Source organism: Nicotiana tomentosiformis, chromosome 12 (assembly GCF_000390325.3).
Source record: "Nicotiana tomentosiformis chromosome 12, ASM39032v3, whole genome shotgun sequence".
Taxonomy (NCBI): domain Eukaryota; kingdom Viridiplantae; phylum Streptophyta; class Magnoliopsida; order Solanales; family Solanaceae; genus Nicotiana; species Nicotiana tomentosiformis.
Window position 1 is genome coordinate 81,908,954 of NC_090823.1, and position 60,948 is coordinate 81,969,901.

The window sequence follows — 60,948 nt, forward strand, 5'->3', positions numbered from 1 at the left end:
ATTCACTGATAGCTTCCATATCTACTTTGTGTTATTCCAAATGTCTAGCTTTAGACTCGAAAACCCTCTTGCGCAGCATCCTATACTTGACTTGTGCTTCAGCAGCATCATCTATAACCCTATTTTTCAGATTAATCCCTGGCTTGACATCTCCCGCTATAGCATCTACCAACCATAATGGGTAGAAGTATACATGGCCGACATGGTACCTGTCTGGCTCGATAATGTCTTTCTCTACAATGACCTTTTGATTCCACAAATGCTGTGCCTCGAACTTGAACGGAATGATGTTCCCTTTAAAGTCTGCTTTGTACTGGACCATGTTAGAAGCTCGAGGTAAAACCTGCTTTCTTCCCGCTTGCTTCATTACCCTTATAGGAGCATAAAGATAGATTTCTCTTAACCCGATCAGCACTAAATAAGTGGTTTCTCTTGACCTGATGATGAATTCACTGCTAGGGAACCATTCGAACATCCAATGTACCTTTTCGTCAGTCAAATTGCTGAAGAAACGCACCCAACTCACATCATTTCCAGGTTGCGCGAACCTATCTGGGATAAATGTCATTCTTTTTGGATGATGGTAGGCTATGTAGTCATTCAATGGTCGTCGCAGAAGTTCCTGATGATATTCACCTCTCTAGAAATATTCTAATAACCAAACCTGTAGCAACAGATTACAGCCCTCGAAATGTTCGTACCCCTGCTTGCATCGATCTAGAGCTCGGTACATTTCGGCCAAGATCATGGGGATGATAGTGTAAGTTTGCCCTTCAATTCCTTCCATTAGAGTCCTAGTGACCATGGCTAAGCAAGTGTGGATCCTCCCCCCTTTCATTAGAAATATCAGCAACCCCAAGAAACAAACAATGAACACAAAGACTCGGCGGTGTGTCCAACCCAAAGAAGTAATGGCAAGTTCATCACGGTGAAGGCGATATGACTTGCTATGCCCATAACATTCATAAAGGAATTCAAATGGCATGTAGGACTCCTTCAGACAGAGTAATTCATCATTTTTCTTGAAACCCATCATTTTCAAAAAAACGCGGGGAGTGCAATTTTCTGGTACTAATAAACCCGGACTATCCCATGGCAGCCTAGCAAAGTTTCCTATTTCCTCTAAGAGAGGGGTCATTTCTATATCACCAAAGCGGAAGACAACTCTTTTCTCATCCCAAAACATAGTGGCGGCCTCAATCAATGCGTTATTTGGCCGAATGTCCAATAAGGAAGGTAAATTTCCGAGGACCCTTTTTACATGATTCTTGTCACTAGGTGAGAGGTTGTTCCACTAATCAAGCAGCAAAGGTGGGATGTTTTGAACCATGCCGAACCTGGGAACTCCGTGCCCCATTTTCTGCAAAATAAATAGAGTTAGTCGTTTCCCCCTCCGGGTCTGACTATCTACACATTAATAATCAACATACCGGCATGTTTTCTCCAAGTAATGCACATAACGTGATGGTGTCCGTTGGGATTATGGAAATCCCGTCGGGCCTTGGACAAGGCTTATCTTAGTGGATTGTCACACGGACAACGTTCTAACCCATACTAGGTTTGACATGATGCATGCACAGTTGATATTGGAGCGAGGTTTCTAGAAGGGTCTAGACTGGTACTCTCAAGTGGACAACTTGTGAGGGAAAGGCACGGAACTGTCGACTGCACCACTGATTGACTAGTTTATTGCAAATAAGCCTTTCCAATTTAAAGGGTAATTTTGAGAGAGCGCGGATACTCATTAAGTGCCGCTATGGTATTAGTCGGGCACGAGTGGAATATGATGTGGAGCATGCTTTATGCAGCAATAATAACACGTTGTCAAGTATTTGCATGATAAATGTGTGAAAGCAATAAACGCAGTATTAAGATAAAACATAAAGGATGTAAAAAGAAAGACAAAAGAAGAAGTTAGTTCATAGAATATAGGGAATATAATAAAGTAAGCAAGGGAGTAGGGGTGGGAGAGACATGATATAGCTAATAAATAACAGTTAGAGCAACTATGGCGAATAGGGAAATTGGTGTGCATGTTATAACAAATTTAAGCAAATAAAGGTGGAGAAGGGAAGGGATGTGCATGTTATAATGATTTTAAACAAGTAAAGGTGAACGGAAAATGGATGTGCATGTAATAGCAAATCTAACAAATAAAGATGGAAAAGGAATGTGCATTTTATAACAAAAAAAACTAATCCACATAAGCCAAGTTCATTATGGTAAGAGCCAAAGTGTAAATCCCCAGCAGAGTTGCCATAATGTCGCACCCTGTTTTTCTCGCGAAAAGCAAGCGGGCTTTGACGTTGTGACAACTCCTTTTTAGGATGGGAAATAGAATGCTAAAGGAGAAGAGTCACCACCTAATGATTTTTAAGGTGTCTTAGGGCACCTATTACGCAAATGACTCTGTTTTATTAATCAAAGTCACCAAAGATCGGGTAAGGGCTCAAGTTACCTCAAAGAGAAGGTGTTAGGCACTCCTCGAGGTCCACAATTGTGGATCTCGGCCGAACTTAAGATTATGTGGATTATGATTAAGCTAGGTGATCAAATAAATAAAGGGAATTCAGAAGTCAAAGAACTTTATTACAACATCAGATCTAAGTGCGAGTATAGGGATACAACTATTTAGATCTAATATCAATATATAAAGAGGACGGGGGTCCTAAGTTTTTTAGCCTAAAGGATCATCCCGCACAACATAAATAATACTTCGTAACTCCCTCAAGATGGGGTGTTACTCGCATTATTCAGCGGGCACAAACTATCATCTCCTGCTACCCGATTACTATGTTAAAGTTGTTACCTAAAGTGCACTAATTCTTTATAAGTCGTACCTTATGCGTGCACTACTCGTCCTATACCTATGGTCCAGAAGGGAATTGGACCTCTATTTAGGGTGGTTCTTGAATTAAACTTAGGCTGCTCAAAATGATAAAACTAGGCGACATACAAAACACATTGGACTTCAAATATGGCAATAAAGGGGCTCAAGTTTGCCTCTGCACTTAAGCAGTAAATGCACGCAAACACATATGCCAACCAGGAATCTGCAGAATCCTATAGACATTCTTTCTAGGCGATCAAAGTATGCAAGTAGTTTTGGATGCAGGATATAGACTATAGACAGAATCATGCGGATATCATAAGTTAATTGTTGAGAGTTTTAAGTTACCAATCCTATATGTGTGATGCCTAAGTGATCTACGCAATTGGGTACAACAAAATCTGCTAGGGAAAGAGTCCCAGAATTATTCGTACGATGTGCATGAAGCAGTGTTTGAATGGTCTAGCATTAACCAATTATAACGAGCAACTATTTCCTATAGGTAGGTTCTCTAATGCATAGTACTTCAGAGCTTGTTTTATTTATACTTAATCCTATAAACTAGATTTCTAATGATCAATGTGGTACAATAGCAAATGAAGTGGTTAAAATCCTATAGGCATGATTTCTAGTGAATAACTGAAGTGAATTGATGGAAAATTCATTTGTTCCTATAGGCAGGTTTCTAATGCGGTTGAAGGCAGTCATGCAAATGGAAAGAGTGCTCACTTCGTATAGGCATGTTGTCTATAAACACCTAGCAGTAGACATAGCATTTGAACTCATGTTTAATAGTAAACAAGTAATGTGTGTGTGCTCCCCCCTAATGTCATGATCTCTACAGTGCTCGTGCAATTGAACAACACATATAACAAACATATTACCAAGTCCTATAGGCACGTTATCTACCCATTTTGCATGCTAGTATTAGAATCTACCCCATTCCTTTTTACTAACACCCCAATCGTTTATACAAAGATTATTATTACATACTCAAATTAATAACTAAATGCCCAGCCTTACTGGGCCTTCAAAACTTCTAGCATATCAGACTTAGGCCCTAGTGACAATACATGACACAGAAATAAAGTATTAGGGAAATAGATATATTAGGGATAATTTTGGAGGTTGAGAGAATGACGAGGACCAAGCCCTAGTATGTCAGAGTTCACAAGGGCCTCAATTGGACCCCGAGCAGTGCTCACACTAAGGAGGTCGACAATAGAACCTAGATAGCCTTGGCTTTCAGTCGGCTAAGAATGAGAATTCAGAATAGCATGAGTAGAAAATAAGGAGAGTGGATAGTGATAGAGGGACATAAATTAAGTACTACACCAAGTTAAGCATACAGAGCAACTAAGCAGGCCAGTAGGTTCAGCAAGACAACAAAGCACCTCATAGATAGTCTCATAATGAAAGAAATTGGGGAAGCAACAGGTTTGCAAGATATACATAGATTATCATTCAGCCAATTGAGACCAAAGAGGTTCGTATTAAGCTAAGCATGCATCTTAGGGTCATACTAATCAGTATTTAGACATTGTGATAAATACTGGAAGAGGCAAGATATCAAATGAACAAAAACAGGCTGGAAAACATATTAGCATGGAAGCAAGATCATAGTTGAGGAAAAATGGAATGTTTATCTTAAAATCCTAAGTGATGCTAAGGATCAAGATAGCAAGGAAAACATGTTTAGAGTAAACCTCAAAGCAGTGTTCCATATAGTTGTGGCTAGTACACAAAGAACAGTCAATCAGACACAAGACTCAGCAATAAATGATTCATTCAAAGTAAAGTAAGGTTTCCATAGAGTTGTAGTAGTATGCAAAGCAAGGTATGAAGAAATTCTATAACTAACAACATATAGTCACAACAGTCAGATTCAGATCAAAATAGGTATGCATTGAAACTCAAAACTGAAACATATTCAGATGCTAGAGGTACAGAACTGATTCTACAAGAAAACAAAGAACCAACATAGAAGTGCAGACCATAGTAAAGAACACATACCATCCTAACACAAACTAAGGACAAAGCAGAAACTATCTCATGCATTCAACTATCATAAGATGACGAAAGAGTATTGAGCATTATCATAACAGTGCAATATCAGGGATTCACAACTAAATCATACTCATATAGTGCAAACATATATAGGCACGCAGAAAGAAAGAAAGAAAATTAATATTGCAAGGGTTAAAAGCACTAACCAGTAGCAAAATTATACGAGAAAAAGAATAGTAAAGAGCTTAATAGCAAGAACCCCAGATCTCTGATGCTTCAGAGTTCACAAGAGGCTCGAGAAGGGCTCCGAGCAGTGCTTGCATCGGAGGAGGTCGTTTAATGGCCTTGGCTTTCAGCCGGCCCAGAATTCAATAGTTTCACAAAATATTCGAGTGTAACAGAGTGAATGAGTAAGTGAAAGAGGAGAATAATGATAATAATAGCAGTGATTAGGTGATTCCCCCCGGTCTCCCCAAGGGATTTTAGGGGAGGGGTTTATATAGTAGCAGATTTAGCACATAAAATAGGGAAACACGGTAAATTAAACATAGAATAAGGAAAATATGGCATGTCGAAATCAATTAGAGTCAATTTAGGGAAAAATAATACATAGAATAGGAAGTTCAGTAAATTAAACGGAGAATAAGGAAAAATAACATGCAAATAACACTTAAAATAAGGGAATACAATAGATTGAACATAGAATAAGGAAAATATCGGTCAAACACGAGAAAGGGAAGAGTATCAATCGAACCAATAATGCAAGAATCGTTCAATATAACATGTATATAGACGAAAGATCGTCTAGATCTTCACAGAATCAGAGTAAATCTGTCCGTTCTTGAGAAGTAGTTCTTGCCAAAAATAGGGCAAGAACTAAGTAAAACCATAAACACGCATATAATGATAGAGTATCACAAAATAAGTAAGTAGATCATGGATTGATTCCATGTTTGAGTCGGAATCAGAGAGGATTAAGTGTTACGACAGCTAGGGTTTAATCAGAGAAGAAGAGAGATGAGAGAAGCAGAGAGAATGGGGGTGACGTCTCAGGGGAAATGAGGTTAGGGTTTCTGGGTTGGGGTTAATTAAAAGGGGTTGGTTTATTAGGGGTCGTTGATCATGTGAAATCAACGGCCAAGATGAGAGAATGGGGTTAGGCGGGTTGTTTAAACGGGTATAGGTAGTGGGTTGCTAGGTATTTTTAAATGGGTATTTTGGTTTTGGGATTCGGGTAATTGGGCAAAGGTTTTGGTAAATTGGGCTAAGGTCTGGGTAGTATTGGGTCCGAAAAATAGGTAAGAAATTGGACTATTAATTAAATACCCCAAAATTTATCAATATAATTTATGAAAAATGCTTAATAAATAAATGCAAATATTATTTATGCACTGAAATACTTAAAATAATAACTTTGTATTATAAAAATATAAATTTGCTATTTTGACATAAATAATATAGAATAAAGAGCCTTTATGAATGAATATAGGCCATTATTGCAAAATTAGATAAATAGCTTAAAAATGCTAATTAATTATATGAAATAAAATAAAATATTTTATACATATATTATATGTGAAAATATAATAATTTTAGGTAACTAAGTCATCACAAAATAATTTAACGGGATAATTACTAAATATTTATATAATTTAAATGCAAGAAAATTAATTTAAAGCTCTAAAAATTATAGAAAATTATAGAAATGCTTGTATAGATTTGTAAACTAAATATTGATGCAAATATACTATTTTGAAAGTGTATATGTATTTTGGAAAATATGAGGGCAAAATTGGGTATCAACAAAGAACACTTACCCAATCGATTTGCTTGAAAACCCCACAAAGAATCGCTCAAAACCGAGCTCTAGAACTCCAAAAATGGTAAAAATGGCAAACCCTCAGAATAGAGTACTATTTATTCCACCCAGGTCTTAAAGCATCACGAACGCGGAAGGGTGATCACGTTCGCGAAGAAGAAAAGTGAAGGCTGCCAGAAGACCCTTCGCGAACGCGAGCAAAGGAACGCGAACGTGAAGCACAAGGGACAGGAACCTACATGAACGCGAAGAGGGCATGCGAACGCGAAGGGTAAATGATCACTAGCGCTCAGGGCCTAGTTTCTACTACGCGAACGCGGAAGGAAGGATGCGAACGCGAAGAAGGAAAAAGGCAGACCTTCGCGAACGCGAGAGCTTGAACGCGAACCCGAAGAGGGAATATTAGGCAGGTTAGAAGAACACTACGTGAACACGAAAGGTACGTCGCAATAGCGAAGAAGAACATCATATGACAGAAAACAACAGTTCAAAATAGGAGGAAATGACCTGTGGTCCATCCGAAACACACCCGAGGGCCCCGAGATCTCAACTAAACATACCAACCAGTCCTAAACCACCATACAACTGACTTTGAAATACCTGGATCTGCACAAAAATATGCAGAAGTGTAGTATGAGTACACCATAGTGGTACCCAACAAGTATCAAGACTAAACTCAGTGGAGTAGTGACGAGGAACAGTCAAGACACCTACTGGACTAAATAACCTGAACAAGTATAAGTATATGAACAACAGAGTATAGTTCTATATAAATACTACGCGAAATGGCAAATAATACGGTAATTTCAGTAAGAAAGGAAAACGATAACTATCAGCGGAACACCATAGTAATGACATAGAAGAACGAACGGAAACACAACCTAAATCCGATGAACACAATTAAAAGAAGGGCATGTAGCAGCTAGATGAAAACAACCACTAATACACCAGATTTTAGTTAATAAACTCCATGAGGTACCGAACCTCATACTATTCATAACTCACGGGGTCCTAATACCTGAACCCTAACACTGGGCACCCTGTGCCCTCATTACACTTCATAACCGCACTGACGACTCACGTGCCAAATGGATCCATTCTCACATAGAAGGCAAGTAACAAGGGTGTGCATCTATACTCAGCAATAACACGAAAACCTCTTAACCGATAAGAGTGTTCAGCTACGTGTATGCTTGTGCAAGTGTCCTAACATGGTTCATGCCAGCTAATAAGTATAGGAAAGGAAATGGACAACACGTGGAATGCTTTCTCATAATTTTTCACAAGATAAAACTCACACAGGTAAGTGTACCACTACACAAACCTCAACCATAAGAATGCCCCCAGGCCATCACAAGTCATCACATATCAATCCCTGACACAACCTACCTTGTCTCACCACGTGTGCAATAGTAAAATAAATGCCCGCCATGTCTCACCACACGTGCATAATAATGTTCCCACCTTGTCTCACCATATGCAAAAGTACGTGTATATATATATATATATATATATATATATATATATATATATATATATATATATATATATATATCCCGCCTTGTCACGCTGCATGTGCAAATATCGATAGTAACAATAGCACGGCAGAAACCTCGTGCATCACAATAACAACAATCGCACGACAGAAACTTCCTGCATCACAACAATAAGTATAACAACAACAATGACAATAATACAAGGGTACAATAAATAAGTCAACTCAGAGATTCTATAACTTAAAGAAACGGAGGAACTAATTCACAAGGAGTAGCCACAATCGGGGAATGCTAGTCATAATAAGAACATCTCAACAAGAAAGGAAATACTATGTAACAATGGTCCACAATATACAGTTCGACAACGAGGAAGCTAACACAAATCGAATAATTCCAAATAAGGACAAGTCAACCAAATATTGGATATCTAATTTCTTTTAAGGTTGGGCAATTAGAAAAGAGATACAACAAATTCAGCTAAGAAGAAGCAGCGAAAAGGTAACCATAACCTCAATTAAGGCTGAACAATTATAGAAGAGATAGTAATAATTTCAATTAAAGATAAGCAGTTGGGGAAAGGATAACATGGCAATAGAAAGGTAACAATTTTAGTTAAGGCACATATGAATCAAATAAGCAATAAGAGTGAATCATGAAGTAATTAATTCTAATTAAGTAGTTAGAGGTGAAACTAGTAATTAAGAAGCGTAATCATAACAAGAACAACTGCATATTCAGTGAATATAAGGGCCTAAGGAACCTAAAAGGCCAATTTTCCACAAATAAGTCTGTGCACGTACTCGTCACCTTGCGTATACGGACTAAAATTAGCATAGAAGACTTAAATCCTAAGGGGTAGTTCCCCCACACGAAGTTAGGCAAGATACTTAACTCAAAGAAGACAGACCGATACTCAAGAATGAACTTCTCGGTGAAATGGCCTACGGACGACTCAAATCTAATCAAAATAACTTCAAAGCACAAATAAAACTCATAAGAAACCATTTCGGATCATAAAGCTTCAATCTTTATCAAAATCTAAAAATGACCCAAAAGTCGACTCCCGGGCCCGCACCTCGGCCCCCGACAAATTTCACAAAACCTGAATACCCATTCCGATACGAGTTCAACCATACTAAATTTATCAAATTCCGATACCATTTCGACTCAAAAGAAGACCCTTCACGAACGTGAGCAAAGGGACGCGAACGCGAAGCACAAGGGACAGGAACCTACACGAACGAAAAGAGGGCACGCGAACACAAAGGATAAATGATCACCAGCGCTCAAGGCCTGGTTTCTACTACGTGAATGCGGAAGGAAGGATGCGAACACTAAGAAGGAAAAAGGCAGACCTTCGCGAATGCGAGAGCTTGAACGAGAATGCAAAGAGGGAATATTAGGCGGGTCAGGAGAACACTGCGCGAACGCAAAAGGCACGTCGCGATCGCGAAGAAGAACATCGGATGATAGAAAACAACAGTTCAAAATAGGAGGAAATGACCCGTGGCCCATACGAAACACACTCGAGGCCCCCAGGACCTCAACCAAACATACGTGTCCTAAAATACCATACAAACTTAGTTGAGCCCTCGAATCACACCAAAAAATGCTAAAAACACAATTCACCCTTCGATTCAAACTTGATGAACTTGAAACTTCTAATTTCTACAACTAATGCCGAAACCTACCAAACCATATTCGATTGACCCCAAATTTTGTAAACAAGTCATATTCAATCTTACAGACCTACTCCAACTTCCGAAATCAGAATTCGACCCCGATATCAAAAAGTCCACTTCTGGTCAAAATCTTTGAGTATTCGACTTTCGCCATTTCAAGCCTAAATCAGCTACAGACCTCAAATTCATCGTTCGGACATGCTCCTAAGTCCAAAATCATCCAACGGAACTCCATTCCGAAGTCATCTTCACACAGTTCCAACTACGGTCAAAATCCTAAGACTTAAGCTTCCATTTGGGAGGATAATCGAGAGAGGTTCTCCTAAAGACCAATCCATTACGCATTCTTGCATATCTTCACGTGCTTAAATTGGTTCATCTTGTGAGGTTAAAACTTAATCGAGAGAGGAGTTTTTGCTGAACGTTTGAACTAATAATTGAGTGAATTCGAGAGACTCACTTGAACATTAGGAGTGAATTATCTAGAGTTAGATCCCGAACAATTATCTTGCACCTATCCTATCAAAACCGTATATTCTCCTACTGATAACTTTCTTTGTTTATTCCTTGGTGCGATAGCCATTAGTCAATAGCTTTAGACTCTTAGTTAATTGTAGTTATTAATCATATAAATCTCAATTGTTGATTCTCCTGAATATCAATATAGCTAGAAACTACGAAAATATTGTTTTAACTCCAATCCACGTGGATACGATATTATACTATACTATCTTTGACTAGCAAGCACAATTAAAGTGGTATTTTGTGCTCGTCAAAAGACAACCCATAACTCCAGTGAGGCCTATTGATTATATGCTGGGGGTAGGGTTGTGTATTTGGATCAGATATCCGAGAATCCGAACCGATCCACTATATTCGGATTTTTTGAATTTTGGATTTTGGATATTCGGATCGGATATGGGTTAGATATTTTAAAAGTTTAGATATTCGGATCGGATTCGGATTGGTATAATTTTAATCCAATCTGATCCAAAATCCGAATTATATGCACATGTATAAAAATTAGACTTATATTTTAGTGTTAAGTCTTCTCATGTCATTCGTCTATCTTTAGACTCTTCTTTTGTTAGTTTATATTGAAGTCTCTTTCTAACCTCTCTTCAAATTGCTCTCTCTTCTTCTCTTAAGTCTTACTTTTATGTCTCTCATTCTCAATCTCTCCTTCCTATAGGCGGACAACAACGCCTCTCCCTTATTAGACATTTATTTGGAATTTCAGTTTATTTTATTTTGTTATGAAACTTTTGTTTTGTCTATTGCTATGAAAGACATTTGTTGCCTTTCAATTTAATAGAATGGTAAATAGCAATAGCCTTAAAAAGTGAAGTAGTCAATTAGATTGTTAGTGGCCTTAATAAGGCGTACAATCCGATCCGAAAAACCGAAATATTTACCCGATCTAAACTTTAAAATCCGACCCGATCCAATTTAATTTAGATTGGATTCAGATTGTATTTTATAAAATCTGAAATCCAAATTTACAATCTGAAATGTACTAAATCCGATCCGATCTGATCGATGCACAGCCCTAGCTGGGGGGAGATAGCCCATAACACCCGTCGGGCCTATTGGTTATATATTTACATGCTAGGGGATATGGCCCATAACACCATTCAGGCATGTTATATACGCGTATATAGCTACAGTTTGCATTGCATGACTGTACATAAGGCCAGTGCAGTTTACAGTTACTTGATTAGGGTAATATATCCCATAACACCAGACAAGTACCATTTTAGATAGTTGTTCAGTTTTAACACAGTTTCAGCTTAAACTTCGATTCAGTTCCAGATCAGTTGCTAGTTCAAACTCTTGTTTAGCTTTCAGCTTATATTCAGATTTCCAGCTTACAGTCATGCTTTAGTATGCTTTACATATGTTTTTCACCCTATATACTTTGTACATATCGTACTCACATCCCTTCCGGGGTACTGCATTTCATGCCGTGCAGGTACAGATAGTTCAGTATTTGAGCCACATCAGTAGGCCACCCTCCACCTGTTGGAGTCACTTCGCTTACTATCGGAGTTACTTATCTTTTGGTATGTGTACAGTCAACTAGTTTGGGTATGATGTGGCCCTGTTCTGTCCAGTACTTTTTCAGTTCAGCACTCCTAGAGGCCTGTAGATATGTACCTGTGTAGTTAATATGATTTTATATGTCAGCTTGTGTTTGCCTTGTCATCTTTCCAGATTGTATAGTTCTTATCAGATATACTTATGCTTGTTCAGTTTATCCGTTTATATTCATGATTAGTAGATTATCAACATATTTAGTGATGATCGACACTTAGTGTCGGTTATCCGTCGCTGCCCTAGGCTGGGTCGTGACACACTTGACCCTGTAAATTTTGACAAAAATCTTGTGTATATATATATATATATATATATATATATGTATATGTATATCTTGAAAACTGTTAATTTAAAACCAAAAGTATTTAGGGACACTAATTGAGCAGAATACTGATGCCCTCGTCGCGTTAAAATTTTGGATCTCCCTTATATGTAGACCCTGCAACAATTGGGGCTAGTTTGTATGAATGCCTTTTTATCTTACAAATAATAAAAGGCATGTTAAGCTATCATTTCTCCACTTCTTGAAGATTATGTTTGAATAACAAAGCTCCTTCTTGAGCTCTTCTACAAAAACTTTCTTACTGATTTTTTCAAATACAAGCATATCAGGCTAAAACTTGAACAAGTGGAATTAGTTGTCATGAATATGCTTATTTAGGTGCTTTTTAGTGGCGAAGTTTTGTCTCATTTCTGGAAGTGAACTGTGTAAAGGGTAACTGATATTGCTAAGGATTCCATGTATAGAATTGATATTCCAGTAGAATTAGGAGACTTGATCTCCAAGAGTTTCCTTGTAGACTTATGAGACTTGCTCTCCAAGATTTTCCTTGTGTATATATTTTGATGTAACCAGACATTCTAATAGACAGAGAGAAAGAGTTTCTACATGGTATCAGAAGCCAAAAGAGGTTAAAACAACCCACAATGTTTTTTTCTCTCTTTCTCCTTTAAACAAAAAAAATGATGGGGGATGAAACCATCGCTTCCTCAACTTCAAGTGTTGCAACAACATCTTTAGGAAATCCTTCGCTACAAAATTACTTCTCTTCTCCAAACCTTGCACATCAGTTACCGGTTAAGCTCACGTCATCAAACTTTCTGCTTTGGAAGACATAGTTTATGCCTATGGTATGCGGATATGGTCTAAACCACTATATTGATGGTAGTGAACCTGTTTCACCACATATTTTGGTCAATAATCAACCAAACCCAGCGTATAAAGTCTGGGTACGTAAAGACCAACTTGTTTTAAGTTGGATTGTTGCCTCAGTTTTTAGAGTATTTTGCCTTAATTGCTCGGAGCAGAGACTGCTCGTGCAGCTTGAGACAAACTTGTTGCTTCATATGCTTCGGGATCTAGGCCACAAATTTGTGAACTCAAGACGCAATTGCACACTCTACGATGCGATACTGCAAGTATTGAATCTTACATGCAGAAGGTAAAAGGAATCGCGGATAAGTTGGTTGCATTGCAACATCCGGTTACTAATGATGATCTGGTGGAATTTGTTCTTGCTGGACTAGGCCTTGCCTATCTCCCTTTCACTAAGTCACTTGAATCGCGTCAACATGACATCAGTTTTGATGCTTTATATAGGCTCTTGTTGAATGAAGAACGACAGTTGAAAAGAGATGAATCTATTAATGTTATTGCACCCATAGCACAGTTTACTCAGAGCTTGATCCCTACTACTCGTGGTCATGGAGGTCATGGGGGTCGAGGTCGTGGACGCTTCTCAAATCAAGGGTTTTCTCAATTTCCTCTAAATTGCAATTTTCATAATTTCACACAACGAATAAGTTTTAATGCACAATCACAAGTTTCAGATATGTCAAGGATTATTTCTCATAATTGCAAACGTAAAGGTCATATTGCACGCGTGCGCCCATCGCCCAAGACTAACAACAATAGTAACAATGTTTCTGGATGACCTACCTCCAATCTAGCCACTACCCCAACTCCACCCACATAAAATTGGTTAATGGATAGTAGCACCACGCATCACCTTACATCTGAGCTTGATAACAAAGGTATTCATTCTGAGTACCAAGGTCCCGAAGAAGTAACTCTAGGTAATGGTTCCAAACCCCCTATTTCCTACATAGGTAAAAGTTGTATTCTTGTTTGTGATAAGAAGTTCATGCTGGATAATATCTTACACGTGCCTAATGCTACTCAAAATCTGTTATCTATTAGTTCTTTTACTAAGTCTAACCAAGTTTCAATTGAATTTTTTCCTAATGATTATTTGATAAAGGACTTGGCAATGAGGGACACTCTGCACACGGGGTCACGTAGTGGAGAACTATATTTTCTTCGTGTATCGAAACCAGGCTCACCCGCTGCTCATTCTGCATCACTTGGCATTTCGCATGCTCGTCTGGCTCACGCATCTTATCCTATAGTTCAACAAGTTTTGCAGTCTCATGTTTTTGAGTTTACCCTCTCTTAAATCTTCTAGTTTATGCCCTACATGTGCTGTTAATAAGAGTCATAAAATTCCTTTTAGTGAGTCTAGCTTTCAAGCCTCAAAGCCTCTAGATTTAATTTGTTCGGATGTTTGGGGCCCAGCTCCAGTTGTCTCCAATGATGGTTATCGCTATTATGTGATTTTTATTTGATTATTTTAGTAAATACACCTGGATTTACTTTCTTCGATTTAAATCTGAAGTACTTTCTATAATTATTTGATTCCGGACAATTGTTGAAAAGTACTTTGGTCCAAAATTTGATCACGACCAACTATGCCTTGTAAGAAGGACTAAGCGGTTTCTGCAAATATAACCCGGTTCAAGTCCGGAGTCGAATCCCACAGGGAACTAACCTATTTACTACAACCTTAAATAATGCTAATGAGAAGCTCAGACAACTTCCAGATACAATAGTTTTATGAATAATCAGTGAAATTTATTTAGCCAAGGAAAAATGACAATAAAATTAGCAATAATCAAGACTAAAATTGAATTCAAGGGTAAAAAGATCTAGGGCTATTGATTTCCCCAATTGCCGGATTAATTCTCAACTCTTTAGCTATAATCTCTCCGTAATACTCTATGAGGATTATGAGTTCCGGGCTACCGTAATTACCTTTCGATCAATTACGATAATTTACTAGAAGCATTCTATCGAACTACTCTAGTTAACAATTTATGCAACTCAGAATCATCCCACCAAAGCTTCGTTATTTCTAACCCCACTTTTAAATTCAAGTAATTAATCTCTTAACTTCCCCCAAAGTAGTGTTGTTCAATAACAATCTAACCAAGTGTTCTTTCTCAAGCAACACAAGGTGAATAGACACGATTAATCGAGGGTCCTTTCAATTAACCATAATACAATACGTAATTGAACAATCATATAACAAACACAGCTCAATTATAACAAAATAGAGTCAAGACTTCATCCAACAATTGGTTCCATCAACCCTAGATAACAGATTTAGCTACTCATGCTAATGGAAAACAAATCACTAAAATAATTCATAATCAAAAAATAGAAGTATCAAGAAGAAGATGAAAACTCTTAGGAATTTATCTGTCTTCTCCCCCTCGTTCTTGCCTCAAAAATCTTCTAAAAACAGCTCTGGCTCACTTCTGGGTGAGTTTAGGTTTCATATAGGTTTAGGTTAGTCGCCTAGGAAATTACATAGATAACCCTGTGTGTTTGGCTTTCGTCCGCCCGTCCGCGGCCGCGGATTCGACCGTGGATCCAGCCACAGATTTGGACTGCCTCACTACCTTGAGTTCGCGGCCCACTCCACGGCCGCACACCTGAAGGGGTCGTTTCGCTTGCTTTTCTCGCTCCTTTTCGACCTGGCTAACCTTCGATTTCCCTTTCACATTCCATGTTGACTCCAAAACACTCGTTAGCTCCCTCCTAGCTCGGAGTAGCTCCTGCAAAGCATCAAATTCTTAATTAGAGCATTTTGTTATTTTTTAGCATTCAAATATCAATAAAGTGCGGCTAAATTAGAGTTAAGTAGTGTCTAAATTGCATGAATATAGCCTACTATGAACACCCCACACTTAAACCATTGCTCGTCCCCGAGCAATCAAACCACACTCTAAGAGGCTTCACTGAGCGACTTCCCTACTCGTCACACCAAGAATATTTCACATAAATTGAATACATTAGTGCAACATCTACACCTCAAGAGTTGACTCCCTCTAGCCACGCAATGTTCCTAACTGGCTTACTTACTCTATATCAAAGGTCCAGACTTACCTCTCCTTCATGAATCAAGTACCTGCTCACAACAAAAGAGACTCATTTCACAATCAGTAAAATTCACACACACTGAGGAACTTTAAAAGGAACAGAATTCACTCACCCTCAGAAATGACATTCTTGTGCCACAGAAAACGCACTATAGGCTTGCCCGTAGTGTACGACTTTACTAATTGAGCTCACTCAATCTAGGATCAAGTAGGACTTTATTTGGATGTAATGTAGGTTGTAGGTTGGGTAGGATATATTTGGATATATAGTAGTAACTATACCTCCCTAAGTACTTTAATACATTTATTTTACAATCAAGTCCACACCTAAGTTAAACCAATATTTTCATTTTTTTAAACACCATATATACCACCCCACACTTCTTCTTTGAGCACAATCACCTTAAAAGCCACCAAAGATTTATTACCAATCAACATGATACACTATTAACAATGTTCTTCTCTTTTTTTTTCTTTTTTTTTTCCAAGTGGCCTTTTCCAACAGGATTTATTTTTCTTCTTATTTCCTAGTTCCACTCAAAAGCTCCATTAACTACCCCACACTTTATCCTTTGTAAATTCATAGTATTTCCAGTGCTTACAAGAGGTAAAGGATTCAAAAAGATGGTTAATTCAAACAAGGGATAGGGCTTGTAATGTGGTTGCCAAGGAAACAAGATTATAGGCTCAACGGGGTTAACTATGGTACATAGCAAATAGGTGGGTGGAGTATGTATATATATGGTTCAACAAAGAAATGCCTATATCACTTCCCAGACTAAACAAGACTACCATTTCGCTTTGCAGACATACAGGGCAAGTTCTAGGCATTAAATGTCGTGCACAGAATATAACAAGCCTCCCACACACATGGCACATAACTCATTCCAGATTAGATCATCAAACACTCAGATCAGGGTATTTCAGCCAAATTAAGAACATACATTTTAAGGCCTTCTTACAAGAGTCAACAAATGAGCCTAAGCGTCATACTAAAGTAACCGCTATATTCAAGGCATTACAAAATCAAACAAGGATTCCTATTTTAATTCTGTCCATAGCCCATAAGTTCCTATCTAAAAAAAAATAAAAAGCTAACTACACCCGGTTCAAACAAAACCCTTTGAAAAGAACCGTAGGGGAATTGTTACACTACTACAAAAGAAAATCTTTTTTTTTCTTTCGACTTTAGTCCCTCAAGAAACCCATCGAATGATATCTATCGTTGGGCCAAGTCAAAATTGATTTATACAAATAAACTACGAAACTATCTACATACAATAAAGTATCCCCCACCCCACACTTAAAAAGATGGCACGTCCCCATGTCATACAAAGTAAAGTAATGTGAGGTAAAGGAACTTTCCTAGTGGATCAGTCTTGATCGGAGACAGTGCCAGGGTCGAGATGACATACTCTCCCCAGCACACGCAGCCAGCCCATAATTTTCTTTTCTGACTTCGCATTTTGGGTTGCCAAAGCATCAACTCTGGTCCCAATTCTGTGATGGAAGTGCGCAGTTTTCCCATGTCTTGTTCTAGGGCTGTCATTCGCGTGCTCCGTCTGACCTGAGATAGTCCTTTAGCCACTGCAGCTTGTTCCTGTGGGGGTGAGGCAGATTCAACCTCCTCCTGCCCTTCGTCGCCCTCTTCCGACGCATTAGAATCATCACTATGAGCTGCTCCTGGTGCCACCGGGTCTTTCCCGATGGTCACTTTGTCTGCCCGTAACTTTGCTTCTTTCTTTACCATGCCATCCGCATTTGGGTTCTCAGGCACCCTTATTGCCCGGCACAATCTAGTGATTAGAGAGGGGAAAAAGAACCCATACCTCTTCTGTGTTGAACGGACGAACATCTCAGACTGAAGAACCTTGGCCACATCTAAGTCGGGGCCACTCACGAAGCACCATATCAAGGCTGCTCTCGGACCATTTACCTCCGTGGTGTTGTGGGATGGCAGTAAGCGATTGTTGATGATGTACAACCAGCATTTTCCTTCAAAAGTGAGTGAGTAAGAGTGTAGCTTTGATCCCGACACAACCCACACTACCTTTTTGTCTGGTGCACAGATAGTTCTGAAAAACCTGTTCCATGTGATGGGTTCTCTCCTGTAAGTATCATAGAAATCTTTCTCCCCTTTGAATTTAGGCAATCGATACACTCTCCTGATGGCTTCTAACGAGGCATCCACCATCGTGTGTCGCACAGTGCATATTCTATCCTCATGTTCAGGGCAGTTGGCATAGAACTCCCGAGCAAGCATCAAGTTACCCTCCTCCGTCTCTTCGAAAAAACTGTCCAATCTGCACCTGATCAACTCCCGATACATATTAGGGCATTCATCCTGGAGGGACGCCCTGTCAATACCCCTTTCCGGTACAGGATTTTTAGTGGCCTTCAAACTGAAACGGTCTTGGGCAGCTCTGGAGACAAACCTGGTACGATCAAACTGAGTTGTACTGGTCTGTGCCTGTCCCCGAGATGAGCCTCCATGACCACTTGATGAGGCCCCGGTAGCGCGTCTCTTCCTTGAGGGTTGCATTTTACCTACACAATAAATACTACTATCACTGGATAGAGGAATATGTGTCACAATGGCGGTTACTCAGACTTCACTCGCACAATTGGTCACAATTTATCTTCAACACTCATTAAGGCAAATCAACAAACAGATAGTGTGCATATGTAACCCCAAGTCACCCAAAGATCCAATCAATCCCAACAATGGCTTCCTCTAAATCAATCAATTCAAATAGCCTCCATATACCACATATAAACCACAATCCAAATCCCAAATAAAAGTACCTATGATTTTACTACCCTATACAGAAAAGGAAAATAAAATTAAAAAAACAAATACTAATAAAGAGGAATAAAATCATGTACTTACTTGGAGATCTTGAGAAGAACGGAGGTTGGAGATCGGTTGAGTGGAGAAGAGAAGGAAGGAGAAGAGTTTTGTGTTAAAAGGAAAATATGGGGGAAAGGAAGGGTTTGGGTTCTTGAGGTTAGGGAGGGAAAAAGAGAAGTGGGGGTGGGGGGAGTGAGGGGTTTGGGTTCTTGATGTTAGGAAGGGAAGAAGAGAAGTTGGGGGGGGGGGGGGGGGGGATGAGGGGTTTGAGTTCTTAGAGTTAGGAAGGGAAGGGGTGGGGAGGGGGGGGGAATGAGGGGTTTGGGTTCTTAGAGTTAGGAAGGGAAGAAGAGAAGTGGGGGAAGGGGGTTTGGGTTAAGGAAAAGAAGGGGTTGGGGGATTAAAATAAAAAAACTTACCTGGACAAGTTCGGACTTACCGCCCCAATCCGCGGCCACGGATTCTAGGCAGAGGGGGTCCCAAAATCCGCGGCCCAATCCGCAGTCCAATCTGCGGTCCAATCCGCGGCCGCGGATATCCGTCTCCAGCCAAATTTTGTGTTTGCCACATTTTTTACCTAGTCTTGGGTTAATTTCGACCCCCAAATCCTTCTGATGCACGTGATCTTTGCCCTGCACACTAGTAGGTTGGTCAAAGTCGTTCAAAATCAATTACAACAAACAAATTAAGAAAAAAAATAGGTTGCCTCCCAAAAAGCGCCTAAGTTAACGTCGCGGTGCGACGATTTACAACAAACTATGGGTTGCCTCCCAGGAAGCGCCTGATTTAACATCGCGACATGACGCAGGCTTTTCTTATCACTCCTCGTTCACGTACTGGAACTCTTCCAAAGTTATCACCACTTTATCCCCTTTGTTTCAACCTTTGCCCATTTACCGTGAACTTGGTGGTCCCATCTTCGGATTCAATCTCCACAGCTCCGCTTGAGAACACTTGCACCACTCTGAAGGGTCTTGACCATCTGGACTTCAACTTACCCGAAAACAACCTCAATCTTGAGTTGTATAACAATACTATATCTCCGGGCTTGAAGTTCCGATCTAAGATGTGCTTATCATGGATCATTTTCATCTTTTCTTTGTATAATCTGGCATTTTCAAAAGCATGGAACCTGAATTCCTCGAGCTCATGTAACTCAGTGACTCTGCTGGTGCCTGCGATCTCTATATCCAGATTCAGCTGCCGTAGTGCCCAAAGTGCTTTATGTTCGAGCTCTACCGGAAGGTGGCATGCCTTTCCAAACACCAACTTGTACGGTGACATATCAATTGGAGTTTTGAATGCTGTGCGGTATGCCCATAATGCATCATCCAGCTTCTTTGCCCAATCAGTCCTTGTTGCATTCACTGTCTTTGTCAGGACACTTTTAATTTCTCTATTATACACTTCAACTTGCCCGCTCATCTGTGGGTGGTACGGTGTGGCTATTTTGTGGCGAACTCCATACTTTTCCAACAGACGTGCGAATGCTCTATTGCAAAAATGGGTTCCACCATCACTGATTATAGCTTTCGGGGTGCCAAAACGTGTGAAGATGTTTTTCTTTAGGAAACTTGTTACACCTGTTGCATCATTGGTTGGGAGAGCCACTGCTTCGACCCACTTGGAGACATAGTCAACCGCTACCAATATATATTTGTTACCATATGAGCTGACGAACGGCCCCATAAAGTTGATCCCCCACATGTCAAAAACCTCCACCTCTTGAATTGTTATCATCGGCATCTCGTGACGGCGAGATATGTTGCCTGTCCTTTGGCATTCATCGCAACTTTTGACCCAAGCATGGGCATCCTTGAACAGAGTAGGCCAATACAATCCTGATTCCAACACTTTTGCTGCTGTCTGAATTCCTCTAAAGTGTCCACCATATGGTGAAGCATGGCAAGCCTGCAAAACAGAAGGTTGATCTTTCTCGGGGATACACCTCCGGATTATGTTATCTACACATATTTTAAACAATAGAGGTTCGTCCCAATAAAAGGCTCGACAGTCGTGAAAGAACTTTTTCTTTTGAATTGAGGAGAGTTCATAAGGTACAATACCGCTTGCTAAATAGTTAGCAATATCAACATACCAGGGCATCTCCTCCATTATCACAGAAAGTAACTGTTCATCCAGGAATGTCTCTATTATATCTTCAACCTCCATTCTCTTTTCAGCTCCTTCCAATCTTGAGAGGTGGTCTGCCAATTGATTGTCTGTCCCCTTTCTATCACAAATTTCCAGATTGAATTCTTGTAGCAAAAGAACCCAGCGAATCAAGCATGGCTTTGACTCCTTATTTGCTATCAAGTACCTAATTACTGCATGGTCAGTATAAATAATAACTTTTGAACCAATTAAGTATGACCTGAATTTGTCGAAGGCAAACACTATAGCCAGCATTTCCTTTTCTGTTACAGTGTAATTGAGTTGTGCACCGCTAAGCGTCCTGCTTGCATAGTAAATCGGGTGCATCATCTTGTCTTTTCGCTGCCCCAAGACTGCTCCTATAGCATAATCACTGGCGTCGCACATGAGCTCGAATGGTTGCTCCCAGTTGGGTGCAACAATGATGGGTGCAGTTATCAGTCTCTTCTTCATCCCCTCAAATGCCAACCTACAATCATTAGAAAACATAAAGGGCTGATCCTTTTCAAGAAGTTTACATAAAGGGTTAGCAATTTTGGAAATATCTTTTATGAATCGCCTGTAGAACCCGGCGTGCCCAAGGAAACTTCTCACTGCCATGACCGAAGTGGGCGGTGGTAATTTCTCAATCACATCAACTTTAGCATGGTCGACCTCAATTCCCTTACTGGACACTCGATGCCCCAAAACTATTCCTTCTTGTACCATAAAATGGCACTATTCCCAATTCAGCACCAAATTTGTCTCCACGCATCTTTTGATCACTCTTCTTAAATTGTGAAGACAATCTTCAAATGAATCCCCCACCACGGAGAAATAATCCATAAACACCTCCATAATATCCTCGTTGGAATGTAGCCGGTGCATTGTAAAGTCCAAAGGGCATTCTCCGAAAGGCAAAGATGCCATATGGACAAGTGAAGGATGTTTTCTCTCTGTCTTCCGGGGCTATTGAGATCTGGTTATACCCCGAATATCTATCCAAGAAACAGAAGTGGGACCGCCCATCTAACCTGTCCAACATTTGGTCAATGAAAGGTAATGGGAAATGGTCCTTTCGAATGGCTATGTTCAGTTTCCGATAGTCCATGCAAATCCGTCACCCCGTGACTATACGAGTCGAGATCAACTCGTTATTCTCATTTTGTACGACCGTCATTCCTCCCTTTTTCGGCATACATTGGACAGGACTGACCTAGTGGCTATCAGAGATAGGGAAGATGATACCCGCATCCAGCCACTTGATCACTCCCTTCTTTACTACTTCCTTCATATTTGGGTTCAGACGCCGTTGATGTTCCCTGGAAGGTTTGTGCCCCTCTTCTAGAAGAATCTTGTGCATGCAAAAGGCTGGGCTGATACCCTTTATGTCTTCCATGGTCCAACCAATGGCAGTCTTACATTCTTGCAATACCTTCAATAGTTGCTCTACCTGCACAGCTAGCAAACCAGATGATATAATAACAGGAAAAGTAGAATTAGGCCCCAAGAAAGCGTACCTGAGGTGGGCTGGAAGCGGTTTCAGGTCCAGCTATGGTGGCTCCTCTATTGATGGTTTTGCATGTGGTGTTGCTCTCTCTTCTAAGCGTAGGGGCTCGAACTGAGGTTCCCTTTTCCAGAATCCTTGACCTTCGAGAGCCATGACCCACTCTGCCAACCCTTCACCGTCCATCTCTTCCAAATTCATCAAGTAGGCTTCTAGTGGATCCTTGGCATTAAGGGTCTCATCCTCTTCTTGCAGTATCACATCTACGGCCTCCACTAGTGAGCAGTTTGCAAATTCACTGGGTCTCCTCATGGATTGTTGAACGTTGAATATTATTTCTTCATTGTTCAACCTCATTTTCAACTCTCCAGTTTCACAATCAATTAATGCTCTCCCAGTGTCTTCTTTATATTCTTTAATTGCCATTATTATCAACTTCCATTGTCTTTGTTATTGTCATTATACCGTTATTTGGCTAAATTCTGCACTACTCGGGTTCCCGATCCTAACAAATTGGTATCAGAGCCAGATCTAATCGGGTTAGTTTAAATAACCAAAATGACTCTAACAAAGTCTTATGTTGAGAAATTTGACCGAAGTGCAAACTTCGGAATGTGGCAATTAAAGATAGAAGCTATCCTAATTCAGGATGGCTTAGATTTGGCACTACAAGAGAAGGAAAAGATGCCGGATAAAATGACGGATGAGGAGTTTGCCGTCATAGACAAAAAGGCAAAAGCAAGTATTATTTTAAATCTTTCAAATGAGGTTTTGCGTGAAGTTGTAGTAGAAAGCTCAGCCAAAGGCATATGGGAAAAGCTTAAAACCCTATATATGAAAAGAACAGTAGAAAACAGACTTTACCTAAAGCAAAAACTCTATATTTTTCGTATGGCTGAAGGTACCTCTATACTTACTCATCTTGATACTTTTGATTCTCTTCTTATGGATTTAAGTAACATAGATGCTGAAATCAAAGATGAGGATCAAGCTGTGTTATTACTTGTTTCCTTACCCCAATCGTTTAAACATATAAGAGATACTATGCTTTATGGAAAGGAAAATATCTCTTATAAAGATATCAAATCTATTTTGAAATCAAAAGAACAAATAGATAGAGATATTACTGGGAAAACTAGTGGGAACCAAGGGGAAGGCTTATTCATAAGAGGTAGATCCAATAAGAAAGATTCAAATAGTGAGAAACCTAAATCAAGGTCAAAATCCAGATACAGAAATGTCATGTGCAAATATTGTCATAAGAAAGGTCACATTATTTCTGAATGCTTTAAATTGAAAAACAAAGAAAAGCATACAGAAAAAAAAATGAGCACAAAAATATTGACACTGCCGAAGCAAGTGTAGCTGCTGATAAGACTGAGAGAACTATTTTTTTAGCAACTAATAATAGTTTCAAATCTAACAATGAGTGGATTTTAGATTCGGGTTGTTCTTATCATATGTGTCCCAGTCGGGATTTATTTACCATATATGAATCTATTGGAGGTGGAGTTGTCTTGATGGGCAACAATGCTGCCTGCAAAGTTATTGGAAAAGGTACAGTTCGAATCAAAATGCACGATGGTGTGGTGAGAACTCTCATCGATGTTAGACATGTTCCTGACTTGAAGAAAAATCTCATCTCTTTGGACACTCTAGAATCTCTTGGGTGCAAGTACACAGGTAAAGGTGGAGTTCTGAAAATTTCTCATGGTGCTCTTGTGATCATGAAAGCACGCAGATCTGGTACGTTGTATACTCTTTTGGGATCGACTGTTACAGGTGCTGCTGCAGTTTTAATATTAGATAAATCAAATTCTGACATCACCAAATTGTGACATATGCTATTGGGGCATATGAGTGAAAAAGGTCTTTCCATCCTTAGTAAAAGAGGTCTCTTATGTGGCCAAAATACCGGAAATATGGAGTTCTGTGAACATTGTGTGTTCGGGAAGCAGAAAAGAGTCAGCTTCAAATCTCCAGCGATTCATAGAACAAAAGGTACTTTGGATTACATTCATTTAGATCTTTGGGGTCCTTCACGTACCCCATCAAAAGGTGGTGCCAGGTATATGTTAACTTTCATTGATGATTATTTAAGGAAAGTTTGGGTTTATTTCCTGAAAAATAAAAGTGATGTTTTCTTAAATTTCAAACAATGGAAAGTTTTGATTGAGAAGCAAACAGGAAAACAGGTTAAGCGCCTTAGAACAGATAATGGTTTGGAATTTTGTAATGATGAATTCAATGAATTTTGCAAGAATGAAGGAATTACTCGACATCGTACTGTGAGAATGACACCTCAGCAAAATGGCGTGTCAGAAAGGATGAATAGAACTCTTTTGGAAAGGGCTCGTTGCATGATTTCAAATGCTGGGTTGACAAATGCCTTTTGGACAGAAGCTATCTCTACAGCTTGTTATATTGTCAACCGAGCTCCTTCTGCACCTTTGAACTTTAAGACTCCAGAGGAAATGTGGTCAGGTACTCCTGCTAATTATTCTGATTTAAAGATATTTGGTTGCCCTGCATACATGCATGTAAATGATGGAAAATTAGAGCCAAGGGCTAAAAAGTGTATTTTCCTTGGGTAGGCATCTGGGGTGAAAGGATACCGACTATGGTATCCTGATCCCACGGCACCAAAATTTATAATTAGCGGAGATGTAACTTTTGATGAATCCTCTATGTTACATTCTAGAAAAGAGTCTTCTAGTTCTTGTAATACATATAGAGGAAAGAGTACACAGAACCAGGTGGAGATTGAGATTGGCATTCCTTATGAGCCAAGCTTATCGACTTTGGAGCAAAATACAGTTGAAACTCCTGAAGTTGAGACAGAAGCTGAAATTCCTGAAGTTGAGACTCCTGAAGTTGAACCAGAAGAAGAGGAGTATTCTATAGCCAAACATAGACCAAGAAGAGAAGGTAAACAACCATTAAAGCTTGGAGATTATGTTGCATTTTCTTTTTTAGTTGCACAGGAAACTGAAGAAATTGGAGAACCATCAAAATATTCAGAAGCAGTTTCTGGTGCTGACTCAGCCAAGTGGCTGATTGCAATAAATGAAGAAATTGAGTCTCTCCACAAGAATGGTATTTGGTCTCTTGTGAAGCCGCCATCAGGAAAAAGAATTGTTGGTTGCAAATGGGTCTTCAAGAAAAATGATGGCATTCCAGGGGTTGAAGATGCGAGGTATAAGGCACGATTAGTTGCAAAGGGCTATAGTCAGGTACAAGGAGTTGATTTTAATGATATTTTCTCACCTGTTGTTAAACATAGCTCTATTCGTGTCTTGCTTGCCTTCGTTGCCATGTATGATTTGGAATTAGAACAACTTAATGTTAAGACAACTTTCTTACATGGCGAACTTGAGGAACAAATATACATGCATCAACCCGAAGGATTTGAAATTGAAGGAAAAGGAGATCATGTTTGCTTGTTGAAGAAATCCTTGTACGGATTAAAGCAGTCTCCAAGACAATGGTATAAAAGGTTTGATTCCTTTATGTTGGGTCATGGTTATTCGAGGAGCATGTATGATAGTTGTGTTTACTTCCGAAAGTTAACTGATGGTTCATTTATGTACCTATTATTATATGTTGATGACATGCTCATTGCTGCTAAGGATTTAACAGAAATTCACAATTTGAAAAGTCAGCTGAAAAGTGAATTTGAGATGAAAGATTTGAGAGCAGCTAAGAAAATCCTTGGCATAGAGATCAAAAGAGATCGAAAAGCCAACAGGCTTTTTCTGACCCAGAAGAAGTACTTGGAGAAAGTCTTGGAGAGGTTTGGCATGAAAGATGTTAAACCAGTTAGTACCCCTCTTGCTGCTCATTTTAAGTTATCAGCTGCTCAGTCCCCGCAGTCGAGGAAGAAGAGAGGTACATGGCACAGGTTCCTTATTCCAGTGCAGTCGGCAGTATTATGTATGCAATAGTTTGTACATGTCCAAACATTTCACAAGCAGTGAGCTTGGTAAGCCGGTATATGGCTTGCCCTGGTAAAGCACATTGGCATGCTGTGAAATGGATTCTCAGATACTTGCGAGGTACTTCAAACACATGTTTGGAGTTTGGGAGAAATACTAACACTTTGGTTAGTTTTGTAGACTCAGATTATGCAGGTGATCTTGACAAAAGAAAATCCCTGACAGGCTATGTATTTTGCATCGGTGGTTGCGCTATTAGTTGGAAAGCTACATTACAATATGTAGTAGCTTTATCTACTACCGAAGCAGAATATATGGCAGTGACCGAGGCGACCAAAGAAGCTTTATGGTTGAAGGGTCTATTTGCGGAACTCAATTTACACTAAAGTGGTATTACCATTTTCTGTGATAGTCAAAGTGCCATTCACTTGACTAAAGATCAAATGTATCATGAGAGGACGAAGCACATTGATATAAAGTATCATTTCATCCGAGAAACCATTGCTGAAAGAAAAGTTTCTGTTCAGAAGATCAACACTAGAGACCATCCTGCTGACATGTTCACAAAACCTCTTCCAGTGTCCAAGTTCAAGCTTTGCCTGAACTTGATTGGCATTTATGAAGAATGATTTTGCCCATTGGGGTTTTTGCGGAGAAGGTGGAGCAAATTTACTATATATAAGCCGAAATTAGGCCAAGGTGGAGATTTGTAATATGGCCAAATTTTCATGACATTTGCCATGACATAATATCCATTATTAGGCTAAGGATTTCTTGCTATAAATAAATGAGTTTCTCCTAATTTGTAAACACACCAATTCAAGAGCTTTTCACTCTTGTCTTTCTTTCTCCTCCTTTATTTCATTATAGAGTATTTTGTAAGAGAGTGAGTGTTGGAAAATACTTGTATAAACCCTTTCTTTGGAGTGATCTTGTGAGGTTATTCTCTTGGGGTATTTGGGATTAATTAGAGTATTTACTCTAATTTTGTACTCTCTTTTGTACTCTTGTTGGTATAGTGAAATTACTCCTCTCCGCTTATGGACGTAGGTCACCTTGACCGAACCACGTTAAATTTGTGTCTTCTTTATATTCTTTAATTGCCGTTATTATCAACTTCCATTGTCTTTGTTATTGTCATTATACCGTTGTTTGGCTAAATTTCGCGCTACCAGGGTTCCCGATCCTAACAAAACATATGAAAATTGATTTTTATTTTGTCCGGGAAAAGGTGCGCGCCAAATCTTTGTCTATCAAGTATGTGAGCTCCCATGATCAAGTAGCCGATGTGCTTACCAAGTTATTGTCAAAGGCCAAGTTTCTCTTGTTAAAGAGCAAGTTGACAGTGGTTTCACCCCAGCTCAACTTGAGGGAGAGTGTAAAGGGTAACTGATATTACTAAGGATTCCATGTATAGAATTGATATTCCAGTAGAATTAGGAGACCTGATCTCCAAGAGTTTCCTTGTGGACTTATGAGACTTGCTCTCCGAGATTTTCCTTGTGTATATATTCTGATGTAACCAGGCGTTCTAATAGACAGAGAGAATTAAGAGCTTCTACAAACTGGTCAAAGAAGTCAGAGATAATTATATTTTTGTATGATGGCTATGCATTAAATGGTAATATGTTTAAAAACTACTCCACAAGTGCTTTCAAAATTTCAACCAATGTCTATCACATTCTGCAATTGCTTAGTCATCTCCTATAACTACAACCATAACGTCTCAATTTTGAATAATTACATGAATTTTTTCGGGATTTTTTCCTATGTATATTATAATACAAATTTATTTATCCTCTTTAAGTAAAATTTGCTATTTATTCGAACTAATTAGGTTTTCTTTACAAATTATATATATTCCCCCCTTAAAAAACTCACAAACCATGATTAGTGCCTTCAATTAAGAGATTCAATTATACCATTTTCCTTTTTTCTTATCACCTCTCCCTCTTTTCTTTTGTCGTCATCTATTCTCTCCTTCCAACTGCCATCATGCAATAATTTCTTATTTTTGTTTATTTTTTCATGTCTTTTTTGTCATTGCAGTTTAAGAATGTTGAACACCATTTTGACAAGGCGAATTGATACTTACGTTTAACTTTTATCGTATGAAGCCAATCCTCGAATCAAGACCATAAGGTCAATGGATGAAAACTGATATTCCGGTATGCTTATTATTGTGATGACTGAAAAATCATAGTCATTTTCTCCAGGAAATGTATCCACATACTGAGATTGGATAATAAAATTTATATATAATTTATTTACAACTTTCATACAATATTGATACAAGATTTATACAACTATAATAACATACAAAAAAATTTAATTTCCGTACAACTATAATACAATTTTGATTGATATACACACACACACACACACACACACACACAAAATATTCATACAAAAATAATACAACTACAATAAAATACTGTTACACTCCATGTTTTCGTACGTGAGAGTACGTCGTAAATCAATTGATATAAGTTCAGAAATGAGATTATATTTGAAAGTACAGAAAGTAAGTTAATCATGTTATAGTGGAGGTTACAAATCTTTAAGATCATGGATAACAACTACTAAGAGGGTTGGAAGGCTTAGAAGCTAAATGAATCAAAGAAAATAAGTGTCGTCGAAAGTCGACAAGTTGGGAATGTTATGACATGTACTTTGTGGTGAGACTAGGGTTCTTAACATGATAAGGAGGTTATGTTATGAGTTATTTTAGTCGTATGATAGTTGACGTCGTGCTATAATTCCATATATTTGACGTTATTTACCCTACTTGCTTATTGTTTGGATGCTAATTTGTGCGATAATTGAGCTTAATAGAGTTTATTTTACGTGTAGGAATATTTGGACATGAAGTGGAGAAAAGTTGCACGAAATGGTACCTCAAAGCTACAAAATGGAGCAATAAAAGAATACGTGCAAGGCAATAAAAAGTCACGGCCGTAGACAGTTCAAGGCATTGTCCAAGGCACTGCCTCGTGCAGAAACATTAGCGCCCCTAACAGTGCCTCGCGCAGAAATGTTGGTGCCTCTAACAGTGCCTCGCGCCGACGATGCTATCTGAGCCACTTTTATTTCCTTATAATTTTTGGACGTGTAGACCTCAACCCTACCGTATAAATACCTCATAAACTTAATTTTTAGCGGGGGAGGGGGGAGGACACTATTGGAGAGTCAAAAGGCTACGGAACACTTAGAAGCAACGAATCACAAGAGTTTTCTCTTCTGTTATTCCTTAATCTGTATTTTAATGCTTTCAATTATTATCATGATTGTTAGTATGGTTATGAGTAGCTAAACTATCTAATCTGGGATTTGATGGAACTTTTTTGAGGATGAATTCTTGTTACGTTTTAATATAATTTTGCCTTTGAATATCCCTACTTATTCAACTACGTGTTTATTATTGTTGATTGAATGACCGTCAATTGACTGTGCCTATTTATTATGTATTGCTTGAGAAAGAGTGCATATTTAGGTTATTGTCGAACAATGTCACTCCCAAGGTATATGAGAGATCAATACGGCGAGTTTAAAAGCGGGATTAGAGATAACGAAGCTTTGACGTGATAGTGAGCGGTGAAAAAGTACGAGCTGGCGTAATTCGAGAGAATATGACTAGTATGTTATTGTAATTTCTTGAGAGAGAATTACGATAAGTCGAGTGTTGATGATCAGTAGAGAATACTTAGATAAAATTGTAGGAGACATAGCGGGAAGGATTCCGATAATTGGGAAAATCATAACTCTAGACTTTTCCAATCTTGTCTCCAACCCTTAGTATCCTATTTATTAATTCACTACTTTAATTTATTAGTTAATTAGTTATACATAATAATCTTAATATTTATAACTTAGGAATTGTTCGAGCTTGTCTTGTTAGTGATAGTAAACAGTTGTAGCTAAATCTTAGTTCACTGTGGGATTCGACTCCGGACTTTTAGACCGGATTATATTTGCAGCAATCGCTTATCCTTTTTTAGGACTAGAGTTGGGCGTGATCAATAGTCGTGTGTTACATTTTGAAGTCAAGTGAGTTCTGGAATAAAAGTTGGCAAAGGTCATCACAAGTTACATTCATAATGTGCTGAAAATTAGGTCAAATTAGCAGATCTTTTCTCCTAGGATACTTGGATTTACAGGTTGACCCACATATCAAATTGAATATCTACGAGTCTAGTTTCTAACTCATTAAACTGTTCGTGGATACGACATCGGAGTAGAGAGATATTCGCATTTTTTGCGAGACTGCGCAAGCAGCTCCCAGTGGGACTCGCTTAAGCGGTGGATGACCCTTGAACATTTTAAAGGGTTTGGACGGCTCATTTTTAGTCATTTTCAACCAAGGACAGTTTCCAAACTCTCTCAACACTTCTCTAATAGTCCTCCATGGTTTCAAGTCGAATCCAAGGTGGTTTTACCTAGACCTAACCTCAAAATTTTGCCCAAGTGAAGAAAAGAGTCTCTATGGTATTGTGATGACATTAAGGGTGCTTGTAAGCTAAAGAAAGCTTTGATTCGAGTTTTTTCTGATTATTTAAGGTATGTATAACACCCTATTGCTTGGTCTTAATCTTATCTATGTGTTGGTTAAGTTATTTGGATGAAGAATTATAAGATATAACTTGAAGTTGTATAAGAAGTTGTTGTCTCTTATTGGACTATTTTGGAGTTGTGTATATGACTTCATAAGGCTGGAAATTAGGGAAAATAAGTTGGCTATGATATTGTTAGTATGATTATGTTGGTTTACATATCAATCTTGTTGAGGATATTGGTAACTAAAAAAGAAATGGCTATAAAGCACTTGGAAGTTGTCCATAGTGATATTATCTTGTGTTAGACTATTTCGGGTAACTTTGAAATTGAGTACAAGGTTGGAAATTCTTTAAAAGGTATTGGTTATTATATTGGATATATTACTTAGTTCAATAATGAATGATAATGGGTTTGAAGGCTGCTAAAGGGATTTAATCTGAGCTTGCCGCTCGTCGTGATATGTTGATGGCTTGTTAATAAAATATTTTGTACCCTATTGTTGATGTTTTTCTTATTGTATTACTCTGGTTGTTATTGTTGGTATATAGTATTGGAAGTGGCCTTTGTTACAAGGGAGATTCTGCCCAAATTTAATAAACGAACTACTAGTTTAAGTTGCGGACTTAACCTTTACTCAATACTGATTTTGAATCTCCTTATACTATTGTAGATTGAGTTGAGTTGTTTGAAGTTGGAAGGTATTAAGGACTCAACGGAGTTAAGGTATGTTAAGGCTATTCCTTCTTTCCTTTTGGCATGATCCATATGATACAACGAAACGAGCAAACTCGCAACTTTCATAAGTGACTATATTCTTAGAAGTACTAGGGATGCCTATGTTCTTGATTCCCCTGTGTCCTATTATTATATCATATGTTCATGGGTCTCAGAAAATACGTAAGTTGATAAAGTTTATTTTATGATTTTAACCGAAGGCATATTGATCTTATGACATCTCGAGAGATGTTATTGACTTACTTCTTATACATTGCATTCATTTATACATGTACATTGACTCATGACTAGATGACGTTATATATGCGTATATTATATGTATATGGGGTATGGGGAAGGGTTATGGCATTATATATGCACCACCACTTGATCAACTGCTATATGTTGATGATTTTGCCCACGGAGATCGAGATGATATGATGGGATGCCCTCAGAGGCTTGATGATGTTATGTACGCATATACCTATGCATGATATGACATTTATACGCATATGCATGACATTATAAATGTTTCATGATTCCCAGAGCTATTCTGACATACATGTTGAGTTCTTTACTCCATGTTTCTTTCATGTCTTTTATATACGACTTTTCATGCCTTACATACTCAGTACTTTATTTGTATTGACGTCCTTTTTGGCCGGGGACGCTGCGTTTCATGCCCGCAGATCCCGATAGACAGGTTGACAGTCCTCCTAATAGGCTATCAGCTCAGCGGAAGTTGTTGGTGCACTCCACTTGCTCCAGAGTTGCCTATTTGGTTAGTATGATTTGGACATGTAATGATTGGTATGGCGGGGTCCTGTCCCGACCTTTATGACGTTATGTACTCTTAGAGGCTTGTAGACAGATATCATGTATATGGATACTTGTATGGTCTTGTCGGCCTAGGGTTTGAGTGTACAAATGATCATGTCAGCCTTATAGGCTCATATGTCACATGTATAAGTTTGTATATCATGTTGGGTCGTTCTATGTCGAGTATTCCCTTAAATTTTATTCTGGTAATCTCATGACGGCCCTTTTGTGGATCATGGCAAATACATTTGAAATACAATTTTCATACAAATCCCATACAACTATAATACAACTTTAATATAATTTTGATACATACATACATATATATATATATATATATATATATATATATATATATATATATAATTTTATTTAAAAAGAGTATTTATAACTTCAATATAAATTCATACAACATACACTCATTTAGAACTTATTTATAAATTTTGTATAATATTCATACAAAATTAATACAAGTACGATAGAATACAACTTAAATATACGTAAACCGCCATGAACCGCCGCCAGTAAAAAATATTATGTCTATACGTCACCTGCGAAGATCCATCTCCGACTACTAATGGCCGAATGGTGACCGTTAAGCCTTCATGTCTCCTCCATGAAAGGACCATTCACGATCTAAAGAGCTCCGATGATGAGCAAGAAGTTATGGCTTCCCCGAGCCACTACTTAAAATGGAGTTTAATGCTCCAACGATGACGACGACACTGAAGAGGAGAGGAAGAAGAGACGAATTAAAATATTTTTAAAAAAGGCAAATTAGGGTTCTCTTTTTCTCTTCTAAATTGATTAAAAAAAAAAGAAGTTTCAGAAGCCATTGGAAGGAGGGATTATAACTAAGTGATAACTTATTTATTGGGGCAAATAAGTTTATAACCTAGCTATGCTTGGTAAAAATTTCAATTTTTCCTGTGAATGAGGTTGCTCACATTGCAAATATCAAATCCGAATAAAGGAGAATAATCACGACAAATCAACAATCATTATAAAACTAATTAATTAGGATGACTTGCAAGTGCATGAATTTGATAAAACGTAGTTTAAAATCCCTTTCAAAATTTTCTTTCCTTTTGTCTAGTTTGCTTTATAAAGGAAAAAAATATTGAACATTATTTTCCTTTTTAAACCCACAAATTGAACTTACTCTATTTTTAGCCCTTTTATTCTATTTGTAGGTCATTCTTGATTTTTCCTAAAACTAAACAAATAAATCAAGAAAAAGGTAAATTGATTGTCCTTTTACTTTCTTTTCCTTTTCTCTCTCATATCCCGAGTCTCGAACAAACCAAAACAAGAAAAAACATTAACACGGGTAAACCGCACGGCAACATCTTCATGTCAATCTATTGACAGCTGAAAATTCTAAGAAAGAAAACCCAAGTGACAAAATCGAAGAACAGAAGAGAAGAAAATTCAGAAAGCAGAAAAAAATGGTATTCAACAGTCCAATAATTGTGGGTGTGGCTAATGTATCAGCAGATTTATGCCAATACGTAGCTTGTAATCCAGAAAGACTGAGCAGTGATGAAGTCCTTTATCTTCTCTTCTGTTTCCCATGTCAACAACTCAGGCGCTTTGCTCTTTGTCTTTGGACCTTTTTTTGTTTCCCTTTGCCACACCCATATGCTTTTTCCTCTTCAACCTCATCTTCTTCTTGGTCCTCAGATTCTGATTTGGATCTTGAAGTTGAAGATTCACACCCACATGCCAATTGATATCTTTTATGTATGTTTATTTTTCTTAGCCGGCAAAAAATAATAGATTATGTAATTTTTATATATGGGAAAAAGGAGTTAAAGATTTCATTTTTGGATCTATTTGTGAATACCCACATGCCAAGTTCCAATTTTTCATTTTGCTTGCTACCTACAAAATATTACTCACTATGTGATTTTGATCGTCTGATTGTTATTTAAAATTGTTGTAATGTAAGATTTCCAGATTGAATATGATATTGTAATTGGTGAAAGATTCTATCTTTGGCTCTTTTTGCCATTGAGAGGATCAAGTATTGTTTGGTGTTTTTGAAGATTTGTTGCTTTGCTGATTGTGTTGTGGTTAGTGATTTTGTGGGCATAATTTGGAAATCAGTAAAAATGGTTTTAAACTGGAAATAATGTATTTGGATGAACTACCTCTGGTTTTACTGTGGATATTTGCTTACCAAATACCTTAATCATGTCTATATGATTGGTTTTGAGTTATCTAATTAAGGAATAACTTTTCCTTCAATTTTGTCATTTTCAAGGACCACTATGGGGATAGGTATTCTTGATATTATTTGTTCAATTTTCAACTCTCAGGCACGTATTCAAGGTAAAACTTTCTTGGTTAACAGATATGTTTCATGAGCTTTGCTCTCTGCAAACATCTATTATTTCTCAACTGATAATGAACATGATGCATTACTATAGGTTAATCCCCCTTTTCATCTTTATTTATTCAAATTATAATTTTTTATGTACCAATCTCAATCCGTGATTTCCTCATTGTATATCTTCTTTTTTCCCCCCACATATATGCAGTCATTTAATTTTCCCATTTTGTACAGCATCACATGTTTGGTTCTTTAGTTCTTATCCAACTTTGAGGTAGTAGACTAGCAGTGTTGCATCAATGAAGATTCCAGGCATAGTTTGTGGGCATCTGATTTGAGGAATTGCCTTGTGACCTGTTAGTTGTTCTAGCCCCAGCTTAGAACCTGTTTCTGTTTATTGGCAATAACTTGTGTGTCATTTTTATGGAGTTGGCATCAATTTGATATCGATATGTTACGTTATCCTATTTCCATGTGAAATGTCCTGTAGTTGCTTCTTGGAATATTTTCATTTGGTTCAATATAGTCATGCTTATCTATTGTACCACTGAAACTTATGATGTATTAATTTGTGAACAAAATGTGATAGTTTAATTTGAGAATGCTGAAACTTACCTGGCTGCAGTAGAGAAAGGTATTAGATTCTGAGACTGGTTTGTGCTAAGGTAAGGTAGTTGCGTAAATTTCCCAGTATGATTATTGTTCTTCTTCAAGACGAGAGAGAAAGAGGGAAGATGTTTCGTTAAGACCCCTTGTGAACAATGAGAACTTCTGAATGAGATTCCTAGTTCTTACTTAGTTCCCCAGAGGTGATCAACTGATCATGGCTTACTTTCTTTAGACTTTTTAAGGTCCCAAAGATTTGATAAATCTACTAATTTTTCTACAATAGTTTACAGCAGCATGAATTGGTCCATACTCCCATTATTTTGTCATCTTTCAATGCTTTCTTCTTCTTGGCTGCAGTTCTGAGGTTATATCTTTGTATATCCATGTGTTGTTGCTGAACAATATGGTTTTGGTAAAATGTATTGGATGAATTTGATGCAAGGTTGTCTGTCTTTGTGTAATTTGTTGTATTGAAAAAACTTACCCACATCCGGTGTTTATATAGTATGTGCACGCCCAGGTAAAAGAATAACAATGCAACCTTCTGTGCAATGAACTTGATCAACAACTGACATAATACAGGCTAACCTATGTGGAATATTCAACAGAAGACCTAGCAAGAGTTTACTTTGAACTTATAGCCACAAGTAGTAGAAAAGGGCTTTCCATTTAATTGTATTTTCTTGATTGTTCCTCTTTTGATTACTTGGAGTGAATGATAAAGGGTTGCTATGAAAAAAAGAACAGCTCATTCCCCTTTTGTAGATTATGCTATGAGGAAAAGCGATACAAATTGGCAAGTTGCATATGAAGGCATTGAGGGAGGGAAAGATAAACTAAATGTTGCTCGCCCTCGAGTCAACCAACTAAACACTTCCTCTTCAAGGACCCAACAAGGCACACATTCACAACACACTACACATATGACCATGGTTGATAGCAACAATTATACTTTAGTATATGCGGTCAAAATACACTTCCCGTACTTATGCCCAATTTCAAAATGTCCAACACAGGAACATCATGATTATAACAATCCTGGCCTCGAAAACTAACTCAATGTCACAATGCACCCGAGTGTCATGGGCCGACTTTCTCACGCTCGCCAGCGGCACCGAATTGCCCGTGCGGCGCCTACAGTTCCCTTCGTTGTAGGCCAGCCTATCTCCTTCCAAAGTTTTCCAAGCACGATCCTGTGCCTGTGGTGAAACCTGTCTAGAAGGCATGCTCCAATTGTGCCGCCCGTAAGATGTCTAGGCTCTTGGCCTCGACATGTTGTGGCGCTTCTCATCTTAGGATCATAATCCATGCGCGCCCTGGGGTTTGTCTTAGGACATGTCTTGTCCCTCGCCTAGGACTGAGCATCGCTCTCGCGTGCACAGCCCAATCCTGAAGCTTGACACTCGCCTCGTGCATCTGCACTCTGCTTGTGCCTTGCCCGAGTAAGGCAACCTTTAGTCCTTGGCCATTGTCATGTGCGTCTTTCGTGCCATGCCCATACATAGCCCTTGCGACACACTTCCATCTCGTCTAGTGCAGTGTCGCCCCACAACTGCACGTTTAGGCCAACGGACCCTTGCTCGCATGGTTGAACCCAAGCCATGCTTACAAGTCGACACATAATGCCCCTAAGATAGGTGCATCAAGTATCCAATCGGCACAGAGGTCTCTGTCCAACATTTCGGCAGCCCACGGGGCATACCCGTCCCACATATCAAGCTCCAGCGCCCGTTTGGTGCCCAACGCTAGCCCGAAGGCGTCGCATCGTCCATAGAGTTCTCTAACTTGTATGGATACCTAGGATACTCCTTTGAGACGTCCAGGCAGGCCCTTGAGGTCCCCCATCAAGGTCGCTCATTAGATATGGCTTGGTGGCGGCACGTATGGGGGACGCAGGTCGAGCTTTCAACACCTATACCCCCTTTATATATGCTTAAAATTAAAAAGCCCAAGTTTTCTGAGTAGACAGGTCTAAGTCAGAGAATCAGAAGAGTATTTTCTCACCGATTCCAAATGAAGTCACAACCCCAAAATGCGGGTTGTGACATCCTCCCACACTCATTATGTCATCGTCCCCGATAACACATCATGGCCTACGACATCCCGGAGTCTGCCCCCTCAGGTATGTACATTGCGACTCCCTTTGTCCCGTGGGTTGGACTTCCTCGAAGTCCTGCTCAAAAGGAGTCGTGCCCCATGCACTTCTCCCCCAAGTATCTTCCAAGCGTGCCTCTGCACTTCACCTCCTTTCGGTGTTCACTTGGAAAGTGCCTCCGCACTTGCACCTTCTGGTGTCTAACTTTGTGATTGACCCACACTAATCAATCACACCATGACCCTCATGGCCTTCATGTCCGTCTAAAGATTTTCCCTCAATGATAAGCACATCAACGTGCTCTTTTGGCGCAACTCCCTTAGCCTTTTCACGCCTTCTGACATTGCTCCCGTAGCCCAAACTCTCCCGCAGCTTTTCCTTGCCCTCAGTACCTTTGAAGATGTCTTTGCTTCCGGACTCACAACTTCGCCCTAATGCCTCTTGCATAGGCGGATCCTCCCACACTCAATGTGGAGGATAGTTCTTAGCGCACACGTCCCACTTGGCATTCGGCCAGCTCTCGGGACGTCTCTTGGTGAGTACTACATTCTCAAAGTTATAGCATCGCCGCATTCACGAACAAAGCTCTTTGTTTTCCAACTGTCACTTCCTCAGCAAGTACCCAATGTTCCCGGTAGTACGTCAATACTCGCCCTATAGTCAGGTACTCACTTGGTCCTGCTAGCACGGCTTCCCGATCCGGTTGTGCATCGTACTTGGACTCTCAACGGTCCCCGATCATTCGGCGTACCCCTTTCCAGAATGATGACATATTCCAACTTAGAAATCCGCCCAATTCTGAAGCTTCGCTATTTCCTCGAATTCGTCTCCTCACCTTGGCAATGCCCTTAGGCAGTCCAAAAGTCTATCCCGTAAGAATGACACTCAACTGATGCGTCGCACGCATCTTGGCAAGATCTCTGCTGCGATCATGCCCAATGTTTATAGTCCACGACTCCCACTCTTTGCAATATGGTTGCTCGACCTGGCAAACATGGCCTTTCCGTGACCATCCGACTCATCAGCATATCACCACATTCAATAGCAACCCAGACTTTCTTCGACCAGTAATATCGTGTTCTCGATCTCTGGTGGCATATGAACATCAATCTTTGCTTTGACATGATCTCCGCACTGACATCCAAAATGCACTCGCCATCACCACTCTTTGCCTTGACATTGTGCCATGGCATAGTATGGCCTTAATCAGCTCTGATACCATGTGTCACGGGCCGACTTTCTCACGCTCGCCAGCGGCATCGAATTGCCCATGCGGTGCCTGCAGTTTCCTTCGCTGCAGGCCAGGCTATCTCCTTTCCCAGGTTTTCCAAGCACGATCTTGTGCCTGTGGTGAAACCTGCATAGAAGGCATGCTCCAATTGTGTCGCCAGTAAGATGTCTAGGCTCTTGGCCTTGAAATGCTGTGGCGCTTCTCGTCTTTGGATCATAATCCATGCGCGCCCTGGGGTTTGGCTTAGGACATGTCTTGTCCCTCGCCTTGGACTGAGCATCACTCTCGCGTGCACAACCCAATCCTCAAGCTTGACACTCGCCTCGTTCATCCGCACCCGGCTTGTGCCTTGCCCGAGTAAGGCAACCTTTAGTCCTTGGCCATTGCCATGCGCGTCTTTCGTGTCATGCCTATACATAGCCCTCGCGACACACTTCCATCCTGTCTAGTGCAGTGTCGCCCCACAACTGTACGTTTAGGCCAACGGACCCTTGCTCGCATGGCTGAACCCAAGCCATGCTTACAAGTCGACACATGATGCCCCTAAGATAGGTGCATCAAGTATCCAATCGGCACGGAGGTCTCTGTCCAACATTTCGGCAGCCCGCGGGGCATACCCATCCCACATATCAACCTCCAGCTCCCGTTTGGTGCCCAACGCTAGCCCGAAGGCGTCGCGCCGTCCATAGAGTTCCCTAACTCGTATAGATACCTAGGACACTCCTTTGAGACGTCCAGGCAGGCCCTTGAGGTCCCCCATCAAGGTCACTCATTAGATACGGCTTGGTGGCAGCACGTATGAGGGAGGCAGGTCGAGCTTTCAAGACCTATACCCCCTTATATATGCTTAAAATTAAAAAGCCCAAGTTTTCTGAGTAGACAGGTCTACGTCAGAGAATCAGAAGAGCCTTTTCTCACCGGTTCCGAATGAAGTCACAACCCCAAAATGCGGGTTGTGACACGAGGCTTGAATACTTAATCTAACAGAGAAGTCAAATAATGTTACATATCCTTTGTGAAACCATGTGCCCTCACAATAAAATAGAAGAGTAAGCAGTCCACATATCCAAATCACATGATCGAATATATTTTAAGGACTCATACATCTAAAGAAAAACCACTCACTCTTTCAAAGAAGTCACATGCATGCAAAAGGTACCATAGGCTTGCCCATTATGTAAACCTCTACTAATGTAGGCCCGCTCGGTCCGAAATCAACTAGGAATTTATTATGGTTGTAATGTGGACTAAGGGACGGGTATGATATATTTAGGATATAGTGGCTAACCCTTCTAAGCACTTTAACACATCACGTATTCAACTTTAAGCGCAAAATTCCTTCAATCCACTTCAATCATCACAAGATAGCTCATCCCAGAATATTTTTCCTTTTTCTTTACGCACTGCTTCAGATCACATCCACTTGTAAAAATAAGAAACCTTTATTTATTTATTTATTCTTTTTTTTCCTTTTGTATTTTTGCCTTGCCGCTAGTGGAATTTTATTTAAAATACAAGCGCATATTTCTTCTTTCTATTGGTTCCACTCAAAAGTTATCCCAAGTTTTCTCATTACTTCTTTCTAGCGCTCTCTTTACAATTCAAGTGCTTTAAGAGGTTGAAGGATCAAAATGATTCAATTAAGAATAAACGGGGATAGGCTTGTCATGCGGGTACCAAAAGAAAGGCTTATAGGCTCAAAAGGGTAACTAGTGATGATTTTATTTGTGATAGGCAACAAAGCTCAAAAAGATCAAAGAAAGCCTAACATTACTTTTCAAACCGAGCAACACCTAGGATTTCGATTCAATTCACATTCCGGACAAGTTCTAGACTCAAATGCAATAACATGGACTATGCAAAGAACTCACTTCACACATGGCACATGACTCCCTAAGGTCGATTTCATTCGGACTCTCAATCAAACAAGTATTCACAAAGCCAAGAGATATATTAAGCATAAAGCACAAAGTGAACACAAATAAAGCAACCGAGACATAAGAGTTATACCACATGCTATTCATTTTTATCAAGGCGTATCATATATTTAAAGCTAAGTAAAGGTGAAACATATGCCGGAACTTAAGTATGCGACCATCAAACAAGTCAAAAGATGCGAATCACATCATTTTTTCTCCTTTATTTCCTACATACTACTCTAAAAATAAAAAATAAATAAAAATTACTACCTGGAAGTTACATCCCATGAAAAATAATCGAGGCACGAAGAAAAACCACGGGGGATTATTACTACCTAGAAAAAATAAAAAGACATGTTTTTATATTTTTCTATTTTCTAATTTTTTTTGTATTTTTTGTTTAGACTTTAATCCCTCAAGAAAACTGTCTAGGAGATAGATCCACCATCGAAAAAAGTCCAAAGAATTCTTTAAAAAAAATCATCAATTAAACTAACACAACTAAAATAGCATAAAAAGTCACCGAGACAATCTCCTCACCCACACTTAAAATTATGCATTGTCCCCAATGCATAACATAAATAATAAGAGGGTAAAAGAAACTCTCTGGTAGGCCAAAGGCCGAAGCACTAGCAGCTCATGGGGTACTCAGATCTCTCCATGAGTATTTTACTTTGTGCAAGCACCCCGCATTTAGTTCTAACCATGCTCCTAAACAATAAAAAAAAATAACACTACAACAAAAAAAAAACTAAAAATAAAAGAAAGTAGTAAAGTTGGGTTGCCTGCCAACAAGCGCCCGATTTAACGCCGCGGCACGACGTGAACCACTTTCTGCCTCCACCTCGAGCTTATGAATTGAACCTCAAGTTTTGATTCAAGCTTTCGGTTATGCTCCAGGGGTGGCAAAACAAATCGAACTGGCCGAAGCATCCAATGTAGTATTTTGTACTTCTTGGCCTTTGCATGAGGTATGTAATCCTGACTTTCTGGCAAGTAAAATTCTAGAATGTACACACATTATTCCTCATTCCTTGACTTTTTAATTGGCTCGAATGACTTTATTTAAATATCATCGTCCAAACACAAAGTGGAAAAATACTTAGAGTGAGGACCAATGCGCTCAAATATATAAACTTTAGGTCTTTCCACATCCTCAACACCAATAACACTAGATTCAACTAAATATGTATCCTCAATATTCTTGGTTGACTCTAGTATCTCTTCTACAATAGCGGCATCCTCAAATTCTAATTGGCTAGGTTGTTGATATTCTACTCTGACCTCCTCCATTAGCACCTCGAATTCACGCTCTTCTTGGCTACTATCCCCAATATTGGCATGTTGAGCATTAAAAGCTTCAACCACTTGACTCACTTGAACCTCTAAGTTGCGAATAGTTGCCTCTTGCATTTCTATCTACAATTGTTTCTCATTATTTTGTTCCAGAAGGTACTTTAACATATCCTTGATCTCCTTCAGGTCTGCATCCCCAGGTTCTTTGTTCCTATTAACTTCACAAGTAGAACCATCATAATAAGGGGTGGGGGAGGATAAGAAATATCAGTACAACCATAAAAGTGACTATCTTGACCACCACACATATCACACACATTCCACACATAGGATTGAGTTGGTGCACATAACTCGCTCTCGGAAATATTTTGATAATTTTGCCATGGGTGATTTCCTCCACAATATGCATAAGGAGGATCAAAAGTAGAATTACCAACATAAAGACTCTCATAATTCCAAGATGTCATATCTCTCAAATCAAAAATAAAAACAAAATAAAAGTTCAAACTTGAAATTTAGCAATATGTACAGCTACAACCACACCATTAGTTCCCCGGTAACGACGCCAAAAATTTGATCAAGCCCAACTCTAGTCCTAAAAAGGATAAGCGGTCCCTGCAAAAATAATCCTGTCTAAAAGTTTGGAGTCGAATCTCACAGAGTACTAAGGTTTCACTATAACTGTTCAATATCACTAAGAAGACAAGCTTGAGCGATTCCTAGGTTATAAATATTAATATTCTTATGTCCAACTAATTAACTAACAAATTAAAGTAGTAAAAACAACTAGGGATACTAAGGGTTGGAAACAAGATTGGATAAAGCTAGAGTTATGATTTCCCTAATTGTTGGAATCCTTTCTGCTACGTCTCCTACAATTTCGCCTAAGTATTCTCTATTGATCATGAGCACTCGACTTATCGTAATTCTCTCTCGAGCAACTACTGGTCATGAGCACTCGAATTATCGTAATTCTCTCTCGAACAACTACAGATCAAATCTCTCTCGAGCAACTACAATAATTTACTAATCGTATTCTCTCGAATTCGCTAGCTCGCACTTTTTCACCGCCCACTATGATCACATCAAAGTTTTGTTATATCTAATCCCGCATAAAACCCGTCGTACTGATCTCTCATATACCTTGGAAGTGATGTTATTCGACAACAATCTAAATATGCACTCTTTCTCAAGCAATACATAATAAATAGGCACAGTCAATTGATGGTCATTCAATCAACAGTAATAAAACGTAGTTGAACAAGTAGGGATATGCAAAGGAGGTTCCATCAAACCCTAGATGAGAAAGTTTAGCTACTCATAATTGTATAAACAATCATAGTAATATTTGTTAGTATACTGTGTCCCAAAAAAATAAAATAAACAAAGGATGTTAGCTTAAGAAAACAGAAACAGAAAATTCCGAGTCCACAAGTTTCTTGTATGTCCTTATGGAATTTAATCTCCTCACTGTTGCCCAAGGTTATGGATTACTTCCTCCCAAGATAAAATGGAAAAACTATTCTGCAATACTGGCAATCGAAATTACAGAATTTCGGCGAACTCAACAAATGGAGCAAATCACACTTGACACTTATGTTTATTTAGAAAATAATACAATAATGTAGAAAAGAGGGGAGAAGTTTTCAGATTTTTCATCTATAAAAAATGAGACCAAGCCTCTAAATTTATAGACAAGAAGGGATGAGTTGAAGAGGTGCAATCCAAGAGGTGCCTCTTCAATTTCCCATTCACACCTTTTAAAAAAAACCCAACAATCCTCCACATGAATGGGGAATGGCTATATGATGAAAACATGCATAAAAAATTGTGTGATTCGCACGTAAGGATTAACCGCATCTGGATAAATAGGTTTTCCTTTGAACTTTCTATAGTGAACTTATGTCGGATATACTCGGTCAATCAGTAGATTTGATATCTTTGAACCGTCGAACTTTGGTGTGTATCTAGACAACCATAAGTCACACAATCAACCTTTAGCCATCTTTGGTTCTCATTGTTGTGTTCATTTCAGCCATGAACACCGCCTGGTTCATAAGTGCGTAGAGAACTGGACTTATAGAATTCTCCTTGAAGCGGCTTACATTTCACACTTACATAAGTGATTCCTAAATGTGTTATCCCATAGATACACTATTTGATATACCCCGTATCAAACTTAGAAACCATTAAAAAACTTTAACGTTTTATCCTTGGTACTGAATATTGTCTTCATCACGAGAATAGACCAAAATTTTATTTGACAATGTTGAACCGTCACTAATGACTTTGTTTGATCTCCTTAAATCTAGATCTTGGGATCTCCAGTCTTATAGGTAGAGTTATCGCGACAGTGATTTGTCCTCGACCATAGTCTCATTCCCTTTGATGATATCTCATTTACCTCTCTAGTTAGGCCTTTTGTAAGTGGATCTGACACATTATCGATTGACTTCACGTAGTCAATTATGATAATTCCCCCAGAGAGTAGTTGTTTAACAGTTTTATGTCTTCGCCGTATATGACAAGATTTTTCGTTATACATAATGCTCCCGGCCATTCCTATTGTCGTTTGTCCATCGCAATGTATGCATATAGGTGCCAATATTTTGGGCTAAGATGGAATTTCTTCAAGAAATTCCGGAGCCATTCAACTTTTTTCATCGGCCTTGTCTAAGGCTATAAACTCAGCCTCCATTGTAGAGTGGCAATGCACGTTTGTTTGGACGATTTCCAAGACATTGCTCCTCCACTGATTATAAAAATATATCCATTTGTGAATTTAGTTTAGGTTGATCCGGTGATCTAATTTGAATCACTATACCCCTTAATAACCGCAGGATACTTATTATAGTGTAATGCATAGTCATGGATATATTTTAAATATCCCAAAACTCATTTTATTGTCATGACAGTTCAATGTGAACTTCCTTATATCGTAGATTAATACGTCTCGACTTTCTATTGCATATAAGATTATTGACTACACTTAATGTAGCAATAGTACATTATAACAACAGGTGGAAGAATGATTGGCATCAGTTGTGGCCACAACCTTTTAATATATAACACATTTCGCAATCACTTTGTCATTTTCATGCATTTGTATGCTATTTACTCATACGTATATATGATATGCAAATTATAGCACCTTCATTCATGAAACAAATCCAACTTGCAATGGATTTTGGTCATGTTCATCGGTTGGTTCACCTCATTATAGACCAACGTATTAATACATTTGTGCATGAACGTTCATGTTTATACAAAACATACAAATGCACTTTTTATGAAAAGTCACAACCTTTCAGGTGACACCCTTTCATAAATGAGCTAAACATTATAAATGTGCAAGAAAGAATAAATCATTTCTGGAAATGGACGTAAACAATTTTCGAATTTGTAGTTTTATCACTAGTCATCACTAAGACTAAACAAGTAATGAATTTACCGACTATCATATCAATATCCACTAAGGATTGGTGGGGTTAAAAAATTATATCATTTAGACATTACGTCTAACATTGACTTTTGTCATGCATAAGCTAAAAGCCCCCACATTTTAAATATTTCATCAACATATCATCCACATATAATCAAATAATGACTATATGATTTGAAGTATTCTTAACGTAAACACATTTGTTTACACTCGTTAATTTTGAAATTATTTGACAATATTATTTGGTCAAATCTCGCATGTCACTATTTGGGTGCTTGTTTTAGTCTGTAAAGTGACTTAACAAGTCGGCACACCTTTTTTTTTCCTTCAGGAACCATGAACCTTTCAGGTTATTCCATGTAAATTTCTTCCTCTAATAGCCTGTTTGGCCAAGTTGGAGAAATCAGCTTATTTTGAGAAGTACTTTTTATTTTTGGAGAGAAGCAGTTTGTATTTGGTTCATCACTCTGAAAAGCACTTTTGAGCAATAATTTATGTTTGGCCAAGCTTTTCAGAAAGTGCTTTTAAGTATCAAATTACGAATAAGGACATGAATAGATTTACTTAATAGTTAATATTATAAGTAAATAAATAATCTTAAAAAATTATTATTACAGGCAATAATTAAATCTTTTCATTTTATTTAAGTAAAATATGAAAATAAAATTTAAAAGTACTTAATTCTTTTAATATAAGTTAAATATATTAAAAATCATTCAACAAATATAAAAGCATTCACCCCTAAAGTCACTATATATTAGAAAGCTATCCTAAAAATAATAAGAAATATTTATACATTAATATCCTAAGTATTAGGTTTAACGGTTATTTTTTTATATATTATATTTTGTTAAGGGTATTTTTGGTAAGAAGAAAAGTCAAAACTGCTTATGCTTTTGCTTTTGGGAAGAAGCTACTTTTTTCTGCTTCTTAGAAACTGTTTCTTCTCAAAAGCACTCCCCTCCCCAAAAAAAAAAGCTTGGCCAAACACCTCAAGTTAGGGGGAAAAGTGCTTTTGAGAAAGAAAAAAAAAAAGCACTTTTGGCCTCTTGAGAAGTTTGGCCAAACAGACTATAAATCTCAATTAAAGAAGGTTGTCTTCACATCCATTTGATGGATTTCAATACCATACATTGTAGCCAATGCCACTAATATCCATATGTACGTAATACTCATAACTGACGAGTATGTATTAAAATAGTCAAGGCCTTCTCGTTGTCTATATCCTTTGACAATAAGTCTTGCCTTATACATGTCAATAATACCATCATCTTTTATTTTCCTCTTGAAAATCTATTTGGAACCCAATGGTTTGTTCCCTAGAGTAAAATCAACAAACTCCCAAGTATGGTTATTTAATATGGATTTTATCTCACTATTGACTGCTTCTTTCCGAGGAAGACATAACTTCTTTCAAAGTTTGAAGCTCATTTTCTAACAAGAATGTCAGAAAATCTGATCCAATGGAAGTAGTTGTCCTTTGATGTTTACTACGTCTTGGATTCATCTCATTAGGTATACTTTCCTTTGCTTCTTCCAAAGTCGCTTAGGTATTTCATTAGACGACTCACATTCCTTTTTATACGGATAATATTCACAAAGAATTCAGCATTATCTTATTCGATTACCGTATTTATATGAATGTCGAGATTTTTTTATTTATGAACCAGAAAATGATATGCCATACTATTTGTTGCATATCCTATGAAAACGCAATCAATAATTTTCGGTCCGATCTTTACCCTTTTGGATTTAAGAATTTGCACTTTAACTAAGCACCCCGATACTTTAATATATTTAAGTTGCTTTCTTCCATTCCATTTTTCATATGGAATGGATTGTGTCTTGCTATGGGGAACTCGACTGAGTATGCGGTTATCTGTAAGAATAACTTTCCCCCCACAAGTTCTAGGGTAAAGCAGAACTTATCAACAAAGCATTCACCATCTCCTTTAATGTTCTATTCTTTCTTTTTGCAATTCCATTAGATTGTGGTGACTAAGGGTTGTCGTTTGATGAATAATACCATATTCCAAACATATTTCTTTAAAAGGAGATTCACATTCACCGCCCCTATTACTTTGTTGAGCCAACCACATGAACTGCTATTTGTATCACGATAGAGCCAGAATTAATAAATGGTGAAATTTTTAATCTTCAAACCAATCTGACACATTCAGAATTAATAAACGGTGAATTTTTTTAATTTTCAAACCAAGTAATAAATTGGTGTATAAAATCACTAAGATTTTAATCTCCAAAACGAGTATTAAGTTACTTAGACTTTAATTTCCGATAAATGAGTAGAAAGCCACGAAGACTTTAATCTTAACGAACGAGTAAAAAATCACGCAGATTTTGATCTCGAAGCAGGAGTATCACGAAGATTTTAGTCTCCATAACAGTGTAGAAAATAACGAGAATTTTAATTCTCTTCCCAAATGATTTTCCAACTAAACCATTATAACACTTTAAACAGTTTGATCTCTTTCTCTAATCAAACACATATATGTTCATCTTTACACATATTATATTCATGATCTCAAGAATATTTCAAATATTAGTATAAGTCTCGTACTTACAACCTTAGATACTTTTTAGTTTCAAATTTTCTTTTGTAACAGATACAAAAAGAAAATTATTCAGAAATAAGGTACGCCTAAGCATAATTTTTCTATAACATATAAAGAAAAGAACCCATTGAATCACTGACAGTTGAAGGAAAAACGGATAATTGTCAAACAATTTCTAAAACTGACTTGGTTGTCTTCGAGATATAGCTGGAATGTAATCGATCAACTAGAAAATTTCGTTGTCCAGTCTTCAAAGTATATTGGAACAAAATATGCCTTCCGCATATACCTCAAAACCACCTTTATTTTACTTGCATCGTAACAAGATTTCTATCTATCTACCATCCTTCAATTATTCTATTAAATTCCTTAAGATTGTTAGTATACTGTGTCCCAAAAAAAGGCACAAAAAAAAACAAAGGATGTTAGCTTAAGAAAACATAAATAGAAAATTTCGATCCCACAAGTTTCTTGTGTGTCCTTAAGGAATTTAATCCTCTCACTGTTGCCCAAGGTTATGGATTACTTCCTCCCAGGATAGAACAGAAAAACTATTCTGCAATACCGGCAATCGAAATTATAGAATTTCGGCGAACTCAACAAACAGAGCAAATCATACTTGACACTTATGTTTATTTGGAAAATAATGCAACACATGTAAAAAAGAGGGGAGAAGTTTTCAGATTTTTCATCTATAAAAAATGAGACCAACCCTCTAAATTTATAGACAAGAAAGGGTGAGTTGAAGATGTGCAATCCAAGAGGTGCATCTTCCATTTCCCATTCACACCCTTTAGAAAAAACCCAACAATATTCAAAAGCATTAAACTACAGATTAAAGAAGAACGGAGAGAAAAACTCTTGTGATTCGTGCTCCCTAGTGTTCCGTAGTCTTTTGCCTCTCCAATAATATCCCTCTTCTTCAAAAACTAACTTTTAGAGGTATTTATATCGTGGGGCCGAAGTCTACACGTCCAAACATAATGAGGAAATAAAAGTGGCTCGTATAAGTATCGTCGGCGCGTGGCATTGTCAGAGGCACCAACATTACTCCGCGAGGCACCATCAGAAGCGCCAACAGTACCCCGCGAGGCACTATCAGAGGCGCCAATGACAATGCACTGGACAAAGCCTTGCACTGTCTACGGCCGTAACTTTTCATTGCCTTGCACGTCTTCTTTTATTGCTCTATTTTGTAGCTTTGAGGTACCATTTCGTGCAACTTTTTTCAACTTCATGTCCAAGTATTCCTACACGTAAAATAAACTCTATTAAGCTCAATTGTCGCACAAATTAGTATCCAAACAACAAACAAGTAGGATAAATAACATCAAAATATATAAAATTATAGCACGACATCAATAAACTAATCTTTTACTGTCATATAAATAAAAATGGCTAACTGTGTCAGCATTTTACCTCCTATTTGATGGCTCCTATCTTTAAAATTAACATTCACCACACTTCTAGTCATATCTAGATGCGCTAAGCAAACTTTATTGTGTACATGTAGCGTTTTGACGATAAACACTCATCAATAGCACCATTAAGTTATAAATTTTTTTTTAAAGTAGTAAAAAGAATGAAAAATTTGTTAATAGTGGGTCTTTGCTTTATATTAAATGACGTAGTCATTACTTGCTACGGGCAAAACGGAATAACGAAAATCCCTTTCATATTCAAGAGTAAAAAGATCGAAGATGATCTCCATTTAAGTTTGATCCAAATTAACTTATATTATGTGATGCTCGAGAGTACTCTTATTAATTGTGCCAAAAGAATAATAATAATAAGGAGAAGAAGTACCAAATAATAATAGGGGTGGGCATAAAATTCGAAAAATCAGACCGGACTGAATTAATTAGGTATTTCGGTATCGGTTCTTAGGTTCTTCGGTATTGGGTTCTTCGGTACTGATTTCAGTAGAAGTGTTTTTAAAACGTTTGCTACTTTGGTACCAACTGTTACTCAGCAACATTTTGCTTGTTAACTTGCCATTGATCTCTGATTACTTTTACTTAGGATGTCTCCTGATGCTCTCCTCAACCTGTTATTACTTATCGTTCTTATTTTAAGTGGTTAACATTTCATTGTTTTTCTGTTTAGTATATTAGTTGATAAATAGGTTTTTATTTAGTGTGGCAAAGAATATGGTAAACAGCTCGATCCTAACTCACTTTGCCACAGAATCATTGTCAAATCCTTGTTGAGATCATGAGATGGATAAGTTATGTCAAATTTCATTACACAATGACATAGTTAAAACAGTTAGATACTCTTTAAAATTACTTCTTATTCTCCTCGTTATCTAAATATTGATGTTTGTTTAAAGTTCAAATCGTTGAATACTTATATGTTACTCAGCATGAAATTCGTTTCTTACAATTGTTAGTTGCGTTTCTTACAATTTGTATTACTCTATTAAGTGATTCTTGGTTGCAGAGATGTTTATTACTCCATTGTCCATTCAGTAATTCTTTGCAGGTAATGCTTCTGGCACCACCGATTGCTGAAACTAAATTTATGTAATTCCTGTATAAAATTTGAATATGCGAAGGTCTTGATTTTAATTAGTGAAATGAATATTTGGTTGACTACCGACCGTAATGAACCAAACAAAAAATAGCGAATCATCGAACTATTTTGGTACGGTATTTGGTATGCTCAATTAATAAATTGAATTCCAACATATAGTTTTTAAATACCGTATCGAAATAGCGAACGTTCACCCCTAAATAATAAGTGATCACTGATGTGTGGCTATAATTCTATATTTTAGTACATTATTTGCCTTGCATTTTGTATGCTTTAATGATAAACTACACTTTATTTATGCGTAATGGAGTCTATTTTATGTGTAGGTGAAATGGAGATGAAAGTAGAGCAAAAGGAATAATTAAAGTCTAAAGCGTGCTCGAAAACAGTTGAAAAAAAGAAAGAAAGAAGTGAGCAACGGATAAATGAGAAAGCTGGTGAAACAAGCTTAATAGCTCGCGTGGGAGCTGGCTAGGCGAGGTCCACCTCGCGTTAAGGCTGGCGACGCTAGGTCTGGGGCGAGGTCCTGCTCGCGTGAAGCCTCGCGAGGCGAGGTCTGAGGCACGCACACTCCCAACTTTGAAGGCTTATTTCGTCTCCTGGTTTGACTAGGACTTGGCCTATGTCGTTTAGGTCTTTTCCTACACATATAAATAGACATAAAACGTCACTTTTGAAGGAGTTTTTGCAACCGGAGGCAAGGATAGCTCGTGAAACAACCGTTGGGAGTTAGAATCATTGATTTCTACATCCTTTCATCTTTACTTTGTAATTTAATTATGCAAAACATTTGGGATATTGTTACTATTAGTATGAGTAGCTAAACTCCTAATCTAGGGTTTTAGTGGAACCTATTGGAGGATGATTTTCCTGTTACGTTAATATAGATTTGACGTAGTATTTTCTCTATTTGTTCAACTATATTATTATTGTTGTTGATTAAAGGGCCCTCAATCGACTGTGCCTATTTAGTGTATATTACTCGGGAGAGAGTGCATATTTAGGTAATTGTTGAACAACATCACTCCTAACATATATGAGGGATCAATACGAAGGGTTTAAAGGTGGGATTAGGGATAACGAAACCTTGGTGCGATCCGAGCGAGCCATATTTAATGCCAGCTAGTGTAATTCGGGAGAATATGTCTAATAGATTGTGGTAGTTACTCGGGAGAGAATTATAACACTTAGAGCGTTCATGATCGGTAGAGAAGACTTAGGCAAATTTATAAAAAATGTAGCGGAAAAGATTCCGACAATAGGAAAAATCATAACCTTAGATCATTCCAATTCTTGTCAACAACCCGTTCGTAATTAGTTATTAATTATTGTATTTTTATTACGTGATATTTAGATAGTAAACATCAGATTTATTTCTTAAATATTTCTGAAAATTGATTGCGTGAATTTTTATGAGTCTAGTAGTTGTGTTTAATAGGTTAATTCCCTATGGGATTTGACTCCGGACTTATTAACAGGAATATATTTACAACGACCGCTAAGTCCTTTTAACAAGGCATAGTTGGGCGTGATCAAATTTTGGCGTCGTTGCCGGGGAATTAATAGTGTTATTAATTGCAGCTAAAAGAATTGCTAGAATTCTTAGTGTAGTCAATTTTCTTCATTTTAAACAAAATACATTAAAATTCTAACGTTTGTAGTCTTGGGTGCTACAGGTGCACGCCTAGAAACTCCTCAAGAACTAGTCAATTGTTCGAAGCATTATCAGATCCTGAGAAAGTTTTCAAGGCACTGAATCGTGCAAATAAGAAGGGAAAACAGCAACAGAACTCAACAGAACAAATCGAACCAGACATGGATGACGGAGTAGAAAATCCAAATAATAGAAACAATGAGAATGACCCGAACAATCAGGGTGTGGTGCCTCTTGTGCCAGAAGCAGCATTGTATGACTGGGCACAACCCACCACCGAAATTCTAGCAACCGCAATTGCAGTCCCTCAGATACAAGCGAAATTATTTCAAATCACAAACAACATGCTACATTTGTTGCAGAACAAGGGACTGTTCTCATGGTCATACATTGAAGATCCTCGGCAGCATCTGAAGAATTTTCTGTCGATATATGTCACGCAAAGGCAACCTAATGTGACACCGGAAGCAATAAAGATATTATTGGTTCCATTCTCGGTGACAGGAGAAGCTCAGACTTGGCTTAATTCACTCCCCATAAACTCCATCACTACTTGGGAGGAATTAGTCAAGCAATTTTTGAACAAGTTCTACCCACCCAATAAGATTATCAAACAAATTTATGATATATTGAGCTTCAGGCAGAGACCAATAGAAACACTACAAGAAATGTGGGAGAGGTTCAAGGGTATGCTAGTTAAATGTCCACATCATGGCATTCCAGATCAGATGTTGGGGCAGAGGTTTTACATGGGACTGGCAAATGGCTTAAAGGCCAATGTTGATGCTTCAACAGGTGGAGCACTTTTGAGCAAAACATTCAGAGAATGCAAGATCCTACTTGACAAAATGGCCCAAAACTCAGGATGGATGACAAGAGACTCTACGATCACTCCTGTAGTTCATTCAGTGGCTTTGGACCCAAACAACTCCATAGCTGAAAATATGGCCACTCTAATGACGCAAATGAGTATCCTCACCAAAACAATTTATGAATCAGGCTAGAAGCAGCAGTTACACATAGTTGACGCAACTAATGGGGGCTTATGTACACCATGCATTAACCAACCATATGTATGCTCGTGGAGTGCGGAAGGTGATAACCAGCACTACCAGGAAGATATGAACTATGTGGCCAACTATGGGGGACAGAGGCAAGGTGGTCAGAATTGGGGGCAGCAGAATCAACAATATAGGCCAGTACAGCAGCAGTACAATAACATCAACAATCCTGGAGCTATGCGACCACAGGGTCAAATTGTGCCTTACCAAAGGCAACAGGGTTGCAACCAGCAAAATCAGCAGCTAGCTTATCAACAACCTCAACAACAATAGATAGTGAGACAAGAGTGGACTTGCATGAATCAACGATAAAGGGCATTGAGATTCAATTAGGACAGATTTCGATGGCTCTACATAATCGTCCCCAAGGGACGTTACCTGCAGACACACAAGTCAATCCAAAAGAGCAGGGCCCAAAACAACTTATGGCAGTGAGTCTAAGAAATGGTAGAGACCTAGATCTGGAGCATGAAATTGTTCGCGAAAGCCGACCTACGGAAACACTTGTGCTAGTACCCATTGAGATAGATGATTCAACAGGGTTAACTGAGGTGACGGTACAACATGCACAAGAGAGCACAAGCAAAGAAAAAGAGGTTGCGAAGGAGACTGAGGTAGCACAAGAAACGAAAGTAGAAGTAGTGCCTGAGCAAGATAAAACTCAAATCATAGGATGGAAGCGACCTCCAGCACCATTCCCACAGAGATTGACCAAATATCAGAAGAATGAGCAGTATAAGAAATTCATGGAGATATTGAAACAAATCCAGATGAGCATTCCACTGATTGACGCTTTGCGGGAGATGCCTGGGTATGCCAAAATGATGAAAGATTTAATGTCTCGTAAATTTGACTTCCAAGACCTGTCCATTGTTACATTGACCCAGACCTGTAGTGCAGTCGTGACGAGACCCATAGCTGAGAAGTTATCAGACCTAGGGAGTTTCACAATCCCATGCACGATAGGCAGTTATGCGTTTGCTAAAGCATTGTGTGATTTGGTGGCGAGCATAAACTTGATGCCCTTGGCTATCTGCAAAAGGTTAGGCATTGGAAGAACAAGACCTACATCCATGCTAATACAGCTAGCCGACCGGACAGTGAAGAGGCCATCAGGTATTCTTGATGATGTATTAGTACAGGTTGGGAAGTTTGTGTTCCCAGCAGATTTTGTCATTTTGGACTGCCGGGTTGACAAGAAGATTCCCATAATTTTGGGAAGACCATTCTTGGCCATTGGGAGAGCTTTAATTTATTGTGAAACTGGAGATCTAAAAATGAGACTAAATGATGAAGAGATAACATTCAATGTGCAGAAATCTATGCGGCGACCAAGTGAATTTGCTAACTGCTCTCTAATAGAAGTTGTGGATGTAATTTTGGAGGAGGAAGATGAGACCTTAAACGCTAAAGACCCTCTAGGATCCTGTCTCATGAACTTAGATAAAGCAAATGGAGAGGACTTGGCGGAGTGGGTATTGGATCTTGAAGGCCAAGGGTTTTGGAAAAGAGAGCTCGAATTTGAGCCTTCGCACTTAGAAGAAAGGAAAACTCCTCCAACCAAGCCATCGATAGAAGAGCCACCAAAGTTGGAACTGAAGCCACTACCACCTCATCTTAGGTATGCTTTCTTGGGACCTAACTCAATTTTACCTGTTATCATCTCACCTGGTTTGTTAGATGTGCAGAAAGAACAGTTTTTGCAGGTATTGATTGAGTACAAAACTGCAATTGGTTGGACCATTGCAGACATTAAAGGTATCAGCCCGGCCTTCTGTATGCATAAAATTCTACTGGAAGATGGCCACAAACCTTCCAGATAACATCAAAGAAGTCTGAACCCCAACATGAAGGAGGTGATAAAGTGGTTAGATGCGAGGATCATTTTCCCCATCTCTGATAGCAACTGATCAACCCAGTCCAATGTGTGCCAAAGAAAAGTGGGATGATTGTAGTGAAAAATGATAACAATGAGTTGATATCGACAAGAACAGTCACGGGATGGCGAATTTGTATGAACTACAGAAGATTGAACAAGGCCATCCGAAAAGACCAGTTTCCCTTGCCGTTCATTGATCAAATGCTAGATAAACTGGCTGGGAGGTCCCACTTTTGCTTTCTGGATGGATACTCATGGTATAATCAGATCTCCATTGCTCCAGAAGATAGAGAGAAAACGCCCTTCACTTGTCCATATAGCGTCTACGCTTTCCAAAGAATGTCGTTCGGCCTATACAATGCACCCGCCACATTTCAAAGGTGCATGATGGCCATCTTCACAGATATGGTAGATGACATAATGAAGGTCTTTATGGATGATTTCTCAGTGGTGGGAGACTCATTCGATGATTGCGTAAAGGATTTGAAAAGAGTACTGAAAAGATGTGTGGAGACTAATCTGGTGCTCAATTGGGAAAAGTGCCATTTCATGGTACATGAAGGTATAGTCTTGGGTCACCTAGTGTCGAGTAAGGGCATTGAGGTAGATCTTGCAAAGGTTGATGTGATAGAAAAGCTTCCACCACCGACTTCCGTCAAAACAATAAGAAGTTTCCTTGGCCACGCCGGTTTCTATAGACGATTTATAAAAGACTTCTCCAAAATTGCTAACCCCTTGTGTAAATTGCTTGAAAAAGATCACCCTTTTGTGTTTTTCGATGACTGCAGGGTAACTTTTGAGGAATTGAAGAAGAGGCTGGTGACAGCACCTATCATAGTTGCACCCGGCTGGGGGAAACCATTCGATCTGATGTGTGAAGCGAGTGACTATGCTGTGGGAGCAGTTCTTGGGCAGCGAAATGATAAAGCCATGCATCCAATATACTACGCAAGTAGAACTTTGAGTGGTGCCCAACTAAATTACACAGTGACCGAAAAGGTGATGCTAGCAGTGGTGTTCGCATTTGACAAATTCAGGTCATACCTGATAGGCTCGAAGGTAATTATTTATACTGACCATGCTGCTCTCAAGTACCTAATTGAGAAGAAGGAGTCAAAGCCGCGCCTGATTCGATGGGTGCTACTGCTGCAAGAATTTGACTTGGAAATCCATGATCGAAAGGGAACGGAGAACCAAGTGGTTGATCGCTTGTCTAGGATGGAAGGAGACGAGAAGAAGGTTGAGGTGGAAGAGATTGTGGAGACTTTCCCGGATGAACAAATCTTAGCGACGAGCCTCGATGCTATACCATGGTATGCAGATATTGCAAATTACCTGGCAAGCGGTATTGTTCCTTATGACCTGTCTTCTGTTCAAAAGAAAAAGATTTTTCGTGATTGTCGCATGTATTTCTGGGATGAACCATATCTGTTTAGGATTTGTCTTGATAACATGATCCGGAGATGCATTCCCGAGATAGATCAATCTTCTATTTTGCAGGCATGCCATGCTTCACCGTATAAAGGACATTTTGGGGGCGTAAGGACAGCGGCTAAAGTGTTGGAGTCGGGTTTTTATTGGCCGACGATGTTTAGAGATGCACACTTCTAAGTGAAAAATTGTGATGAGTGCTAACGGACGGGGAATATTTCCCGTCGACATGAGATACTCATGAACCCGATCCAAGAGGTAGAAGTGTTTGATGTGTGGGGAATCGACTTTATGGGACCATTTGTTAGCTCATATAATAACAAGTATATACTTGTAGTGGTGGACTATGTCTCGAAATGGGTAGAAGTCGTCGCACTTCCTACAAATGATGCGAAGGCAATTATTGGTTTCCTAAGAAAGAACATCTTCACCCGATTTGGCACCCCAAGAGCTATCATCAGTGAAGGGGGTACCTACTTCTGCAACCGAGCCTTTGAAAAGTTGTTGGAGAAATATGGCATTCGCCACAAAGTTGCCACTCCGTATCACCCACAAATGAGTGGGCAAGTCGAGGTGTCAAACAAAGAAATCAAGAGTGTTTTTACTAAAACTGTAAATGCTACTCGGATTGATTGGGCAAGAAAATTGGATGATGCGTTATGGTCTTACTGCACTGCATTCAAAACTCTGATTGGAATGTCGCCGTATAAATTGGTGTTTGGAAAGGCATGTCACTTACCGGTGGAGTTAGAGCATAAAGCCTTTTGGGCGTTGCGACAATTAAATCTGGACGTGGAGGCCGCTGGAACTAGTAGAGTCACATAGTTGCATGAACTTAACGAGTTTTGGTACCATGCTTTTGAGAGTACAAGGTTATACAAGGAAAGAATGAAAACGGTGCACGACAAAAATATTCTTGAGCGAAATTTTAAGCCGGGAGACAGGGTATTTATTCAATTCGATATTGAGGTTATTTCCGGGCAAATTGAAGTCAATATGGTCATGACCATTTCGTGTGGTAGAGATTCATCCCACCGGAGTCGTAGAGTTTGCGGCAGAAAATGACTCTCGCACGTTCAAAGTCAATAGGCACAGGTTAAAATATTATTTGGGCATGGATGACGCGAAAGTAGTGTCGGTGACTCATTTACTCGAGCCACCAATGTTGAGCGTGCCTTAAGTGCGATTACCTGCGTCGTGCCACGACGTTAAATTAGGCGCTTCATGGGAGGCAACCCATTGTAATGTTGTATTCGTCATGCTATGTCGTTAACTAAGGCGCTCGTTGGGAGGATACCCAATTCGTAGTTGATTTTTAGTGTAGTTAGAATTTTTCTTTTCGTTTTTAGGAACTAACATGTTTGCAGGTGATTTCGGCAAGTCGTACATAGTATCTCACGTTGCCTGGTCTCCAGCGAGCTGGGCCAGGCATTAAGCCATGCGGCGCCAGGTATTGAGCTCGCTAAGGAGCTCGCCTAGCATGAGTTATAGCGAGACACATCTCGCAGAATCCCTCACGTCGCCTGCCTCTAAGCTCGCCTCGCCAGGTATGTCGCTCGCCTGAGAACTCGCGTCGCCAGGTTAGTTTTTTGCTTTTATTTTCGTTTTGTTTTGTTTTCCTTTAATTCCCCCTCTTAAAAAACCCAACTTAAAACACCCATGCCTAAAAGAAAACACACTGCACGCCCCAATTTTCCTCTTCTCATCCCACACAAACCCCACTGCTCACAAAACACACCCTCACACACTCACACAGAAACATTACCAACCCTCCCTCCCCACCCCCACACACACACACAACTCCATTGAAGACAAGCAATCTTCTGCTATTTCCTTCACTTGCAATAGCAATTCAAAGGCAAATCCCTTCTCTTAACCATCTAAGGTATGGTTTCTATCTCCATTCTTTGGCAATTTCGAGTTGGGTGAATGCATGACATTGGACACAAATATTTGGGGTTGTTCTTCATTGCAACCATATGTTTGTGTGTCCCAACCCTATGAACCCCATAGGAATGGTGTTTCTATTGTGTGAACAACTGGTAGTACGGAACTCCCAAGCCGATTTGGGAGGGTGAGGCAATCCCTCACCCCTACAAGCACTCCCATGGAACTAGTGTATGCTAAGTGTTTGTTATAATGCCTCAAAGGCATTCTTTGTCCCCATTGTAGCCCGAGTCTCCGGGATTATAAGACTAGTGCTATGTAGATGTGCACCACTTTAAAATCTTAAGTGTGGGGTGGCTCACTGGTAGCCCGATGCTTCGGATATGGAATAAGCACCCATATGTCATTGCTTGATTCTCATGCTAAGAAACGATGAGGTGAAGTCTGAGTAACCTCGGAAACTGTTGATAATCATGTGTTAAACTCTAAGTGTGGGTGGCAAGACCATGTTTTGAGAGGTTGCAATACCGCTTAAACTAATGTATGCTCACTTGTGTAGGTACAAATATGCCTCAAAGAAAAGACACTGGTAAAGGCAAAGCCATATCCACTGCTCCGTCTAAGGCTAAAGCTACTTCCGCACCTCCCCAGAAGAAGAGAAAAGGGGGGGAAGCTACTTCCAGTCAAGGTGAAGGACTAAGAGCAGTTGCAGCTATTGCAGTCACCCGTCCACAACCTCAGGGCCAACGGGAATTTGGAATAAAAATCATACCCCCACATGTTAAGGATTGGTACAAGCATTGTAGGCAAAAACATATACATCTGTAAGCTACTATTCATGAGCGTCGCTTGAAAGCCAAGTACCATGCTATTTGGAGAGGCATCAATGAGTTGGGTTGAGCTATGTGTTCCGAAACTCTGGAGAGATCAACGTCAATCTTGTGAGGGAATTTTATGCTGGGTTTGATCTAGAGGATCCTAAACAGCTGGTGCCGATTCTTGGAAGGTTGATAGATTTTTTAGCCTCGGCAATATACAATTTCTTAGGTGCTCCGGGTGTTCCTGGGGAACCCTTGGACCACTTCATAGTCCGTCCTACTTATCGAGAGCTGAGACACACTCTTTGTGGTGTCAACTCTGTGGTGGCTTGGGTGCCGGATAAGAAAACTAACCGCCATAGGAAGTTCCCAAAGAAGAATATGAAGGCAGAAGCGCAAGTATGGTTGAAGTTGATCAATTCACGGCTCCTACCTTGCAGCCATGACACTCTCATTAGCCGTGAGAGGACTTGTGTGTTGTATTTCTTAATGACGGGTCAAAGGGTGAATGTGGGCCACTTGCTACATTATCAGATGACCCAAGTGCGAACTAGCAAGAAAATTGACCGAATGCCCTTTGCAAACATGGTAACTTAGTACTTGCGGAAAGTAGAAGTGGTGGAGGAGAAGGAGTTCGATCACATCATTGTTCCACCCATAAGACCAACTGACCTAAAACATTTCTGGGTTAAGAAGGAGAATACCACAACTTCACTGACAGGGGCTGAGCGCAATGCACGCGATGACAACTTTATGGCCCATTTATATGGGATGATGGACTTGTAGCTTCGGATAGGGGGACGACCGGCCACTACAGAGGAGAAGGCCATACTGGAGCAGCGGTACCCGCTCAATGCTCATGCCCAGTAGCTGGTTGGGATAGGTAATGGATACAGACTCCCTGAGGACGAGGATGTTAACACACCTGAGCAGTCCGAGGCCGAGCCGGAGCAGTCAGATGATGAGGATAATTATGATGAGGAGGAGGAAGCACAAGATGAGGAGTGGGTAGCCTCAGAGTATGAGGGCGAGGACGCAGCTTGATCAGGGAGTTTTTCCTACACCCTACTCATTTTATTCTTGTTTTGTCAGTTGTGCATGCACTGAGGACATTGCATGAAATAAGTGTGGGGTGGGAACTTGTAAAAAAAAAATTGGTCTTGTTTTAGATATTTGTTTTTAGTTAGTGTCGTCTCGGCCTTTAAAAAAAAGTAGAAAAAAATTAGACTCTTCCCGACGATGGATCTCCTAGGCAGTTTTCTTGAGGGAATTAAGTCTAAAGAAAAAAAAAGATTTTCTTGTAGGTAGTGTAGTAATTCTCCTTTGATTTTTCTTTGGGCCGTGGTTCTTTTCCAAGGGTTTTATTTGAATCGGGTGTAGTTAGTTTTAATTTTTAGGAGCAGAAATCACTGGGCTATGAATTGAATTGTAGCGATATCTCTTAACTTTGTTATGCCTTGAGAATAGTTAGTACTCTGGTTGTGACGCTTGGGCTCAGTTTTTGACTCTAGTATAAGT

At 38.9% G+C, this 60,948-nt stretch overlaps 2 protein-coding genes, 1 long non-coding RNA gene and 1 other non-coding gene across 4 annotated transcripts; 3 read left to right on the plus strand and 1 right to left on the minus strand.

Annotated features, from left to right (window-relative positions):
• Window positions 1-13,364: 13,364 nt before the first annotated feature.
• LOC138902942 (uncharacterized) lies at window positions 13,365-13,865 on the plus strand. The gene has a single exon (XM_070190845.1). It carries the CDS (start codon window positions 13,365-13,367, stop codon window positions 13,863-13,865), a length of 501 nt encoding a protein of 166 aa, XP_070046946.1.
• Window positions 13,866-33,700: 19,835 nt separating this feature from the next.
• On the plus strand, window positions 33,701-36,046 carry LOC108946314 (uncharacterized). Its single transcript, XR_001970636.2, has 2 exons — window positions 33,701-34,999; window positions 35,235-36,046. It is a non-coding gene; the product is annotated as an uncharacterized lncRNA (long non-coding RNA).
• A 16,919-nt stretch (window positions 36,047-52,965) lies between these two features.
• LOC117278472 (small nucleolar RNA R71) lies at window positions 52,966-53,072 on the minus strand. The gene has a single exon (XR_004508842.1). It is a non-coding gene; the product is annotated as a small nucleolar RNA R71 (small nucleolar RNA).
• Window positions 53,073-53,759: 687 nt separating this feature from the next.
• LOC138902943 (uncharacterized) lies at window positions 53,760-55,238 on the plus strand. Its single transcript, XM_070190846.1, has one exon. It carries the CDS (start codon window positions 53,760-53,762, stop codon window positions 55,236-55,238), a length of 1,479 nt encoding a protein of 492 aa, XP_070046947.1.
• The last annotated feature ends 5,710 nt before the right edge of the window (window positions 55,239-60,948 follow it).

Bases quoted from the DNA above. Each gene is read 5' to 3' on its own strand.
- LOC138902942 (XM_070190845.1), top strand. From the start codon at position 13,365: ATGCAGAAGGTAAAAGGAATCGCGGATAAGTTGGTTGCATTGCAACAT.
- LOC138902943 (XM_070190846.1), top strand. From the start codon at position 53,760: ATGGCTCTACATAATCGTCCCCAAGGGACGTTACCTGCAGACACACAA.